Source organism: Salvia splendens, chromosome 22, assembly GCF_004379255.2.
Source record: "Salvia splendens isolate huo1 chromosome 22, SspV2, whole genome shotgun sequence".
Classification (NCBI taxonomy): Eukaryota; Viridiplantae; Streptophyta; class Magnoliopsida; order Lamiales; family Lamiaceae; genus Salvia; species Salvia splendens.
In genome coordinates this window covers 19,762,766-19,819,258 of record NC_056053.1, presented here as the reverse complement: position 1 = coordinate 19,819,258, position 56,493 = coordinate 19,762,766, and the positions used below count along the sequence as shown (strand labels likewise).

At 39.6% G+C, this 56,493-nt stretch overlaps 6 protein-coding genes across 6 annotated transcripts; 3 read left to right on the top strand and 3 right to left on the bottom strand.

The window, feature by feature from the left end:
• Positions 1–15,841: 15,841 nt before the first annotated feature.
• On the bottom strand, positions 15,842–17,516 carry LOC121786165 (anthocyanidin 3-O-glucosyltransferase 5-like). Its single transcript, XM_042184724.1, has one exon. The coding sequence runs from the start codon at positions 17,426–17,428 to the stop codon at positions 15,989–15,991; it is 1,440 nt and encodes a 479-aa protein (XP_042040658.1). The 5' UTR covers positions 17,429–17,516; the 3' UTR covers positions 15,842–15,988.
• A 2,423-nt stretch (positions 17,517–19,939) lies between these two features.
• On the bottom strand, positions 19,940–22,260 carry LOC121785765 (BES1/BZR1 homolog protein 2-like). The gene is made up of 2 exons (XM_042184197.1): positions 21,928–22,260; positions 19,940–21,286 (listed from the first exon to the last, which is right to left on the bottom strand). The coding sequence occupies exons 1-2, from the start codon at positions 22,153–22,155 to the stop codon at positions 20,582–20,584; spliced, it is 933 nt and encodes a 310-aa protein (XP_042040131.1). The 5' UTR covers positions 22,156–22,260; the 3' UTR covers positions 19,940–20,581.
• Positions 22,261–26,598: 4,338 nt separating this feature from the next.
• Positions 26,599–32,129, top strand: LOC121786029 (dolichyl-diphosphooligosaccharide--protein glycosyltransferase 48 kDa subunit-like). Its single transcript, XM_042184539.1, has 13 exons — positions 26,599–26,984; positions 27,058–27,194; positions 28,034–28,159; positions 28,423–28,476; positions 28,609–28,725; positions 29,730–29,785; positions 29,872–29,913; positions 30,386–30,461; positions 30,566–30,637; positions 30,725–30,850; positions 30,922–31,026; positions 31,618–31,701; positions 31,823–32,129. Exons 1-13 carry the CDS (start codon positions 26,708–26,710, stop codon positions 31,868–31,870), a joined length of 1,320 nt encoding a protein of 439 aa, XP_042040473.1. The 5' UTR covers positions 26,599–26,707; the 3' UTR covers positions 31,871–32,129.
• Positions 32,130–33,602: 1,473 nt separating this feature from the next.
• On the top strand, positions 33,603–34,870 carry LOC121788062 (geranylgeranyl pyrophosphate synthase, chloroplastic-like). Its single transcript, XM_042186922.1, has one exon. It carries the CDS (start codon positions 33,747–33,749, stop codon positions 34,767–34,769), a length of 1,023 nt encoding a protein of 340 aa, XP_042042856.1. The 5' UTR covers positions 33,603–33,746; the 3' UTR covers positions 34,770–34,870.
• A 4,213-nt stretch (positions 34,871–39,083) lies between these two features.
• LOC121787524 (protein rough sheath 2 homolog) lies at positions 39,084–40,297 on the bottom strand. The gene has a single exon (XM_042186274.1). The coding sequence runs from the start codon at positions 40,149–40,151 to the stop codon at positions 39,243–39,245; it is 909 nt and encodes a 302-aa protein (XP_042042208.1). The 5' UTR covers positions 40,152–40,297; the 3' UTR covers positions 39,084–39,242.
• A 10,508-nt stretch (positions 40,298–50,805) lies between these two features.
• Positions 50,806–51,983, top strand: LOC121787779 (allene oxide cyclase, chloroplastic-like). The gene is made up of 3 exons (XM_042186620.1): positions 50,806–51,092; positions 51,181–51,302; positions 51,380–51,983. The coding sequence occupies exons 1-3, from the start codon at positions 50,894–50,896 to the stop codon at positions 51,779–51,781; spliced, it is 723 nt and encodes a 240-aa protein (XP_042042554.1). The 5' UTR covers positions 50,806–50,893; the 3' UTR covers positions 51,782–51,983.
• The last annotated feature ends 4,510 nt before the right edge of the window (positions 51,984–56,493 follow it).

The following is a 56,493-nucleotide window of genomic DNA, read 5'->3' as shown; positions in this document are numbered from 1 at the left end:
AAGATGTGCTAATGGCCTTTATGAAGCAAACGGGAGAGTGCATGAAGGACTCCAACAAACGGCTAGTGCAGGTTGAAGCTAATGTGAACGACCTGAATATTCACATGAAGAGCATCGATAACCAGATGAGTCAGATTTCACAGGCCGTGTGTATTCAGCATCAACCGGGCCAATTTCCATCACAAACGGTTGTAAATCCTAAAGACTTTAAGGATTGCAAAGCCATCAATCCTAGGAGTGGAAAGAGCTATGAGGGCCCAACCATGCCTACAGAGAAGGAGGGGATCTCTAAAGAAGAGAGAGTTGTAGAAGAAGTGGTGGAAGAAGAAGAAGCAGTGGAAGAGGTGCCGCCTCCTAAGGCGAGTGCCGTGATACCTGCACCCCCTGCTGAGGTCAAGATCCCTTTTCCACAGCGCGTGCAGAAGAAGAAACTAGATGATCACTTCTCTAGGTTTCTTGACATATTCAGAAAGGTGCACATCAACATTCCGTTGGTAGAGGCGTTACAGCAAATGCCTAGCTATGCAAAATTTTTGAAGGAAGTGATCTCCAAGAAGAGGAGGTGGGTGGAGCACGAGACCGTCAACCTGACAGAGAGCTGCAGTGCTATTATCCAGAAGAAATTGCCCGCTAAGATGAAAGACCCTGGAAGCTTCACTATATCATGCATCGTGGGGGATAGCCAAGTGGGCAAGGCTCTATGTGATTTGGGAGCGAGCATTAACCTTATGCCTTTCTCATTCTTTCAGAAGTTGAAGATTGGGACACTGAGGCCCACTACCATCACACTCCAGATGGCCGACCGATCTGTGTCGTATCTTAGGGGGATTGTTGAAGATATACTCGTCAAAGTCAATAATTTCATATTCCCCGCTGATTTTGTGGTGCTTGATATGGAGGAAGACCGGCATGTCCCTCTCATCCTGGGAAGACCTTTCCTCGCTACAGAGAAGGCAATGATTGATGTGCAGAAGGGAGAGCTCACACTCCGACTTAATGATGAAAGCGTCACATTCTCTATCTACAATGCGATGCAAAGACATGATGACGAGGATGCAGAGAGAGTGGAGCACTGCAACATGGTTGAAGTGGTCGATGACTGTGTGAGAGGGGTGGCTCGAGCCATCTCCCCACAAGATCAATTGGAGCGATGCCTATCGCAATCTATCTTTTCTCCTTATTATACTGATGTTATTGAGCCTAATGATGATTTATTGAATTTTGTAGGGGCTCTTAACTCGGCTGAGGAAGTCCCAAAGTTTCGACAGAAATTCCAGCCATTAAGGGATCCGAATGAGGAGGAGAAGAAAGAAGAGAAGAAAGAGGAGTTTAAGCCGTTGCCTTCACACCTTAAGTATGCATTCCTTGGGGAGAATGCTACTTATCCGGTAATTGTATCATCCTCACTCAATACTAATGAACTTGATAAATTGCTGAGAGTGCTTAGGAAGCATAGGGGTGCAATTGGGTGGTCTATCTCGGACCTTAAGGGGATAAGTCCTACTGTTTGTATGCATAGAATTCTCTTAGAAGAGGGGTCTAAACCCAAAGCTCAAAACCAAAGGAGACTTAACCCCATAATGCAAGATGTTGTTAGGAATGAGATGTTGAAGTGGTTAGATGCCGAGATTGTCTATGCTATATCGGATAGTGATTGGGTAAGTCCTACCCAAGTGGTAGCTAAGAGAGGGGGAATGACAGTAGTGAAAGGGGGAGACGATGAAATGATAGCCACTAGGTTGGTGACCGGGTGGAGAGTATGCATAGATTATAGAACCCTCAATGCCGCGACTAAGAAAGACCATTTTCCCCTCCCATTCATTGACCAGATGCTAGATAGGTTGGCGGGATATGAGTACTATTGCTTTCTAGATGGCTACTCCGGATATAATCAGATCTTAATTGCCCCAGAGGATCAGTATAAATCTGCTTTTATTTGTCCTTATGGTGTCTATGCTTTCAGGAGAATGTCATTTGGCCTGTGCAATGCCCCAGCCACCTTCCAAAGGTGCATGATGTCCATCTTTCACGACATGGTGGAAGATATTATGGAAGTCTTTATGGACGATTTCTCCGTCTATGGTAGCTCCTTTGATCATTGTTTGAAAAATCTAACCCGTGTTTTGCAGAGGTGTGAAGAGACGAACTTGGTGCTCAATTGGGAGAAATGTCACTTTATGGTGAGAGATGGTATTGTGCTTGGGCACAAGATATCTGCAGGAGGACTCGAGGTGGACAGGGCCAAGATCGTGGCGATTGAGCAGTTGCCACCACCATCCAATGAGAAGGCTGTGAGGAGTTTCCTTGGACACGCCGGGTTTTACAGGCGTTTTATTAAGGATTTCTCTAAGATAGCAAGGCCTTTATGTCATTTACTTGCGAAGGATGTTAAGTTTGAATTTTCTCTTGAATGTTTGCAGGCATTCGAGACATTGAAGAAGGCGCTTGTGAGTGCACCCGTGCTCATCTCACCGGATTGGTCACAACCGTTCGAGATAATGTGTGATGCCAGTGACGTAGCAGTGGGATCGGCTTTGGGACAGAAAAGAGACAAGCTATTCAGGGTGATCTACTATGCCAGCCGGACACTGGACCCCGCGCAAGCAAATTACACTACTACAGAAAAGGAGATGTTGGCGGTGGTATACTCGTTCGACAAGTTCCGTCCCTATCTCATCGGGGCAAAAACTATTGTGTTCACCGACCATGCCGCCATCCGTCACCTCTTTGTCAAGATAGATGCCAAGCCGAGGTTGATAAGATGAGTCCTGCTACTGCAGGAATTTGATTTAGAGATCCGGGACCGGAAGGGATGCGAGAATGTGGTGGCCGACCACTTATCGAGATTGGAGCATTGTTTTGAAGGTGAAAATCTAAAGGTGCCCATCAATGAAGAATTTCCCGATGAGCATCTTTTCTTTGCTCAAGGCTCATCTCCGTGGTACGCCGATATTGTGAACTTTTTGGTGGCAAGAGTCATCCCCGAAGAGTACAAGGAATATCAAAAGAAGAAGTTCTTCCACGACGTCAAGTTCTACTTTTGGGACGAGCCGTTCTTGTTTAGGCGATGTGCCGACATGGTGATAAGAAGATGCATTCCCGAAGATGAATGGGAACTTGTGATGAGGAAGTGCCACTCTAGTCCTAGTGGAGGACATTTTGGAGCTAACCGAACGGCGATGAAAGTGCTCCAATGTGGATTTTATTGGCCGAGTATCTATGAAGATTGTCAAACCTTTGTGCTTCATTGCAACGAATGTCAAAGGACCGGGGGAGTTTCGAAGAAGAAAGAGATGCCCATGACGACTATAGTGGAGGTGGAGCTCTTTGATGTATGGGGGATCGACTTCATGGGTCCCTTTCCACCTTCATCCGGGCATCAATACATACTCTTGGCAATTGACTATGTCTCAAGGTGGGTAGAGGCTATCCCCACCCACGCCAATTCCTCCAAGGTCGTGATTAGCTTTGTGCAAAAGAACATATTCACAAGATTCGGGGCTCCAAGAGCTTTGATTAGTGATGGGAGGACCCACTTCAAGAATAGGTGGCTCGAGCTCGTGTTGCAAAAATTTGGTGTCAAGCATCGAATTACTACCCCCTATCATCCTCAAGCAAATGGTCAAACGGAGCTAGCTAATAGAGAGATAAAGGGGATACTTGAGAAGGCGGTGAATGCTAATAGGAAAGATTGGTCTATGAAGCTCGATGATGCTCTTTGGGCATATAGAACGGCGTACAAGACGCCGATTGGCATGTCACCATATCAATTGGTGTTTGGCAAATCTTGCCATCTTCCCGTGGAGCTAGAACATAAGTCTTATTGGGCGGTGAAGCAATTCAATGCCGACTACTACAAGGCGGGGAAGGAGAGACAACTCCACCTTAACCTTCTCGACGAGTTTAGAAATGAGGCATTTGAGAACTCTTCCATCTATAAGGAGCGTCTCAAAAACTATCATGACAAGATGATCGAGAAGAGGGAGTTCTTCCCGGGGGATTCCGTGCTACTCTTCAATGCACGAATGGAGCTCTTTCCTGGAAAACTCAAGTCCAAGTGGTCCGGACCGTTCAAGGTGAAAACGGTGATGAAGAATGGAGCCATAGAGCTTCAAGGAGATGATGGAAGAGTTTTCACGGCCAATGGCCAAAACCTGAAGAAGTTCCACAGCTATGAGCAAAAGGAGAAGGTGTTCGTGCTCACCTTGGAACACTCCCAATGAGCTTGCAAAACGTCGAGCATGCGACGTTAAAAAGTTGCGCTATAGGGGAGGCAACCCCTAGTAGGTAATTTTATTGCTTTTGTGTGTGTTTGTGGTTTGTTGTTTTTGGCTTGTTTCATTTTTCTTCCTTTTTCTTTGGTGTGTTTGTTTCCTCCTTCATCTGGTGTTAAATCTTTCTAACTCTCAGTCGTAGTGGCTTCCTTTTGGTATTTTGGAATTGGGACTTTTGGTGTTTGAGTTTGGTGCAGGGATTGGAAGGGAAAAGATACATTAGGCGACAGAAACTACCCAAAATTTGCTACCCGGCCGGGTTAATTGTCAGTTCAAATATTTGACCCGGCCGGGTCCGGTTTGCAAGTCGATGAATTCCAGGAAGGGGTCAAAATATGCAACCCGGCCGGGTTAATTTTCAGTCCAAAAATCCAACCCGGCCGGGTAGGATGAAGCGTCAGAGAAAGGTCAAAATATGAAACCCGGCCGGGTTAATTTTCAGTTCAAAAATCTGACCAGACCGGGTCCGTATGCGCGATCCCTTGGTATTTTTAAGGTACAAATTTTTTTTTCTTTTCTCATTCCTCTTCAACCAGCCGCTGCTCTCTCTCTCAAAGGTACGGAACTCCCTCTCAATCTCCTCTCATACCACGATTTTTCTCTCAAAACCCACCCACAATATGGGTTTGAAGATTATGGAACATTTGAGTTGAATTTGAGAAGTATGGTGCTTGAGATGTGAAATATGCCTATAATTGTTGAATTGCTTGTGGGTATAGCCTCCAATTAGGAATGGGTATAGTTCAATAGTTGAATTGTTGAATTGCTTGAGCTATAATTTGTTGAAATATGCCAATATGCTTGGTTTTGAGTTATAATTTGATTATGTGAGCTTGGGCGTAGGGATTGAGTCTATCTCCCGTGTTAATTGTTTTATTTGAATTTTAGAAATTGAGTCTATCTTTCTAAAGTTCATCTGATTGTTTGCCCTATATGATTGAGATATCAATGCAATTGAGATTGGAAATTGGTTTGATGGGTGCATTGATGAAAGGTGTAGGGATTGAGTCTATCTCCCTAAGTTGATGTTATAGCTTTTGATCTTAGGAATTGAGTCTATCTTCCTAATTTCACTTTGTTTTGTCTATAAATCTTTGATTGTGGACTAAAGTTTGGGGGAGTTGGCTCCTTGTTGTGGTTGATTTCAGGTACATTTCAGATGGCCAACTTTGCTAACCCCCGAGCTTTGAATGCGACCTTAAGAAGCAGAGATGAGAAGAACAGATGGGCAGCTTTGGCACTTTTGGATAGTATGCCATCCCAGTACCCGGTGGATGACTTACTCACCGATATGGGCATTCAGGCCTCTTGGGAAATGCTCAGGGACGCGGGCCACCTTAACTTTCTCTTTGCAAACCGCTATGGATCGTACAAGGCCCTAACCTTGGAATTCCTATCCACTCTCCAAGTGAATTACATCGACAGAGTATTGGTCTCCATCACTTTTCGCTTGGACAATGTCGCCCACACTCTCACTTTGGCGGAGTTCAACTCTATCTTTGAGCTACTCGATGACAATGAAGAAGGGTATATTGAAGAGCCTCAGGATTATAACAGGCACGACTTCTGGGGTCGCATTACATTAGATGAGGCTACGTCTAGCCAAGGCCCTACTTTTACCCCATCCCGTGCCAAAATCAACTCCATTCGGAACCCGGTGTTGAGGTACATGGCCAAGGTGTTGGTTTGTTTCCCATTAGCACATAAGGAACTGGGAAGCATTTCCGAAGTTATACTCTTCATGCTATGGGGCATGTTGGCCCATCGAAGGATCAATACTGGATACTATATGATCAAACATTTGGAGAGACAGACGAAGAAGAAAAGTGGCAAATTATGCTGTGGAGGTGTGATCACCCGCTTGGCCCTCCATTTTGGGGTTGACATAGAGGAGCGTCACCCAGATTCGGGGAGCATGTCAATCGATTGGGACATTCTGAAGAAATCAGGCATGATCACTGTGGACAGCAGGGGCGCCGGGTACTTTGTTATAGACCCGAATACGTTCTTCAGATTCCCCTCCCCTCAGCTAACCGCGGTTGGAGGGTGGACTTATCAGGCCAACTGGAGGATGAACTCCGAGGATCATATGGCGAGAATAGCAAGTGACCCCCCACAAGGCGAAGGATTTACAGGTCAACGGCCAATGCGTGTGGGCCCACGCCAATTCCCACAACCAGAGATACCCGACGAGCCCCTACCCATTCAGGATGATGATCCAAACACGAAAGAAGATGAGGAGGAAGCCGAGTCCAGCCAGCCAAAGAGGAGACGTCCGGTTGGCCGACCATCTAGGGACACCCAATTGGCGGAGATAGTTGAAGGGATTCGAGGCATACGTCTTGAACAACAAAGGCTGCGTGAGGAGAACCAAATCTGGAGGACCCAGCAGGAGTCCCGACTAGATTCCTTTGGGGAGCGGATAGACCACCTACAAGCTCAAGGTGACGATAGGTGGGCGGAGGAGCAGGCCTTCTACCGTGCTTACTACGCGAGATTTCCTCCACCTTCCGACTAGAGGTATCCCACCCCATCCACTTCTTTTCAAACTTATTCAGTCCTTCGTATTGAATAAGTTTGGGGGAGTCTGACGTGGATTGGTGGTGCTCCCCTTCCTTCCCCGTTATCTCCGTGGATTTGTTGAACTCTTTTGTGCTTTAGTTTTTTTTTCTATTTGATTTGTGTACGTCTCTCCTGTGGGACTTGAATATGGGCATGTACTGATCGCATAATTATTCATACTATGAGGTGTTTATTTTGGGCGCTTATGACGATTTCTTGTGAAAATGCTTTGTGAAAAGGGTGGGGATAAGCTTTATTGGTTATGATTTGCTTGTGAGTGAATTGCTTGTTTGCTTGTTCAATGCCGATACCCAGTGAGATTTGAGCCGAACCTTTATTTCAGTGTGATATTATCAAATGCTTGTTGTTGTTTCTAGAACTTGCTCCCGATCATATTAAGTCTACATAGTGAATGTGAGTTTAGGAGATGACGTTAGGCCATCCTTCTTAAGCCACGTTATACATCCAAATCTATGACCTTATTCAAAATATTTCTCCTTAGCTAGCCACTTTGAGCCTTTTAAGCCTTTTTCTTTGGAAGCTTAAAAAAAAAAAAAAAAGGGATATCCATACACTCTTGGTGAATTCTAATTTATATCTTGTGAAAAGAGTTGGAGAGATAAGGTAGAAGGAAAATTAGTGTGCTTACTTGTGAAAAGTGCATAATCATGATAATAGGGTGTGCATAAAAAAATGGAGGTATAAGCTAGACGAAGTCTAGAGGGTCATTGGTTGGGTTTCTAAATAAATGGGGACAGGATGGTAGGAAGAAGTTTGTTTGTTGATAATTGTAAGTTGTGGGGTACTTGTGCTTCCTATTCTTTCAGTCACTTAAGCCAAAATATTCCCTACCGTCCAAAGAGCCACGTTACAACCTCAATAAAGTCCTTTCTGATCTTAAATTCACATTCACAATCTAGTAGAGGAGATGCTTGATTTTGAGCAAGCATATGGTAAACACTGCTTTTATTTTGATTTAAGAGATTATTGTTGAAATTCCTATACACTTGAGAGTGAGTGAGACATAAAAAAAAATATATATATTACACTTCATAAACCTGCGAGGGCATTGAAACCAAGTGATACACGAGACAGTAGCTCAAAGTAATGTTTGATTGATTTTGCAGGATTCCATGCCGTTGTTTTAAATATGAATCTGAAGCAAAGCCCAATTTCACCTCTTGTATGAGTTTATTCTTCTTGCGATATTCTTCTTGATTATTTGAGGACAAATAAGGTTTTAAGTTTGGGGGAGTTGACAAACTCATATTTTCATAGGTGCAATTGGTATGTTGAAGTGCTAAATGTTAATTTTATCACCCGATATTGTCTTCATCTAACCGATTATTATACCTTTGGAGTTCTATGTGTTTTGTTGAGTGTTCTAGGAAATATAGGTGAAAAGAAGAGAAAATGGAGCATAAGTGTTCAGAGGCAGCAGGGGCACGAGAAGAAGGACCCGGCCGGGTCGAATTTACAGTGCAAAAATATAACCCGGCCGGGTAGGGCCTGAGTCCAGCAACGACCCTAAAATGGGGACCCGGTCGGGTTGAATTTCCAGTTCAAAAATACAACCTGGCCGGGTAGGAGTGTCTGACGCGTCTGAAGCTGAAACGCGATTTTTGAAGTGAATGAAATAGAGAAAATGCCTAGGGTTCGAAACACATTACAGCTACCGCCTCCAACACTCACACACACCCCAAGAACACCTTTGAGAGAGAGATTTGAAGATTGAAGACTCTATATCGGAAGATTGAAGCTTCATTCCATAGCTTGCTCTCACAGGAGTACTTAGTATCTATATTTCATGTGTTTGTTGAATTTCTTTGTGTTGAACATGATTTTCTTCATAAACATGAGTAGCTAAACATCTCTTGTAGAATTCTTGGTGATGATGCACTAATTTCATAGTTTTTATCCGATTGATATTGTTCTTGCCTTGCTCTTGTAGTTATTTGATTATTCTTGGGTTTATTCCTTTCAATTGCTTGATCACCATTTGATTGTGTAGGATTAATTAGATTAATCGGGAGATGAAATAGTTAATCCGGAAAGAAGAATAATTCACACCTTAATACAATAGAACTCGGGGGAGTTGAGGTTTTGAGTGAGGTCATTAACCTAATCAAACTTTTGGGAGTTAGAGGTTTTAGGATTAGAAGGGGACTTCAATTCTAGCATCTAATCTACAGGTTTTTCACCTCGGGAGGGGGTTTAATCTATAATCGTGGTTGACTTAGTAACTCTAGAGACACCAAAAGGTAAGGCGAATCAATTGGATAAGAGCTTGGAATTATGCATCGGATCCTTGAGTCCTACATTTTCTCCATATTATCTCTCATATCATCATCGCACCGTCTTTTCTAGTCCTTAATTGATACTTGCTTATTATATGCTTTTATTAGTTGTTAGAACAAACAAAACTGCACTTGATTGTCTAGATAGTAGTTGATCTTTGTTCGTGGTAGTTAAGCTGATACAAAATTGTCTCTGTGGGATACGATACTCTTGCTTACTGATTGCTACACTAGCCCCGTACACTTGCGGGTATTACTTGTGTTAAAATAAGTCGAGTCACCAGCAATAGTCGAAGAATGTCAATTGCCCCCCAACATACTTCTTCTGTCCATTGATTTCGAAGATTGACCCTTCGTGATGAAAAGCGACAGAAAACATCCCGACATGGTCCCCTGTTAGGGGGTTTGTATAGAATTAGAAAACTTCCAAATTTAAACCAAACAATTTCACATATAAAGTCCTAATTTCCCAAACGCGACGACATCAAAACAATTTCACAAAAATACCAATTTTCGGAGCCCTAAATCACAGTCAAAATCGCTTGCTTGGAATTTTAAATTTGAACTTACTATATTCGTCTTCCGGAACAAGAAATCCAACCGAGGATCGCGAATGCTCCACGTTTCTGGGTCTACGTTGATTATCTCCGGTCGACCCCTTCTACCGTATCCAGGTGATGTCGGAGGTGATGGTGACGCAGAAGATGGCGTTGGCGGCTTCTTTTTGCCCCTTGAAGAACTACGGCCGGAACTTCGTCTCCGTTTTGGAGGCATTGATGAAAATGGCGTGAAAGGCAGCGGCGTTTTCCGGGAATTAGTAGAAAATTGTGGTGAGATACGGTTATGCAGACGAAAATGATGCAGTTAAAGTGGATTGGAGGGAAAAATGAAAGAGAAACTACCGCCTAATTGCTTTGGCGAAATGGCTACAAAATTGGAAATTACAATGCAGGTCCGAGGGTTTGAAAATAATAGGGGACAAGAACCATGCTTTGCAGTCACATCAAATCTTTTCGCAGGTCCCATCAACAGTCCATGCAGCAGTGGAGGACATACAAAAGGCCGGTTTTGCCCTTCCAAGCCCTGAGGGTATTATGGTCCGAAAATACACGATTTGTGATTACATATTTTGTTAGATCCCTCTGGTGGGATTTTTAAAAGTTAGGGGCCTCTGCCGTTACACAGCGAAAAGTTAGGGTCATTTGGTGCAGTTCACTCAAAAGAAAATGAAACGATTTTCCAGTGGACGGAGGTCTTGGCGGGGGGGCGGGAGGCGACGTCGTCGGCGACCTCCGGCCAGTGGTTGCCACAGCGGAGGGAGTACCACTTGTCCTTGTAGGCGTCCATGAGGGCGACTGTCTCCTCGGGGGTCCAGCACGGCGGGGGGAGGCGGCGCGGGGCGGCGGCGATGGAGACGGAGGGGAGGACGAGCGTCGCGGTGGGGATGTCGTTGTCGGGGGGAGGAAGGGGAGATGATCGTAGCCATGGGCGGAAATTGAGAACGGAGAAGGGGGGATTGAATTGGGGAAAGTTGAGATCGGAGATGGGGGAGGAAAAAGAAGAGTGGGGTAGGTTTTTTTATTTTTTTAATGTTTATTTGTGTTGTGGAGTATTTGTTTTGTATTTTAAATGATTTTAATTTTAAAATAATTAATGATATAATTAGGAGTTAGTAATCATACTTAATAGTTTAATTTGGTCAAAATCACGATTAAAAACGTTGATCGTTAAAATTTGACGAAAAAGTTAGTTTTGGACTGATTGTGAATAAACATATATTCAGAACCAATTTTGACATTTAGTCAAGAAAAAATCACCAATAGACAAAGTGTATTTCTTGAAGGAGACGTTGGAATAACTTGATTTGATGATATTTTTCTCTGCTTGATTCGAGAGGTGTATATATAGTCACGGAAAAATTCATGTTAACGCACTTATCATTAATTAGTCATTACCTAGTAATAAAACATTGTGTTGCAATCGAGATTTTTAATTATGATTGATTCTTAAATTTGTATAATTTATGCATTGATCACTGTTGTTAAAATAATTATTAATGGTTTCATTTTAATCGTGATTATTTTATTTTTGGAATAAAGAAGAAAATAAGGTAGTTTTTAAAAATTATGATAGTGTGTAATGAGAGAAAATATAATGGTAAAGCAGAAGGTTCAGTATAACGTTAGTTATCATTAACTTCGGATACATCTTCATAAATGGTTGCCCTTTGAAAATATCATACTATAGTCATTACACAATTACATGTACCATGGCTTATTTGTACAGTTTTTATATTATTTTTCATAAAAATTAGTCACATTTTTATTTATGAAATTTTTTCCATATATTTTTCTTTTTTTTATCTCACTCTTCACTCATAATTTTTCTTCCTTGTGAGAAAATAATAAAATGACGATTTTGTCCGATAAACGATGTAAGATGACCTAAACGCATTTTACGTCATGGCGAAGATGATGAGTTTAACTCGTTAGCTTGTTTCGCAAACCCAGTTTGAATTTCAAATCATTGTGATAAAGTTGATATTTACGGCGTCATCAGCATCGACCAGGGACGGATCCATATGAGCATCACAACCCAGCTGAAAAAAATTGTTTATACAATTTTGATTATTAACTTTTAAATTTTTTAAAATATCCTCTATATATGCTCCTTCTCTAGTCCTTAAAATATCTTTATATATATTTTTGCCCCATTTATATAAAATTTCTAGCTCGGTGATGAAGCTGCATCGCATCACATATACATAATAGAATGACTGATACAATCTCATATGGAGTAGTACAATAGAATCAGAGTGATTTAAAATTCCTTCTCAGATTTTCTCTATTGTATCGGATCTTTCTTGGATGATATCAAAAGGGTCCAAATGCGTAGGATTATGTTTTAGTATAAATCCAAGTCTTGTTTTCAAGACCATGATTACATAGAGCCTGAAAATATTTGCAATCCAAACTCTTTATGAAAAGTAAAACATCAATTAGATGCAAGATACTACAGCTTTGCCATTTTGGTACAGAAAGAAAATCTTTTCTATCATTATTTGATCTAAATTTTTTAACTATACTTTTATCAGATGTGTGAGCTCAACAAGTCTTGAATGACACTTGATTGAGATTTCCTTATATTTAACTTTTGTGTTCTCAAAATCTCTTTGGGGGGAGCATGGCCCACCAACATGGAGTTGAAGGTGTTCAGTGAGCCCGTTTGGCATCAGATTTGGGGCTCCTAAAATGACGGGAAACACTCCAATTATTTTTCCTCATTCCAAGTGCTAAGGAGTAAGGAAGTTATTTCGCCTACAAATCATCCATAAGTTGAGCTCTCAGATATGTATACAAGCATTTGTCTTGTTTTAATTCTTGAGCATTTCGCATGAATAGTGCGGGCTGAGACCCCATATCTTGGGCTTGACAGAAACAAACCATAGAAACTGAACACAAGAATTTCGGCAAAAATGGACCCAAAACTGGGCACATATATCACACAAACTGAACACCTCATAAAATGCTTTGGAATCGAGATCTCCTTTATTTGAACCACCAAACGATTTGTGCTCACATCAACGTAGCCTTCATCGATGAACTCCCACAACAAGAGGCGAGTTGTCTTCATCCTTTTCACCAAACTCCAAGTTCTCTCCGGCAAAAAAAAATTCAGGACCCTTGTTTGGTTTCAGTTTATTCATTTTTCTATTTTTGGGTATTCTCATTCGTAAATTTCAGAAAAATATTTGCGATCCAACTCCCAATAGATTTTACGTAATTTAATACATTATATACAAGATATTACAACGTTGCCTTGTCTCTTAGGATGAAAAACTCCTGGGCTTAAATCTATTTATCAGCAAAAGAGAATCAAGAAATACAAAAAATATAGTAAAAAGTTTGACAGTTGGACCATTGGTTATACTCGCTTTATCAGCACAAGAGAATCAAGAAACACGTACCTATATACTCGGTTGGTACAAAACCTAACAGAATAGGACAAATAATTACAACACTATATAGATATAGTGACATGATCAAAGTATAAATAATATTAAGTGTATAATTAGAGAATAAATCACAGCCATTAGATTAAAATGATCTAGTTCACTACAAGAGTGATTTAGTTCACTATAAGAGTGATTTAGTTCACTATAGGAAGGAGTGAACCAAAACACCATTATAGTGAAGTATTTACTTCGTGAATGATTTAGTTCACTGTAAAGACGTTGTGGTTCACTACTTCCTATAATGAACTAAATCACTCTTAGTAAACTAAATTAGTGTTCTCTAATTATGCATTTAAGTAGTGGTTTCCCTTAAATATAATTATAGAGATATTTTAGATAAAAAAGAGACCAACAAACATCAACAAATTTCTGCCACGGGCTCCTTATTTGGGCACACAATATATATGTCTGAAATCACACTAATTCATTAAGACAAATACCTCCCTTCATTAAGAATAAAAACTAATTCTATTTTGATTTCATCTTTTAAAATTATATACTCTCACTTTAAGAAATTTTCTTATCTGATAAGATCTCACCCATTCTCCACTAATAATATTTCAATCATTTTTTTCTTTCTTTTTATATTATATTAAATAGTAAAGATCAAAATTGATCCTAAACATATAGTCAGAATATGAATTTGGTCCAAAACATTCACTTTTTGAAAATCGAGGCCTAAACATTTGAAATCGTTATCGAAGTGGTCCTAAACATTTGAGATCGTTTTTGAAGTTGTCCTTTTTTTACAATTCCGTCACAAACTAAAGGTCAACGCCTAATTAATGGTTTTTTAACTTAATTAATACTCCCTCCGTCCCAAGTTACTTGAGTCGTATTCCATTTTAGAATGTCCCAAGTTACTTGAATCATTTCTCTTTTTGACTAAAAACAAAACATTTAATCTCACATATTTTATTCTTTCTTTTTACTTCAGTATCTCTCCCCTCTCTTACTTTATTCTCTCATCTACCTTATTTTATCTTTATTTAATTCAATAAACACAATTTTTTTAAATCCCGCGTCGAAAAGAAACGCCTCAAGTAACATGAGACGGAGGGAGTAATTAAACAAAATTAAATAAAAAATTTAAAAAGTAAATTCCTAAATCGACTCCATCTCTCTTTCGTTCTTCCTAAATCGGGCTCTCTCCCTCTTCTTTTCTCCGTCGCTCAACCTCCTCGCGTCTCTCTCTCTCTCTCCTAGCTCCTCCACAACTCGCCGTCATCGTGTGTTTCTCTGCATTGCTGCTGTCCGAGATCAAAACCGCCATCGTCCACCATTGTTGTCGCCATCAACACCCATTCCTTTCGGTCCTCCTCATCTCTCTCACAATTTTCTTTCTCAGTGGTCTGGGGTTGTTATCTATCCGCCGACGTCGTCGTTGTTGCTGGAAGATGGTTTCGCTTCCGTCGCCTCTGCCAGCTCGTTGTTAGTTGAGCAGTATTGCTGCTCCATGAGCTCATCGTCGCTGCTCCATTAAATTATTATGTATCATTATACTAGTACTAATTAAGTAAAAAAATCATTAATTGGGTGCTGGCCGTCAGAAATTAACGGTTCCGTCAAATTATGACCACTTCGATAACGATTTCAAATGTTTAGGGCCAGATTTTCAAAAAGTGAATGTTTTGAACAAAATTCGTATTCTGGCTAGATGTTTAGGACCATTTTTGACCTTTACTCTATATTAAAACTCATGTTTCAAAAATTTTCATCTTTACTAGTAGGAGATAAGAATGCACATTTAGTCAAAAAAGAATTAGACATTATCATACAAGACGAGAAACGACGTAGACAACATCCACAGTTAGTCAAGAAAGAACTGGGCATTCTCATACAAGACGAGAACGACGCAAAAAGAGCAATAAACATCAATAAATTGTCTACCATAATTTTCAAAATACTGGACTAAGTTGGTTACCTTGCCTTTCCTGCTACGTCGATTGGTCTCTGTCAATGCAGAAGGCGGAAGGTAAAATAGAAAATGGCAGAGAAAAACGGGGCCAATAGGATAAAACGAGGACAAAAGTTTATTTTCAGAATAATTTATATTAATGTATCACAGAAGTTTAAATTTTAAATTTTAATATGGCTCGGAAAGAAACTTTGATTATGATGTATATTGCATTTCGAAATTTAAAATTATGTATATAATTAAATAATTCATTCACAATTGTTACTAGTACAACAGAGTGAGCATTTGATTTTTTGTTTGGTTTCGAATCGATAAACTAGAATATTTTAAATTAAAACTTAATTGAACCGATTAATCAAAATATTAAAATTGAAAATCCCTAAAATATCGCATCATTCAATGCTAACAAAGATAGAGTTTCATAATAACCACTAAAGTCCATACCAAATTATAATTAACAAACTAAATTTATGAATAAAACTGGTTTCAAAATTCAAAATCACTTAAAAAATATACACTCTACTTGAAATCTGAAAAGTATCTAATCTGAGTCTTCAACATATTTGAATAAATAATGGGGAGATTGAATAATATGTTGAATCTTTAGATAAATTTTTTTGCTATATCTATATAAAAAAAGTTATACAAGTAACATCAATGAATAATATAGAGCATTAAACTTCCAAATGCTTTTTCTTATTTTTTCACATCTTGAAAATTTTCTTTCTGCTAATTATGGCAGGGAATTTGCAAAGCCAATCTCGACTGCAACGAGTGGAATATATTAGGAATTTTATAATGTAACTCAAACCGATATGTCAAACATACAACTATGAGTCACGAAAATGCACATGCATAATTGGAGATACTGCGTCCTATCTTAAATAGTACTACTAGTAGTAATAGTAAGTATGCATCAAAATTACGAAATTACATTGTTTATAGAAGCTATCTTGGCAAGCAAATCACACATGGATATGTAAGATGGCCCACCATGCTTGAGAGACTCAGCCCCACTCTTCTTCAGCTGCTTAGCCTTCTCCCTCAAACGCCCACCTTCCTCTCCCTCCATCAACGCCTTCACCATCGCCTCTATCTCCTCCCTTCCCACTACCTCCGACGTCGCCAGCGCCCGCGGCCTCAGCGCCACGCCGACCTCCTCCGCCAAGAGGGCCGCATTCATCCTCTGCTCCGCGTAAAGCGGCCAAGCGATCAACGGCACCCCACTGGCAATGCTCTCCAGAGTCGAGTTCCATCCACAGTGCGACACAAACCCTCCCACCGCAGGATGGCTCAGTATCTCCGCCTGCGGGGCCCAGTTGGATACCAGAAACCCTACATCTTTGGTCCGAGTGAGAAAGCCCTCCGGCAAGTAATCCGGCTTGGAATCCTCACCCTCGCCGCCGTTGGTCACCCTGAGAAACGCGTTATCCACGGGGCCTCCCGTGGGGCGGCGGACCACCCAAACAAATCTCTGCCGGCTCAGCTCCAGCCCCCAAGCCAGCTCTGTCATTTGTTTCTGCGGCAACACTCCCCCACTTCCGAACGACGCCAACACCACCGATTCATCCGGTTGCCGGTCCAGCCATTGGACCAGCTCGGAAGACCGGTGGTCCGGTTTAGATTCTCTCACAAGCGGTCCGACCGGGTAAACCAAGATGTTGATCACAGACCGGTTCTCTGCAAAAGCTTGGAGGGTTTCGGGTTCCAAATCAACCCAAGAATTGATCAAAATCCCATCGGATGAAGGGATGTTTTCGCCTATCTTGAGATACTCGTCGTACTGCTGGTCTTTCTGGTCCAACATCGGGTCGACTAAGTCCTCCGGTCGGACTGGTTTGCAGCCCGGGATACGGATAGGGTCTGTTTGGTTAACATACTCTTCTGAAAATTGTTGGTGGAGAATGGGACTGTATGCAAGCAGAGCAGTGAACCAGGCGTTGGAAGGGACGTAGACGTAGTTGGGGATGTTGAACTCGGCGGCGATGGGAAGGGCCTCGGTGGAGAAGAGGTCGACGAAGAGAGCGTGGGGACGGCGGTTTGTCATGGCGGAGCGGATGGAGGGGAGGGACACGCGGACCATGAGGCAGAGCTGGGTGACGATTTTGGCGGAGGAATCGACCAGGTGAGAAATGTCGGCGGGAGGGAGCTCCAGAATGTTGACTAGTGGGTGGAGGGGGATTTTCAGGAGGTTTGACTCAGGTGGGGAGACGGTGGTGGTCACTCGAAGGACGGTGACCGTGACGCAATGGTGGGTGGCGAGGCGGTTGCTGAGAAGGACGACCGGGATGAGGTGGCCCATCCCGGGACTTGATAGTATTGCAACGTGAAGATTGGCAGAGGTGGAGTTGGAGCTATCCATTTCTTTTTCTTCTTCTTGTGTGTTTGTTTCTGTGCAGAAACAGAAACAGAATGGGATGGTGGTATTTTATACTCCACGACACATTTTCTTTTTTCAATGTCCAACTCTAATTAACATCTTTTTAAACATAGTAAACATCACTCTACTTTATTTTGTGTTATCTAACATTACATAAAATCATATGTCGAATTGACAATATTTCATTTGGAAATATTTCATTTGATGAACTACTATTCTAATAGTACTAAGTACTATACTAGCATATCGTATATTTACTATATATGATACGGATACTTTATCATGTGATATTAAAACATATCTACCTTTTGTACGTACCCTGAACTTGGAAAGATAACGGAAAACAAATGTTGAATTTATTTTGGCGTTTGGAATTGGGACAGAGGGGTTTTTAACTCAAAACGCACAATTAGCTATAGGTCCCTTATTAGATTATTGTCCGAATCAAACAACCTCACGCAAGAAATTAATCTTATTGATTAGGTTTTAAATGATACTATGATGTTTAACAACAACCAACCATCTTTATTAAGAGTGGGGAGCTTAAAGATTTAATATGAGAGGTCCTAGCTATTCGTTTTACAGACCTCAGTTGGGGCGAAAACTTCAAAACTAGGGCAACCATATGTACTTATGTGGTGTCATCACATCGGAGTCATATAAATCATGAAATCAACAACAAAAATTTTATGACTCGTTTCGGATGGATGAAATGAGCAAGGGTTGCGTTGCAAGAGGTTACTAGATGGACGTCACACAATGAAGTGAAAGAAGGCAAGCTAGCTCACCACTCACCTTCCTCATCTCCTCAAATGGGGAGTGGTGGTCAATGGCAGACCCAGAAAATATTCAATCAGTTACTTCTACAATACGATTTGCAATATTCACTTTAAACTAGTGCGTACATTTCTTCTTACATCTCTTTATACAATAATTAATACCTTCCGTCTCATAAAAATAGGAATTTTGGGATGACACGTGTTTTAGTGCAAAATTAATAAAGTAAAAGAGAAGTAGAAATAAAAAGTGCTTGAAGTATTTTTAGTTGAGAATGCGACCCACCTCATAAGATAGAAAAATTTGACAAAAAATGAAAGATGACTATTTTTGTTGGACCGCCAAAAGTAGAAAAAGATTTATTGGATGGGGGAGCACATAATGCACATTAATTAATGAATGTATAAACGGAGAGTAGTATGGTCTCCTATACTAAGATTAAAACTATCACATTAATTAATTATATTTCTTTTTGCATTTCTTCGTACGGTTATTAATACATTGACTAATGAGGGGAGAGAAGATCTTACCACAAATTAATTAATGTTACTTTTAAAAATCCTCATTAAATTATTAAAAATTATAATTTCCTCCATTTCATTTAAGATGACTCACTTTTTTCGTCCCGTCGCAATAAAATTGATTTCATACGACATAGCTTATGGCTGCACCTGCAAGGGCCACAACACCATCGTTCAGGTGTAGACTTACAATGAAGTCTGAGGGGGGCCATGGCTCTGAACAATCATAACTTTAATATATATATATATAATAAAATTTAATACACAAAATATATATAACTTCAACATTGCTCAAGAAATCAACCCAATAATCAAAATTTCACACGCAAAAGCAGCGAACAAGAAAAATATGAAGAAGATGAAATTATCATATGCACATAAAAATGAGAGAGAAAGGCAATATCTTATTATTAGATTGTTTTGAGAAAATTAGATAACAGTGTGGTGAAAGAAAGATGATGAAATTATCATACGCACATAAAAATAAGAGGGAAAGGAAAAAAGAATTAATATAAATGTTGGCGCGATTATTAAGTGCAATAAAACTGATGTTATTTATGTAAAACTGCGTCGTTTAGTACCACAACATCATGTGCTGTGTTTTATCCCACAGTAGGAGGATCCCCCAGTCATTAGTCATATTGATAAATCACTTTGAATTTTTTTTATTATTTTGAACAACAAATATGTGCATAATTGATCTTTTAGGTGTTCATAACTATATCGAACTTTAATAAAATAATTTAAACATGCATATTTTACTTGATAAATATTCATGTAATTATCCAACAATTATATGAGAACTGCAATTAGAAATAGAAGATTTATAAATAACTTAATCTTCTATTTGGCCCTATTTGTATAGAGTAATACTGCTATTTAATTAAAAATATATATGAATGAAAAAAATTGCAACACTACAACCCAACTCACTTGCTAAATGGATCCGGAGTGGACAGAACACAGATTTATAAAAGAAATTCAAATCAGCTGAGTCCACTTCAATGATGGGCCTGGGCTGGGTCAGGCATCAGTTTACTAAGTTCCACCAGCCTTGGGTCTTGAGTCTTGACAACTCTTGTTATGAAATTTGATGCAAGATCTCACTTTCATACAAGTTTTAACTAAATGAGCTATATATGCAGAATCCATGGCAAACAGCTAGCATAAAAATGATACTACTAGAAATGCTATATTTAGTGAAATACTAGTACTTTTTATACCTGAATTAAATAAAGACAACAATTACAGAGGTTTTAAAGCAGTGAGTGTGTGACATTAGAACCAAACACAGAGATGAGAGATGGACAGATGGTAGATAACACACTACCTAGCATCTACTGGTTGTCTGCATAACTACACTAGAAATATTACACATGTGAATGTAGAAGCAATGCAATGAGCTGCACAAATTCAAGAATGTAGAACTATTAAAAACTTTCTAATGTGTCTTCTGCCTTCAACTCGAGCCCCATGACGTAGATGCTCATGATTAGCAGAAAGCCCATCATTGAGCAATCAAAATAAATAACTTTTTCAAACTCATGTTTCTTTGTACAGAGGCAGGCACTCTACCTGATTGATGAGTATACCACATTTCCAATCTTCCATTTTCTGCGTGTGTGCCGTGGATGTCTAAAACAAATTTCCTCTTACCCCAGCACCATAAACTGAGCTTCCAGAATCCTCTTTCTATCATTGGCTGAGACGATATTAGCAGTTGAGGCGAAAAGATTTCAGATATCCAAGAACCATGTCATATCTCTGGCTATGATAGTTAAGCAAGAAGACACATTGTTTCTTTCATGTAGCTTATCTGTTTAGGAGCAGTGGGAGATTAAGCCTGCGCTTTTCCACTCCCAAGTGTTAGCTCCAAATCATCCATTCCTACTTCATGAATCATTTCACCTTCCCACGCCTTCACTGCGCCATTTGCAAACTCAAAATCAGAGCCTCGTGCCCTCTTTGCCACTGCTCCCCACCCAATTTGACCCTCATGGAGGCAAGTTTGCTGAGCCACAGGTTTCACAAGATTATAAGTTGGTGATGCGGGAGTAACTGCGGATGAACCCGTCTGGAAGCTTACCCAGCGTGCAGAATCAGCTACAGAGATATCAGACTCATCGCATTCTGGAATTGGGGCAGGTGTAAAACGCCTACGACGAGTAGGACTGGAGGGGGCAGAGGCAGCAAAAATAGAGGGGACAAAAGAATTGAGGGGACCTTTGGGTATAGATTCCCAATTAAGCTTAAGCTTTGAGTTTCTAGTAGGAGAAGAGAGAGGCGGCGTAACAGGAGCACTATTGGATATACGTAGAGGAGGAAGGGCGGAGGGGATTGAAAAGTTGTGAAGGAAAGGTAAAATGTAGGAGGTCGGGTTTCCATCACGTGAGGGACTTGGAAAGGATGAAGATGTCGGGCTTGCTTGATAAGAAGGTATAGGACTGGGGAATGCTGAAGAATTCGGGCTTGGTTGCATTGATGAGCATACACTGTTATTCGCAGAAATCATCACAGTATCACCTTGTGGTGGCTTACATCCCTGAACAGTAGAATACAAGTCACGGTTAGCATCATCATTTACGACTCAATATTACCATATGAACAAGATATTGATGATTAAGAAAATCCACAAATTCAATACTTATTCACAAACAGAGATTTTGAAGTCAAATTAACACATGGTGAGTGTATTGGGAAATTCAGAAAACCGCTTATTCGCAAATCGAGCAAGAAGCATAATCACTTCAGCTCAACATTTAGAGGATCCTCTCATTTCAGATCAAAACATGAGACTGAGAAATTCAAGTATTATCCTAATCTTCTTCAACAATAACCACACAAAAAGACAAGTTAAATAAACAAAATTCCCCATGGTAAAAATTAAAATTTGCCCCCAAAAAATTATAGTACACCTCTTTTCGACAATTCTAGAAACGGCAGAACATCAAAACCGAACTCGAGCACAAAAGTAAATGAGAATTAATTCTTACTAAATCACTAAAGGCATACTTCCTAGATCAGATCTAAAAGCATAAATTAACATAAACAGAGCAAAAACCACCAATTTTGCTAAATCATCTGAACCAAGAGTAATCGACAATAAATAAACCAAGGGATAGAAAACTGATCCCCGAAAAGGGGAAAAAATAGAAATTGAATAGCGATCGGCGATTGACCGACCTTACGATAAGTGGTTCCATCCTCCTCGACAACCCAGCCAGCTTCACGGCAGAGAGCCTTGAGCACTTCATTGTTGTCGCAGTGCTTGGGGAGCCTGTAATTGCCCTGAGCTCGGAGACCGGTGTAGATCTTGGCGGCGACGGCTCTCCTCCGGCGCTCTCTTCGCTTGTTGTTCTCCCTCTCCTTCCAGGTGGGCTGGCGCCCGGTCGATGAACCACAAGCAGTCATTGGCCGCCGGAAAACGCCTCCACCGCGTGTGAATTATTGAGGTTGGAGCAGTAGTTGTAGGGGACGCAATTAGGACATGGTGGGCACGCTCCACTCTACGCTTTATTGCTAATTTCTCTATTTCCTTTTTTTATTTTTAATTTATTTCCTCCCGTGTCCCTTCACCTATAAATTTTATTTTTATTTTTTAATTTAGCGGAATAATTGGATGACCAAGTCGACCTATGCTACTCGGAATAATGAATAACTTAATAACTCGGAAAATTTGCCGTAAATCCTCGCTTCACTGCAATTACTCTAATGTATAAATTGCATTACTATATCATTGGAATTTTTAGTATTTTATAATTTAAATTGATTTATGTATATTAATTATTACATAAATTATTATCTTACACTAGTAGTATTTAGACTTTTTGGCTCAAATGAAACTAATAAATATATCTCCTGCACATTGGTGGCAACATTACAATAACATTATATAATGGGACTCCCCTTAAAAACATAATAATATCAAAATATAATTTGGAGACATAAATAATTTATAATAGTAATAAGCTGGAGTTTATGGCCACACGCATATATTCGGAGATGGAGTAAATAATAGAGAGATTGGGCCCCACTTTTGGAAATAAACGCGGTAATGGCCGAAATGCCACGCTTCTTTACTATTTTAGTTAATTAACAAAATTATGAACCTAACAATAAGATTAAATATAAATGCATTATTTATACATAAAAAGGGCAGCAGAACAGCCAAAGGCACGTGCGGGATGAAGCAAGCTGGCAAATGGTAATTGATGTGACAAATTTTTATACACTACTATTGCATAATATATGTCTAAATGCTTTTAATTTTAGTTCATCAACTTCAAACGTGTGTTGCCTTTATAATAAATCGCCGCTCTCACCTAAACCAATAAATGCGAACGGTGCATATAATTTCGACTGATATATGGCGTAGTTAATACGGAGTAACATTTTTTATTTAAGAGGGATTTAAAGGGGTGATCAAAATTTAACTTGTAGGTTTTCATCATATTATAGGTCAAGTGACAGAATTAATGGTGGTCAAAGCTTCAATACAATTATACAAAAACAGTTAGAACTAACCTACTAATATGAAATTTGTACAATCCAAAAACTTCTTGATCTGAAAAATGAAAACAAAAAATAAAGTCGAGCTGTCACATGTAGCAATGGTCCAATTCATTGAACTTATCCTTTACAACAAAGCTTGAATAAGAAAATGGGTGACCACCCAACCACCCCACCGCACGTGCATGATTCCACGTTCAATGCCTTTATCTTTCTTCTATTTAATTTAATGCATTCATTATTCATACCCTTGATAAAATATAGCAATAAATATTTCTCTTATCGTTATGCGTCTCTTTTGACTTTATCAACTTATACATAAATCATAAATATGCATGCGTCTTTTATCAATCAAACCAAGGTTAACATTGATTACACTATAATTTCCATAAATTTTTTATTTCATTGGTTTCGATCATTTTAGTTATATTCATATTCTAGATACTTTATCTCAACTCAATGAGTAGATCTCGAATCGGTTGTAACACTGGGCTGGGCTGGGCTAGGTTGGGTTGTAGAGAGATGCCCGAAAATTAGTGTATTTATGTTTAAATCGTGGCCCAAAATTTTTGGGCTAAGCTTTGCTTTCGGGCTCGATGGCCCAATCGTTCCTCACGAGCAAGTCCAGCTAGTCTTAGCCCACCTTAAATATTTTGTGATGTGGTGTTATCTCTAACACTATAGGGGTGGCAAATCGTGCGTGTCGGGTCGTTATCGTGTCGACACGATAACGACACGAACACGATAACAATAAACACGAACACGACCAGTTAAGAAAACCCCAAACACGAACACTAACACGACCCGCTACCCTCAGGCACGAACACGACACGAACCCATTAACGACACGAACCACTTCGGGTCGACACGACACGATAACAACACGTATTGGAAAGTGATTAAATATTTAAATGATTTAAATGAGATATGACCATATGAGACTATGAGTGTCAATTTAATAAATATTTAAAAATGAAAATAATAAGAATTAATAATATTAAAATATTATTTGTTAACGGATAACACGAACCCGACACGAACACGACACGAACACGTATTGTTAACGGATAACACGAACCCGACACGAACACGACACGAAATTTTCGTGTCCTTAATGGGTCGACCCGATAAGGACACGAACCCAATAAGCTCTGACCCAACCCCATTAATTTCGTGCCGGTTCGTGTCGTGTTATCGTGTCGTGTCAAAAATTGTCAGCCCTATCTAACAGTGCGGCAAAATTTAAAATGCAGTAGAGAAATATCAGTGCAAAACCAATCCTATTATAGGTTTTTGAAGAAAAAATATCTATCTTTAGATTTACACAAAAACTATACCAAAAATACTTTTCAGATTTTGATTTATTGCATTCAAGTCCAAATCAATTTATATTTATCAAAATAGAATGAGGAAGGAAGAGAAATTAAAATTACAGAGACAGAAAAACTTACAGAAGAAGAAGAGCGGCGTGAAGACGATGATATTAAAGAATAACCTAATTTAATTATGTTTATATTTAGTTAATTATTAATTAGTGGGCTGGGCCACATTAGTTAAATTGGAAAAAGTTAAACTAATAAGTTAAATTACACTACACGTACAGAAGTTAAATTAAAACTACACATACAATAGAACTTCTACACGTTCATAAATCATAGGAGTAATTATAAATATTAAGGATTGTTTATTTTAATTTAAAAATTGACATAATCATTAAAGATTAATTGTCAATAATAAATTTCATATGTAGTTATATTAATTGATAAATTTTATTATATTATTTAATTTAATTTAAGTTATTGATAAAGTGTTATGGGATAAGGGTGTAATTTAGATAAAATATATGGATATGATTGAAAAGTATGAAAAGTAAGTGAGTGGAGAATATTATTTTGAGTTTAAATTTATTGTAAATGGTTGGAGTAAAATTAATATTTAATATGACATTTACCCTAAATTGGGTTTGAGTTTAGTGTAATGGTTGGAGATACTCTCAGGTAGCCAGGTAGGTGGATAGTGATACACAAAATGGAAATAGGATTTGATTATTTTAATTTTTCAGTTTTGTTTTTGAATTGATTAACTGTGATTAAGGATAAATTAAAGGATACTAAATTAAATGAAAATTAGGATTTTATTTCGTAAATATCGGGAAAATGTGAAACAGGGACAAACAAAACCAATTATAGTAATTTTTGTTAATCAACTCAGAATATTGTGATGATAAAATAATTATGTAATAAGATGATTAGGTTTGGATATATAGCCTCAAGGGAAACCGCTAGAAGCCTTCATCTAACTATTGAAGTAGTGAAGTGAAGAAAGGCTCGAAGAACCAATGAAAAGAACTACAATATGCGAGAAAATAATCGGTGGGATACCATCTGAAATAAGTAGTCAGCTATGTCACTGTGACATATAAAAAGGTTTTTTCATGTTCTAGCACCTCGATGATAAACCTATTATTTAAAATCGGGAAGAATAAATATTCAAATATCATCATAAAATTCAAATATATCAAAGTGTAATGCATTCAAACTAGGAAACTCTTAGGTACTATAATAACAATTGATCGAATTGAATAAGCATCAACTTACTACCTTATCAACCTGATGGCACACAAGTTACAACATTCACAGTGGTGTCAGCCCTCCAAAAAATACCTTATGTCACACCACTAAACCCTCCTAATAACCATCAAATTTAATTCATTTTAATTGTTAGTGTTTATCAAATATTAAAAATATAAAGTGCAATGAGTTGTATATATAGAGTAGAAATAAAAAATTTCAAACAAAAAAACAAAATGAAAATAAAAATCAGGAGGGCTCGGCAATCAGCGCGCAATAGGTGCCATCCCACTTCCGTGCTATCTGTGCTTTCTCTCTCCTCGGGAGGGCTCGGCCGTTGCAATGGGAGCCTCCCCGGCTGCCTTCCCGGAAGGCGGTGGGAAGGGCTCCCAATTCCCATGGTGAATGCTCTTATAAGCAAGGTTCAATATAAAGTTTTAATTGATATATTTATTTCTCATTACTTGCTTTGAAGTGTTTGTACCAACAAACAACATAGTACTGCCGCTCGGACACAGGCCTTATCTTGGTGTGATTTTGTTCATATACGAGTTATTCACCATTACAGTTTGTAATGATTTCCTTCCAATTATTTATTTTTGGATGGTTAATAAATGTCGAGTTCCTAATTTGATTGAATTACGAAAAGCTGGTCGAAATCTCAATCAAGGTTGAACATTTTCTTGATGAAAAGATGTTGGAAGTTGGAGCATTAATTTTGAGAAAAAAAATTAAGTTGGTCGTTAAAATGTGAAGTGGAAAATTAGGGATTTTCATTGAATTCGTAAAACAAGTCAACTGTTAAACACAGCCGGCCATATTTGCGCATTCTACACTCGCAGAGACTCACTGCTGCTAAACCCTTGCTTGGCTCAAAGCTAAAAATGGCAGCGCCCAAATTCGCCTTCCTCCTACTCAACCTAATTTCAATCCTTCCGCTCCTCGTCTCCTCCTTCTCCGTCGATCGCCCCACGGATCGCCGGATTCTTGTTCTGCTCGACGATCTCTCCCTCAAATCCTCGCATTCCCTGTTCTTCTCATCCCTAAAATCCCGAGGTTTCGATCTCGATTTCAAGCTCGCAGACGATCCCGCCATTGCGGTCAAGCGATATGGCCAGTATATGTACGATGGGCTCATTCTGTTATCTCCTTCCACCGAGCGTAAGCTGATTGCATTTGTTTTTTATGAAGAAATCCGCTTTCTTCTCTCTCTCATAGATGTAGATTTATGTAGGTTTTGGAGGGTCATTGGATGTGGAGGGGGTTTTGGATTTCGTTGATTCTGGCCATGACTTGATTGTGGCGGCGGATGCGAATGCATCGGATTTGATTCGAAACATTGCTGCTGAATGCGGGGTTGATTTTGATGAGGTGGGTGATTTTTTATTGTTAGATTTGTCACTGAATTCTGATACTACGTGATCCTAGAATTTGAGTTGAGGAATGTTAAATTATTCAAGCATATCTCACGGTCCAATCCTCATACAGATAACAACTTAGAGATACATAGCTGCCCCCGTTATCTATAGGTTCTTAACTATGATTCGTGTTGCACTTTCCATCGGCCTAGAACTCAAAACCAAGTTACTGAAAAGAAAACGTAGCTAGCATAAGTAATTAATCTTGGTGCAAAGGCTACCTATTTTTGTTGGTCATATGGGAAATGAAATGGGGTTTTGTGTTTGATTCAGTTTTAAAACTTCATCCGCTGTCGTGTGTTCACTATTCAGGTGTTAACATAATAACCTTTAGGTATGAGTAACAAAGCCCCTAGTCAAGCGAGAAATTTGGTGTGTGCACATTTTTGCCCATTTTTTATGGCATGCATTGTCTCCAAAAAAATTTTCCTAGGACCAACTAATCCACCAAAATCTTTCCTATTTTTTGACCGCTAGGTGTTTACTAAAACATGCCTATTGTCAGAATTTAGTACATGCAAGCCAGTTGGCGCAATATTAGTTGCTGTAGTTTGGGCAGTTTTAACTGCATTCATATGGATAGACCTAATACTCATATGAATTCATTGGTGAAATTACTGAATGTAAGTGTACTGCATATCATTTATATCCTTTTGCTGTACTGACTTATACCAAAATATTCGCTTTGCTGCTGAAAAAATCCTTCTAGATATGTCTACTAAATCTTGATTATGATATTTATAAACATGATCTTTCTATATGAGATGATAGTGATATTCTTGTGCTGCGCAGGATCCCTCTGCTGTTGTTGTTGATCACAGTAGTTATGCTGTGTCAGAAACTGAGGGAGATCATACCTTAATTGCTGCTGATGATTTTATTCAGTCTGATGTTATTCTTGGAAACAAGAAAATTGAGGTCAGTTTTCCGAGGTGTACATCTAGCTATCTGGTATCATCATACATAGTTCGTTACACAACTGAGTGACTTGACCTGTAAATGCCATGAGTGCTTGTGTGCACGTGTTCCATCAATAATTTTAATTCTCTTTCTTAGGCCTCGTGTTTGTTGAACTTGTTTCTTCACTTTCTTGTCTTTCAAAATACATGCGATCAACCTGAGAAAGCAAGCATCAAACTTCTTTTGCACTTTTTTTTGTAAAATTGTTGTATTTTTGACAGGCTCCTGTGCTTTTCAAAGGGATTGGACATTCACTTAATCCTGCCAATAGCATGGTATGTTAAAGCCTACTACTTCAGTCTGTTCAGTACTGTAAAGTTATGTAATCTGACTTTTTGAATACTAATTTCAACCCACGACAGGTTACTGAAAATAACCATTTCCTGTGTTCTCTATCCAATTTTCAGGTTTTAAAAGCTCTTTCTGCATCACCTTCCTCATATTCCACTAATCCGAGCTCAAAGCTGTCTAGCCAGCCACCATCACTCTATGGAACAGCCATCTCACTAGTCTCAGTTGTGCAGGTTCCTTGTTCTTTAGTTTTTTCCCTCTATGCATAACTTGTTGAAATCTTTGCCTTACTCTGAAAATCTGTTTTTTATTTTTTTAATTAGTGAACCTGCTTGAGTTGTCGGTTGGATATATCTATCTCTCTTTTATACTTCAATGTAATTGCACCCTGCAGTACAAACCATGTTCTTTTGGCTCTTAAGTAGAAACATTGGATGTTTATTGAGGCCATGATCACTTATTAAACTGTCTTGCAGTTCATGTAAGATTATCATTTTGTGGTCCAACTCCACCTGCAGTTTTGTATTGCTTCTCCCCATTTACCTTTCAATAATGTACTCTCTACCAACATTTTGATTGCTCGAAAATTGATGAGAAAGCAAATTATACTTCTTTCTCTATAAGCTACTATAACCACAAACAACAAAGCCCTTACTCGTTAGGAAAAAAAATATTTCTTGATAAGCTACAACAACAAACAACTAAGCCCTTACTTCAAATCTTTAGTACTCCCTCCGTCCCACAAAAGATGTCACATTTTCCATTTTAGTTTTCCTACTAAAGATGGCACATTTCCAGTTTGGAAAAAGTTCACTCTCACATTAATATAAAATTTATATTTTCTCACTTCACTTAACACACAAAATAAAACCTCCTAAAACTTGTGCCACCCCACAAGTATGACATCTTTTAAAGGATGGAGGGAGTACAATTATTTTTTATTTTTTTTGTATCCTCAAATTTTCGGCATTGTCTGTTTTGAAACTATGGACATGTTACAATGTAAGATCAACTGGTTCACTAGTGGAGTTGTAAAGGTGGTCTTCTTAATGTTGCATTGATCTTTGATTCTTTGATCTATCTTTACACGATTATGCTTTTATCATTCGTTCCTTGCAACTTATTTTATTATGTTTTCTTTTATGATGCATTTCTCTAGTTTCATTAACAATAGACATGTACAAGTGACGCCAAAGACATTCAGTTTCTCCCTATATAATAACATGAATTGATGCAGGCTAGGAATGCTGCACGAATCATGATATCTGGTTCATTGGACATGTTCAGCAACAGGTGTGTAGATATTCATCTCACCTTATCGGTTCTTTTAATGATATAGCTCGCTAGAGTTTTTAATGCTGGTTTGAATCTCTGACCAGGTTGTTCAGAGCAGGAGTGCAAAAAAGTGGGAGTTTGAATAAGTGAGTGAAGCTCTCTGCTATATTTGTAATAAAAGTGGCTAGCAAAAGTTCATAATCTTTGTTTAGTTTCTTCTGAAGTCTGCATCTGTAATGTAATCTCATATGATTGAACTTTTTTAGCTCTCTTAAATTTTAAGCTAAATTATTCCATGTTTAGAATAAAAACAATGTCATACCATCTTGAGGTCTCTGTGCATAGCGCATTTTAATCTTTGGCAGTGTTAAAAAATAAAAAGTATGAATGACCCCTCTGATCGAAAATCAACTCTCAGTTAATTAAATCTAGCATACAGATGTGTTTTGTAGACTGTAGTTTTTGTTCACTAAATTGTGAAAGAAAAAAAAATTATATTTCATCTAATGCTTTAAAATTATAGTACTATAATATACTAGAGGAAGCCAAGAATTTTATGCTGTCATTGGCTTTTCTATTTCTGGATGTGACTTACAAATATCTTAAATGTGTGAGCAGGTATGAGAAATCTGGCAATGAACAGTTCATCACTGAACTTAGCAAATGGATTTTCCATGAAAGGGGTCATTTGAAGGTGATCTATATTTTTTTGACCATGTAACTTGTTATCAGTATTCAGGACCGAATGTCGTACCCTATTTTGGCAACTTTAGTTAATTGATTGTTCTCGAATCCTAGGCTGTGAATCTTAGACACAACAAAGTTGGTGAAAGTGAAGAGCCTTCGATGTATAGGATCAATGATGACCTGGTTAGCCTGCAATTCTTCTTTAGCAAGCTTTCTGCACACTTATATTATAAGAGCTCTCCCTGGTTGGTTAAATTAATATACCCGCAGGAATTTTCTGTTGAAATTTTTGAATGGTCTGGAAGTAGTTGGGTACCACATGTTTCAAAGGACGTTCAGGTGCAGTTCTACATGATGAGCCCCTATGTCTTGAAAACTTTGTCAACAAATGGGAAGGTAATTTTTCATAATTTATAAAAAAAATTGTAACACACCAGCACTCTCACATGTTTGTACTTTTGTTGTAGGGGCTCTATCACACTTCATTCAAGGTACCAGATGTTTATGGAGTTTTCCAGTTTAAGGTTGAGTATCAGAAGCTGGGATACACTAGTTTATCGCTTTCAAAGCAGGTGAGTCATAGTAATTTCTGATTTTGTTTTGTGCTTTCAGTTGCCCTTAATACATGATTAAGTGATAAGAATTAGTTGCTTGATTGGAGAACAGACTAACCTGGATTTCTAATTTGAAAGATGTATCCAGAAACTCATTCGGAGTAGAGAACACTAATTCGCTCATCTTGCTCGGAAGGCATGATTGCCTGTTTATAAGATTGAACTTACTAATCTAATATGTTCGGTTATGCCAAGCTTGGAGTATTTGGATCACTCTCATTTTCATTTTGGGATGAGTAAAATAAAACTCCAGTTTACTTACAGAAGATGTTTCTATGACATAAGAAAATAACGAACACATGTTAAAAAGTACAAGGAATATGCATATGTTTATTTATTTAATAAAAAAGGATAAAAAATGGTTCTCCATTTAACCCATGGCATTGGTGACTCGAAACCCCAATCCATTGGTTAGAGGGGAAGCATCTTAGCTTGTCTTATCAACTAAGCTGCTCTTAATCATCAAGGAATATGCATATGTTACTTGGCTTAAATTTAACTTGCCAATGAAGGAATGACAGTCACAGATGAGACTTGATCGTTTTGCAGATTCCTGTACGGCCATTCAAGCATAATGAATATGAAAGATTCATCACGACAGCTTTTCCATATTATGGAGCTTCATTTTCCATGGTAAACACCCCTCTCTCTCACTCACTCACTCACTCTTGTTTCTAGTAAGTATGATTAACTTTAACAAGAAGCACAGGGAAATTATGTCGATGTTTCTACTAAATACATGATTGAACTGCAGATGGCTGGATTCTTCATCTTCAGCGGTGTTTACCTCTACAACAAGTAGAACTGTTGTGATGGATTTAGCTCCTCCACCTTCGAAATGGTACTAGGAAACACATCTTTTTTGTTTTCTTCTATTCTGGAAAGAGACAGGTAAAAATTTAGCCAAATATTGTTGAATACATAGAGATAAAGGTCACAGTACTCTAATTATACTTCTACTTGAAACATGTGATTCACACTGATTTAGCCATATCTCTATGATGAATTATTTTCGTAGCATCACATTATCATATTGGAGTAAGTTGTTAACTATTGCTTAAGTTGTGTGAGCTACAGGTTTATTAGTTTATTCGGTTTGCATGTTTTCAGGGTGCTTTCGTAATTGCTTATTTTATGTTATTATTATAAATAAGTTTAAAAAATAAAGGTATAAAGGATAGTTTTTAGAAGGAAAAAAAAAATACATTCTTGTTCTGTGGAACAAATGAAATGGTAAATTTAACACACATTTTTTGAACAGGGAGAATATTATATTGCTGAATCGCAGTCCTAACATTTTCTGTTGGTCAAATTTGGCTCATTATGTTATAGAGATAATAATTGTCCTTTAATTAATTGAACATTTGGCTCATAAGTGCATTATAAACTCAATCAAAGTCAATAAAAGAATTAAAATTATTCAAATTTTCGCTGGTTTCAACTAGACCGTATTAACTTGAGTATTATTGCTCTTTATTTCAATTGAAATTTTATACTGTTATCTGTTGATAATTTTTGTGTAAAGTAGAGATAATGTCATTTTATAATCGTAATTTGTTGTTGACAAGTTCAAATATATTAAACCCATACAATCGACACCGTATATTTTATTTTCTCCCGCGAAGTACTATCATTAATTATTATGAACGTCAATGCTCCAAAATAAAGCCAATAATTGATCACTAAACTGCCGAATTATTTAATTAAGCAATATAGCTACACGAAAACTTTGACGTATTAGAAGAAATTAAGTACTAGTACTATCTATTACTAGCGTTAAACATACTCCTTAATACAATAAAATTGCTTGGATATTAATTATATTTAATAGGATTCTTATATTAAAACAAATAATAAGTATATACTACTATGTTTTGGGAGAGTTCAAATGAAAACTGCTCAATATTGTAAAAACGGAGTAAATGAATGCAGCATCAAAGTTCAAAATTAATGACGGGACAAAATTAAATTTCAAGTACAATTAATTTAATATGTATACAGTAATTTATATGTACACTATAGTATTTTAACTATTTCTAGGTTATTATTGTAAGAAATACATATTTTTAATACACAAAAACTAGCATTCAAATTACAATGAGATGACTAAAACACTGCACTTAACTATACTCTTAACTGCTCATCATTTTATTTTTCGCTCATTCATCATTAAATTTCTTATTTTAGTAAAATTATAAATTCATATTCCACTAACTTTTTTTATTCACTTTTTTTTATAATAGACAACAATTTTTAAAAATCCAAACTAGTTAAATTTGAGACATTTATTTTCATACCAAGGAAATAATAATAATAATAATAATAATAATAATAATAACCACATGTTATAAGCTTGAACAGTGTCTTATATACAAAACTGAATTATTGTATCAATACACCACGTGTTACACACTTAAACAGTCTCTTATAAAAAATAGAAATATCATAATCAATAAACTGTTCATCAATTAAACTATACACCCACATGTTATACACTTGAGATCTGTCGTCACTTTAATTGAAACCCAAACAAAATGGAAATGGAAGAAGCTGTCGTCGTTGGTCCAAAAATTTGGTCTACCGTCACTTTAATTAATACCCAAACCAATGCATTATTATAGTAGTACACTCTATACTATATATAATCGCATGTTTGCGTATATTTGTGTTACATAAAAATGAGCCTTCTTATTAATCCTCTCTCCACATTAATATCTCTTAAACATGTTCACTCCGGCCGGCAACGGCAATCAAGATCCGGTCATCCGATTTCATCAATTTTGACCAAACAAGACCGAAATCCGATTTCCCCGCCGTTCGATTTCAAGCGATACACCCTCGAGAAGGCGGATTCCGTGAACCGAGCTCTGGCCGCGGCGGTGGAGATGAAGGAGCCTATCAAGATCCACGAGTCCATGCGCTACTCCCTCCTCGCCGGCGGGAAGCGCGTGCGCCCCATGCTCTGCATTGCCGCGTGCGAGCTGGTGGGCGGCGACGAGCCCACCGCCCTCCCGGCGGCCTGCGCGGTGGAGATGATCCACACCATGTCCCTGATGCACGACGACCTCCCCTGCATGGACAACGACGCCCTCCGCCGCGGCAAGCCCACCAACCACCGCGTCTTCGGCGAGGAGACCGCCGTCCTCGCCGGCGACGCGCTCCTCTCGTTCGCCTTCGAGCACGTGGCCCTGAGGACGCCGGGCGCGTCGCCAGAGAGCGTGGTGAGGGTTTTAGGGGAGCTGGCGAGGGCGATCGGGGCGGAGGGGCTGGTGGCGGGGCAGGTGGTGGATATCTGCTCCGAGGGGATGACAGAGGTGGGGCTGGACCATCTGGAGTTCATCCACCACCACAAGACGGCGGCGCTGCTGGAGGGATCGGTGGTTTTGGGGGCGATTTTGGGGGGAGGGGATGAGGAGGAGGTGGGGAAGCTGAGGAAGTTTGCCAAGTGTATTGGGCTGCTGTTTCAGGTGGTGGATGATATTCTGGATGTGACGAAATCGTCGGCGGAGTTGGGGAAGACGGCGGGGAAGGATTTGGTGGCGGATAAGACGACATACCCGAAGCTTATAGGCATCGAGAAATCGAGGGAATTGGCGGAGGAGTTGAATCGGGAGGCGCAGGAGCAGCTCTCTCAGTTTCATCCACACAAGGCGGCTCCATTGATTGCACTTGCCAATTATATTGCTTATAGGGACAATTGATGTTGTAACTCAACATTTCATCAACAATCCAAAATCATTTAATTATTTGTCTTGCTATTTCTATCAGTTTTTCAAAAGTAAATAAAAATCATGTTGGGTTATTTTTGTTCGTGCCAAGAGTGACATAGTAACCCTTGCTTGTGGATTGCAATGGAACCAATTGGGGGAAACCCGTCTTCTAAATCAGGCATTATGGAATTGGATATGTAGAATTGGAATCAAGCCTTCAATTCCATATTCATATTTAGGCTTGAATGGATAAGGTAATGGTAGGTTTTTGGTGGGAAGATTAGGGGAGACATTGTTTAAATGTGGCCTAGGAAAGGAAAGTAGTAGTGTTTATGTTATATTGGTACCCGTTTTGGGACTGTTTTCCGATGCAATATTAGGTAAACACAGCCTAATGTTTTTTTAGGTTGCTGTAAGCCGTCTCACTACTTCTTAGCTAATGCCACTTTTGCTCATCTATGAACCTACACCTCTTATATTAAATTTCAAACATACTATTATACTTTTAATCTCAAAATACTTGAATATGATCAAATTTATTTTTATACATTTTTTCGTCAGCCCCAACATGACCAACGAATAACTGGTGAATGAATCAAAGAACATTGGAAGGACTCAATATTGTAGTGTGTTCATCTTGTGAAAGATCCTAACATTAGAGTGTCCACAATGGTTAGGCTCGGCTATAGCCGCGCCTCGGGGCTATCCATAGTGCGAGAGTTGTTCGCCCCCTGGGCGGACGAGGAGATGGGGGCGGTAGGCGGCGGACGGGCGATCGCCGACTCCAGGGCGAGGACGCGGCGAGTCGGGTGCGGACGCGGCGGATAGCGCGGGCGCCTATAGTAGATGGATGCCCGGCGCTGCTATAGGCGGCGTTTTTTTTAATTCAATTTAATTCACCTATAAATACACCCCATTCCATTCATTATTTTCACACCATTCCAACTCTTCATCACACAAAATTTCTCTCACTAGAATTTGTGGTAAAAAATGGACAATTTGTGGAGAGACAGTTGGAATGCTCTGATTCAACAGGTGCAACACCAGGCCGCCCAAGAAGATGCGGCGCGCTTGGCGGAGGAGGCGGAGGCTGCGATCCCTCGTGTGATTACGCATCGGCGGACCATCCCACGAGACCACGTCGGTGCGCACCAGCGTCTAATGGCTGATTACTTTGTGGATAACCCCCGTTATCCACCCGAGATATTCCGTCGGAGATTCAGGATGTCGCTACGGCTTTTCAACTATATAGCGACGAATTTGGCGGAGCATTACCGGTGCTTCACCCTCCGGCGTGATGCCGCGGGCCAGATCGGGCTGTCTACGCAACAGAAGTGCACCGCTTCACTTCGGCAGCTTGCCTACGCCGGACCAGCCGATATGTTCGATGAATACCTACAGATGGGTGAGACGACTGGCCTCCAAGTGCTTGGGCAGTTTTGTAAGGGGATCCGAGAAATATTTAGTGGGGAGTTTCTACGTAAGCCCACCCCTGATGAGTGTCAGAGCCTGCTGGATATGCACGGTTCGATCCACGGCTTCCCAGGAATGTTGGGAAGCATCGATTGCATGCATTGGGATTGGAGGAACTGCCCCGTGGCATGGAAAGGCCAGTTCACAACTGGATTCAAAAGCAAACATCCAACGATGATTCTAGAAGCCGTTGCAGACTACCGTTTGCGGATCTGGCATGCGTATTTCGGTGTGGCAGGTTCGAACAACGACATCAATGTTCTTCAGTAATCACCGCTCTTCAACGATGAGTGTCGGGGGGAGGGTCCAGAAATCAGCTTTGTAGCCAACGGCACGCAGTACAGTAGGGGCTACTATTTGGCAGATGGGATATATCCGCGGTGGCCCGTATTCGTCAAGACTGTCCGCCAACCGGTTGGACCGAAAAAACAATATTTTGCGCGCAAACAAGAGGGTGCTAGGAAGGATGTTGAGCGGGGCTTTTGGTGTCCTCCAATCGCGGTGGGCTATTATACGGTGTCCGGCACGAGTTTGGCACGAAGATGATGTCGTGAATATTATGTAAGCATGTATCATATTGCATAATATGATAATAGAAGATGAAGGATTTGCGGCAGAGCGCTGGGCACCGGAAGAGGGCGCAAGTACAAGTCACGGTGTTGCCTCCGCGCCGATCCAGATGGGCGTACCACGGAGCAATGAATATTTGATCCAACGTTTCGTTGATATGCGCAGGACGACATCACATACCACACTCCAGGCCGATTTGATTGAAGAAGTGTGGGCACGTAGGGGAGGTGGCAGCGCCGTGTGAATTTTTAGTTGTATTTTTTTTAATTTTCGTTGTATATTTTTACCCTTTTGCAATACAACGAATATTCGTCCCCAATTACCTCGTTTTTTAATTGTTTACATTGCAATAATTTTAATTATACCTGATTGAAACTAAAAACATTTTAAAATAAAAAAATTGATTATAAAATTTGAGGGCTATTGGAAGTGTCCACCATAGTGGGCGGAAACAAAATTTTGGGGCTATGGACAAAAATTGGGGCGGGGCTATTGAGTGTCCGCCTTATTGTGGACACCCTTAAAGCACATGAGTAAAGATAAAACGCGTCAATTTAAAAATCGGACAGTTTTAAAAAGAGTAGTGCAACGTCCCAACTGAACATATCTTATAAACTACTCCCTCCGTCCGCCATTAAATGTCTCATTCTTCTTTTTTCGTCCGTCCGTCAATAAATGTCTCATTTCACTTTTACTATATTTGGTAAGTGGACCCTACGTTCCACTAACTCATTCCACTAACATTTCATTATAAAATTAATACCCACATTCCACTAACTTTTCTACCCACTTTACTTCATAAAGTCAAATAATTTTTTAAAATTCGAGTTGGTCAAATAAGGGACATTTAATCATGGACGGAGGGAGTAACGAATACTATGGGCATCCATGAAGAATAGGAGAGGACTTGTAAAGAAAGAATGATGAAGACATCCACGAAAGTGATGTTAAATCCTATTGGCACAATGGTGGGTTCTTCCGTGGCTAAACAATACAGTATTTATATTATTGTCGTCAGTCATGTAGTAAAACCGATTCACATCCTCTTTTGTTTGATATTTAAATAACACATATTTATCTGATTTTAATTAAGATGTTCTTACATGTTTACTTTGAATTTAAAAATGGGCTCTGACTCTCAAATTATCTATACAATTTTTGTCCAGTAATAAGGCCCAATAGTAAAATAAACACACCACAGCTCAATAGTAAGTATATACAATAAGGGATGAGACTATTATATTCCTAGGAAAATTTTGTACATTACCTTGTGGTACTCCTTATAACGCACTTGAAATATATATGCATGTCCCGAAAATCAAAACTTTAATAACGACCGTTATAATTATACGTGTCACTTTCTCAATGATTAGAATTTGAATATCCTACCAAATTTACAGCGGCAGAGGCTTCCCTATATTAATATGAACACGTGACCCTCACCAAAACTGAATGCCCATGAACATTTTCTAAAACTCAATGTCTATTAATACTTCACTTTACAAAGTAGGAGTAATCAAAATTAAAGAAAAAAACAAGGGATTGCAAAATATATTCTGTGTGAATGGGTGTGGTGTCGAAAACAGAGAAATAGAAAATGAACAAGGCTTTTTTCAAGGTAGACGGCGGCTGGATTCAGTCTACAATTAGTCGCCTATTGTATGCTGTTTAAGATATAAATAGCTCTGTTATATTCATCGACTCGCTATCAGTCCTATGACTATGACACACGCATTATTCTTCCTTCCTTTCATTCAGAAAATAAAATAAAATAGCAGCCGTCTGAAATTAAATAGCAAAAGAGACCTTAATTTATAGGCCCAAGTCCAATGCTTCATTCTCGAATAAATAAAAATATTAAAAAAATAAAAAAAGGGAACTCCGTTGCCGGGGATCGTATCCGGGTGACAGGCAGTAATACTTACCACTATACTACAACGACTTCGTGTTAATTTTCAGATACGGATAATTATTATACACACATACACACCCACTCTTCAACATCGATACAGTGGATTAATTTTATCTCGCCTGATCATTTTAACTTGAAATCGACACAGATTAAATACGGCGTACAACGTTACAGTAACTATCAATTCTCAATTGAGTAGTGAGTGGTATTTCAAAAATACAAAAAATCATTCATCACAAACCAAACCGTGTCTCTGTTTCCTAAGACGAAGATAAAATTATACGGAGTATTTTGGTAGTGCTTTGATTATGGTATGATCTACAGAGTCTACTACTCCTTATGCAAGAGAGTAAAAAATTCAAACTGCTGATATCTTCATTATTGTTAGTAATAATAGTAAGAGAGAGACAATATATACTCCCATGTATGACGATTTTCAGTGATTCAGATCATTAATCTGAGCATATTGGATGAGGATGAGAAAGTTTGTAGAGAGAGAAAATAAGAAGCTATATATGGGTAAAAGGTTGAAGTCCATTATTGGGAGAGGAAAGCAGTGATGGGCGGTGGGACCCAATCTGCGGCAAGAGCTTCTCGAGCCGCACGTGAACCCTGCGCCAAGCCTCCATTAACTTTGCCTCTTCGGCCTCTTCCTCCCTCTGCACCGCCCCCAACCGCTCCCTGTACTCCCCTTCCATCCTGCTAACGTACGCCGCCTCCTCCTCCCTCAGCCTCCTTATCTGCGCCTCCACCTCCTCCGCCTTCTCCCTCCCCCGCCTCGCCTTCTCCGCCTCCAGCTGCTGCTCCAGCCGCCTCACCCTCCACGCCGCCTCCTTCCTCTGCCGGGCCCACACCTCCCTCCCCTCCTCCAGCTCCCGGATCAGCACCCCCATCTCCGCCACCGGAAACGCCGATGATTCCGACGGAGACAGCGTCAGACTCACCGACGGCGAAGATGTCGGCGGCGACGCGTTCATCCACGGCGGAAGCACGGCGGGAGGATTGGGCTGGACGTATTTCTCGGCGAATGTGTCCAAAATGTGGTCGTAATTGCCGGAGTGGGAGGGGGAGGAGTGGTGGTGGTGGTGGTGCTTGAGCTGCTTCTCTTTGAAGACCTCCCACCACTTGCCGAGGCGCTTGGCGGTGCGGCCGGGGATCTCGGCGGCGATCTTCTTCCACTTGTTGCCGTACTTGGCCTGGAGGGAGATGACGAGGGACTGCTCGTCGGGGGTGAGGGAGCCCTTCTTGATGCCCGGCTTGAGGTAATTCTTCCAGCGCTCGAGGCAGGACTTAGGGTCGCGGTGGAGGGCGGAGGGGAGGCGCTGGGAGATGAGGTTCCATTCGCGGGGGCCGTACTGCTTCACGTAGGCGCGGAGGAGGGCGTCTTCTTCTGGCTGCCACCGCTGACGCTCCTTCATCGCGGAGTCATTTCTTTTAGTTAGGTGGGTTTGGGTCTAAGAAAATGGGTTATATAGGGAGGAGGAGTAGCTGCTTGTTTGGACTGATGCTGGAAAAAACAGCACACCACACTACTCTACAAAATGCCAACCTATGCCTTAGCTGTCTACTCTACTACTGAACTCACTATACATCTTTTGCGATTTCCTGTGGGTTCCATTCTTTTTTGTTCTTCCCTCCTTTTTCAGTTATTTTGACTACATTACTTTTTTAATTATAATTCCCTCATTCACAGTCTTATTTTTTTATATTCAACAATTATTATTCCCTCATTTTAAAATTTAATAATCGTGTGCTAAATGGATAATGAATAAAGTAAGAGAGAGTGTTATTTTTCGATAAAAATAAAATTGATTCAATTATCTTTGAACTTATCAAAATAAAAATAAAAACGGCTCAATTAACAAGGAACGGGTGGAATGGTATTTAATATAGGGATGCATCTAATTATGTGGGTTTCAATCTATATCGAGATAACCTATTTTCGACCTAATTCAACAAGGGTAATTCAAATCAAGTGTAATAAGAAAATCGCAATTCAAACCCGAATCCGGCATGCTTTTTTCAAACTCGAACATAGCCTAACACATGATATGAATCTGTTAACTACACGAACAATTTTTGTCTTGACATGACACAACACAATAAGAAGTAAGAAAGAACCCAACATAGGAATAACAACACAACCTTATTACATAATGAAACTCTATATCATGATTAGAATATGCTAACACTACTAAACTTAATTTAAAAATTGCACATGGTTAAAAATATAGAATTTGATCAACAACATAATAATGAAATCCAATACAAAATATATTTAGTGAGTCAATATACAGTGTTGTAACCTAACTAGAAAATTTAAGATAAATATTAAAAGATTATTTAAAATTGTTGGATTCTTAACGGACCATTTCAATAAAATCCAAACTCAATAACCATCGTTTCAAATCTAATAATTTTGTGTATGCTTGTATCATGTCAAAAGTTATCGGCCATAATTTAATAGAAGTGACTAAAATGAAAAGAATATAAATAATAAAAAAAGGAAAGAGTACTACTATTAAATAAGCAAATTTAAATGATTTATTTGAGACGAAAATAGTAAGTAATACTATTAAATATGTACACATATAATTGCGGCACGTAACATATCATATTAAAGAATTTGTGAAACTTATTTAAAAAAACAATACTCATAGGAAAGAAAAGAGAGGGTGAGAGCGACGGTGTTAGGGAAGCGCGTGGGAGAGGGGGGAGGAGTGGCGCATGGAGCACCGCGTTTCTCGGATCTGTTGTGGCTACTCTCCACCAACACTCAGTGTCTGGTCCGTTGGTGGGGACCTCTCTCCCTCTACAGTGCCTCTCTCTGTGATGCGTGCCCATCTCACTTGGAATCTCATGCGCGCTTCTCCATCTTTCTTTTTTCCCACACCAAAGTGAAAACACGACTATTACATTTTGTAGTAATCAGTGCCCTACCACTACCACCCCCTTTTCCCTTTTCACAAATCATAGCATCGGAATGTCAACATCCCTTTTCCTCACCTCATCAAATCACTTTACTTTTTCTCAGTTCGTCCACAATGCTGTTCCTATACCGTTCCTTAAACCACTATTTGAGGGCCTCAGTGTACTTTTTTACTTCATTTCTTAACTAAGGAACGGAACCTGCAACTCTCCGTTCCTTAACCGTTCCTTAAATTACTATTCATTCAATTTCATTTTTATTTATTTCCAACTAAATTCAATTAAAAAAACACACTTTATTAAAAAACAAACACACTTTATTAAAAAACACACAACATTAAAAAAATTACAACTTAAAATTAAAAAAATAAAAAGCACACAATTAAAATCCTAAAAAAATAAAAAGCACACAATTAAAATCCTAAAAAAATAAAAGTACACAATTTTAATAATTTCATCCGCCAAAATTTGCCCAAATGTGCTCAATTAGATCCTGTTGGAGTTGGGTGTGGGCACTAGAGTCGCGTGTCCTTGCACGAATAGATAACCGTTCTTGTATAGACGGATGCGCTCCACTTCGAGGCTGACTACTTGCGGTTGAGCTTCCGGGGGATTCGTCGTCGAACCAATTTCCCGCCTCAGGTCCTTCGTCTTGGACAATCATGTTGTGCAAGATTATGCACGTATACATGATGTCGACCATGTTTTCCATGAACCACGTACGAGACGGGGCTTTGATGATGTTGAAGCGCGCTTGGAGAACCCCGAACGCCCTCTCCACATCCTTGCGAGCAGCCTCCTGCTTCTGCGCAAAAAGAGCCTGCTTTGGGTTCGCAGACCCACTGCACGTCTTCACGAAGGTAGGCCACTTCAGGTAGATGCCATCGGCGAGATAGTACCCTATTTTATAAAGCCGGTTGTTGGCGACGAAGTTAATGGCCGGCGCTTTACCATCCAAAACTTCGGTCAAGAGGTCGGACTCGTGGAGCACGTTTACATCGTTGTTCGACCCGGGGACCCCAAAGTACGCGTGCCAGATCCAAAGGCGGTAGTCGGCAACGGCCTCAAGTATAACGGTTGGGTGGGTGCCTTTGTGGCCGCTCGTGTAGGACCTCTTCCACGCCACCGGGCAATTCTTCCATTGCCAGTGCATGCAATCGACGCTGCCGAGCATCCCGGGGAATCCGTGCACTGTTTCGTGAAGGTCGAGCAGGAACTGACAATCGGTCGTGCTTGGCCTACGGAGAAATTCGTCGGTGAAGGCTGCCCGGACGCCTTTGCAGAATTTGAGCAAGCACATTCGCCCAGTGCTGTCTCCGATGTGGAGGTATTCGTCGAACATGTCGGCCGTTTGTCCAGTCGCAAGCTGGCGGATTGCTGTAGTACATTTCTGCAGCGTCGTGTGGCTGGGACGGCCGACCGCGTCGTACCCTTCCTGGAAGAACTCTTCCCGGGCTGCCAAAGTATTCGCGATGTGGAGAAATAAAGGTTTCCCCATGCGGAAACGGCGACGGAAGTACGTATCTCCCCAAACCGGGTTATCGCAGAAGTAGTCGCGTACTAACCTTGCAGCGGCTTCCTCCCGGTTACGATGGATGTACGTACGGGAGCGTCGTTGGGGCGGCGCGGCTTCTTCGGCCTCCCGTCGTCGATCTTCTTCATGTGATTGTTGCAATATTTGACGCATTTGTTCAAAAGGATCCATTAGTTTGATTAAATTTGGGAGAAGGAAAGCAGAGTTGATTTGAGATGAAAATTGGGGTGGAAATAGAGAGAAATAGATGTGTGTTTGTGATTGAAATGAGTATGAAATAGGAGTATTTATAGAGTAAATAAATAAATAAATAAAAAATACAAAACGGATATAAAAAAACGGTCACATTACCGTTGCAAAAAAAATGTATTAATTCGAATTTTTTTTTAAAAAAATGAATTATTGCGTCACGCGTCGAATGGGAGGCCGCCACGTCGCCTCGGCGCGTGGCGGAACGTTTCGTTCCGTTTTCCTCCGGAACGGAACGCGACACGGCATAGGAACGGCATGGGCATGGAATGGCGACGGAACGGAGCCTGCAACGCGTGCCACCGCGGAACCGTTCCGCCGGAACGGCATAGGAACCGCAATGGCACAGCGTTGCGGGTGCCCTTACATACGTCCCCTCCTTTTTTCCCCTTCCCGTGTAACGGTCAAAATTTTAGTGCTCTTTACTATAGGTGTATGCATTAATCCACATACTATAGTTAGAGATAAATCATGCAGCATGCCTATTTTACTCAATTAATATTTGATTGATCGTCCACAATCATTATTTCTTAGGCACCCACAATGAGGCGCCCGGTGGCACGCCCGATGGCGGCCATCGTCCTCGGGGGCGGACGATGCCTCCATTGTGGGTGTCCGCCATCGTCCGCGCCCTACGCCCACTCCCGATGTATCGTCCGCGGAAGAAGCGCGGACGATAGGCTCATTATTTCTTAGGCACCCACAATGAGGCGCCCGGTGGCACTCCCGATGGCGGCCATCGTCCTCGGGTGCGGACGATGCCTCCATTGTGGGTGTCCGCCATCGTCCGCGCCCTACGCCCACGCCCGATGCATCGTCTGCGGAAGAAGCGCGGATGATGGCCTATCGTCTGAGCCATCGGGCGCCCCATTGTGGGCTCGGCGGACGATGGGCGCGGACGATGGCACTTGTTTTTGATTTTTTGTATAAATACCCCTAATCCACCTCGATGGCGAATACGTTGTTGCAGATGCACAAGGCCCTCAAGAAGTGTACGGACCCCGCCGAAGCCGAATATCTCCGGGGGTTGATTGACGAGCTGCGCCGGAAGTTGGGAATTGCGTAGATTAGCCAACTTGAATTGTGTAACTTTTGTGTAATTAATGCAATCTTCACCGGTTTTTAGTTACCCGTTCTGTTTTTTAATTAGTTTGAATTATATATTTGAAAACATTTAAATTAATTAACAAAACAATAGTAAAACATAAGGGTGCGCCTTAGGGCGCCCCATTGCAGTTGGGGATAGGAGGATAAAACTGATGACATGGCGCGCCAAAGGGCGCCCCATTGTGGATGGCCTTATTCATCCCACCATTCAACTATTCAAGGGTTCCGCACCACTTTTTATAATATCCTTATTTAAGAGAAACTCTTACAATCATTAATCCCTTACTATCCATTCATTTTACTATTCATAGAAATATTCTCTATATTATTCTCTCTCTCACTTTACTATTTTTCCATTTTTAACTATTTATTACTATCATCTTTTTATAAAACGAGTGCAGAAAAGGCAACGTGACTCCTAAAGTGGGACGAAGGGAGTATATAATTAAATTTCTAAAAATTATATAGTTAAAATCTTAGAAATTAAAAATTACACAATTCAAATTATAGTTAATTGAAAATACAAATGAAAAATTTTAGAAAGAAAAATGAGTGAGAATAGTACTCCCTCCGTCCCTGAAAATTTGTCACATTTCATTTTCTGCACTCGTTTTAGAAAAATGATAATAAATAGTTAAAGTAGAGAGATGGTAAAGTAAAAGAGAGAATAACGTAAATGTGAATTGGAGAAAATAATTGGAGAATAACAAAATTAAAAAGGAGAAAAATGATAGTGATAGTTGGAGAAGTAGAAAATTTTATAAATTTTACTTCTATTTTTCAAATTAAAAAATCAATAAATAAAAAATCAAAATTCTATAAGGTCAAAACGGCGCTCACTCACAGGCGACGGGTGTTCGTCATCGTGCGACTAGGGAGCACCACGTGGTCCGGGCGCGTGTCCCACAAATAAAGGCTCAGCCCCTCGGCGCGGGAGGTCCTCTGGGACGTGACACCCATAATGGCAACACATCGCCATCCCCTCCCGGCGGGATGGGACAGCACTCCAACGAACTGACTGTTGTGGATGCTCTTACTAAGATATGGAATTATTGATTCAATAAAAACTTACATAGTTCATTTATTTACTCCATTCTTAAACTAGTGAAAGTGATTGTGGCCCAGGAATTTCTATTCCATATGGTCCATAGTGACCATTTTATACCATGGAGATATGATTGGACTAGTCTAAGACACGTTCAGCTTTGTATAAATGAAGAGTGCGAATTAAGATAGCAGTAGTAACTTTTATTTAACATGACCATCTTTAATAATCTATTTGTGACCTATAAAATGGCACTACATTGTGAAAATTTAATTTATTTTTTCAATGGACAAGTGCATAATAAAATACAAGCAGGCAGTGATATGTTCCTGAGGTAAATTGAGGTTTTGTATCAAGTCAGTTTGCTTAGGAGTGTGAGGTAAATTCAGCTTTCTTCATGGTATTGTTTTTTTTCACATGGACCTACACCAGGAATAATGATTTTTCAAAAAAATTTATTGAGGGTAAAATAGTCTATATACAAAATTGGCTGAAGCGAGATTTTGTGAGGAAAAAGGTGAAGTTATGAACAGAGAATGAAATTGAAAACTAGACAGATTTTACTGTTTCATCCAAAAAGAGAGTAGACATCAACTCCAACTAATCGAAACGACGACGATGGCATTAAATACTTTCAAAGGCAACTCAGGAAACTGCATCGTTGAAGATTGAACCATCACTCGCCTTGCCCATAACTGCATTAATTGCTGCGCAAAGTTTCTAAAATTGAAGTATTATTAAGAAGTTGAAAATTGCTGCATTAATATTTGAATCAAATCGAACATTAATTCGAATTTGGATTGAATAAAAGTTAAATAGCCAATTTTAAATCATATATACAAATTACTTAATTACCTTGTAATCCAGTGATAAATTGCCAGTGTCACTTGTGGTGGAAGATGAATTTTAATTTGCAATAGTAGATTTTAATTGAACTTGTGAAACCTTACGTTTAAACACTGAGAATTTCATATTATGCATAATTATTATGTTCTTTTGGTAATTTTATTTTTTTTAAACCGGTCAAATTTATTATGTAATGTCATAAAAATACGTTACTTGTGCAAAGCATATTACATATAAAAACATATGTACATAAAATTAAAATTTGTTGATTCATTTACATTCCTACTCTAACTTATAAAAATAGCTAGGTGCTCTAAATTTCCATTAATAATTAGCTTCCACTAAGTGTTGCAAATTCAGACAATTACTCTAAGCCCATATCAGATTTTTTTTAGTGTATGTAACTTGTCACTGGGCCCAAATATATTATATGGGCTAAGTTTACGCTTCTGTATTCATTTGAGGAAAGGCCTAACATCGAGAGTTAGAGGAAACTATTACACCTCCCTCTCAAACTTGGTGATTGCAATTTAAGATTCACAAATACTTTAAAGTTATTGGTTTAAAGAGATACTTTTAGATTTAGATTACTCATAATTGAATATGATTTTTGCTGTCTTTTGTAAAAAGAGCGAGAGGAACATTAAATTATACTTCATCTGTCTCATGTTACTTGTACTATTCCATTTCGGCTAGTCACATAGTACTTACACTATTTCTAGTTGGAGTTAGAATTAATGTATTTAATTTATATGTTAGATTAAGTTAAGAGCTTCTTTATTAAGTGATATCTCGTTACACTTCAAATTCTAATTTAATTATAATAAAAAATTAATCACAAATTTACGGCCTAATGAAAAGTGCAAGTGACATGGGACGAAGGGGGTATTAGAGCATCCACAACCGTGCTCTTGCCAACGAGCACGGTTGTGGGCCCGACCCCACTCTTTCTGCCTGCTCTTAGGCAAGAGCACAACACCCACAGCCGTGCTCTTCCGCAAGGACGAGCACAAGGGCGCCACCATTCTATTATTCAATTTGAATAAAAACATTTCCACAAAATTAAAATGCATTAAAAATATTCGGAATAATATTACAAATTACAAATAAAATAAAAATTACATAATTAAAATCCTAAAATATAAAAATTACATAATTAAATTCCTAAAATTTAAAAAGTACGTAATTAAAATCCTAAAAATTAAAAATTACATAATTAAATTCATAAGTGACCGAATTTCGTCCAAATGGATGATGAATGTGTGTATTTATAGATGGTTTTGGGATTATATTTTTTAAAAAAAATTTCAAAAAAACGGTAATAAAACGACTATATTTTTTGGAATCCAAATTTTTTTATTTTTGGTATTATTTTTTATTTTTTTAAAAAAGAAAAAAAATGCCAACAACCAATAGAAATACGCCACGTAGCCCTGCTCGCTGGCACGGACGTGCTCTTAGCTAAGAGCACGTCCGTGCCAGCGGCAAGAGCGCAGCGGCGGACAAGCGTGTCCTTGCCAACGGCAAGGACAGACGGAGAGCTTGTGCTCACCGTTGCAGATGCTCTTATTTTCGGGTGTAAGTTTATTAGCCGTTTGTGGTATTTTTTAACCAAATTTGGAGGTTGAGAAAGACTCTTTATTTGGAGACTTGGTTCATGAGTTAAGGGGTAGTGCCACTATTTCTTTTTCTACTAAGATAGATATATAATGAGTTGCTCAAAGTTAGAAGGTGACGAGAAAGTAACTAGAACCAATATTTCACTATTGAAATATACAAATGCGACTTTCACCTTACTTCTATTGTCCCATAGTGTGTGGTGCTGTGTTTTCTTTTCATATGTGGTGATCATGTAATTTACTACCTTCTTTTTCATCTTACTTTGTGTATTTTATATATTAATGGCCAAATATAGCATAGAATAAGGAGGTACTTATATCCCTAAATATTCATACTTTGATCGAAATACTAATATGATAGCAGAAAAAGAGGATATTGATATGATCTGATATTTGAAATAAATAACAGAGGTAATGATAGTGACTTAAATGATTAGAAAAAAAAATGTTTCATTACAAAAGAACGAAATAAAAAAGTACTCGGTTTACATTTTTATGTTACATTAGTTTTTTTCAGTACCAATAATTACTACTCCGTAGTACTATTAATTTGTCCTGCATTTCCGACCTCGTTTCTCATAATAATACTCGAATTATTGGATTGACTATTCAAAATTTTGACTCAATAATTCCCGCAAATTTGAATACGGTTTTAATTTAGCATAGCTGAATTCGGCTAGTCAACCTTGTACCCATGTTCACAGACTCACATCACAGTCCATACCAAAACCATGTCCACATATAAATGTAGTACTCCTATTGACGAAAATAATCGATAGTAGTATGCCTAAATTGTGTTGGTCTTTTTAGTTTTTACCCTTATTTTCAGCGTTAAAGTAAATTATTTAATAGACTACATTTTTACCCTCTTAAATTGTTTTGTGCATGATGTTTTTTATTCTATGCTTTTATTAGTAAATCCATGGAAAAAATACGAGGTAGTGGAAACATGATAAAATTATTCCTACGATTTTGTTAAGAATCTATGTCCTCGTCTAATGAAACGCAATAGAAATTATGAACAAGAAACAAATCTGGATTCATAATAAATATTTCACGATGAACATTTATAAATAGAGTAAATGCCAAAATTAGTCCTGGAGATATGGTCATTTTACCTTTTTGGTCCTAAACTTTATCTTCTGGATTTTTTGGTCCTGCACATATGAAAATTTTATCATTTTGGTCCTCCGTCAATAGTTCCGTTAAAAACTTAACGGTCAACGGATTTAATCCGATTTTGACCAAATTAGACTTTTAATTCTAATTTTTAATTCACTAATTATTCCCTAATTATTTTAACAAATAATTCTGATTACTTGTGATTGGGGTCGTCAATAGTTTGCAAGCTTTCCCCACGCTTGAAAATCCAGCGACGGCGATTGGAGGCGTAAGATACGACGGAGATGTGTATCGGATTTATAGCCTGTGAGCTTGAAGAAAGCTTAAAATGAAGGAATTAGCTCTACAATACAACATTCCCCTCTCTTCCACCACAAAATTAGGAATTTTTCAACGGAGAAATTTTCCTTAATTTCAGTCCACTAGGAATAGGTGTGTAAATTGCAGCTCTGCCGCCGCTGGTAGCCGGGGAAAATCGAGCAAACCTCTACAAGTCGAAGAAATAGAAGATGGATTGCACAACAGTAGGTATTACGTGCAGAGCAAAGAGGAGGAAGAGGAGGTAGAAGAGGATGAAGATGGAGATGAAGCGACTTCGTCGTCGATGCTCCTGTCGTCGAGCATAAAGCCTGGCAGGAACATTGCTTTGCTGGACGATTACGAGATGCAAGAGATTGATTACGTCTCCGACGACCCCAATCACCGGAGCGGCTACGTGGCGGTTAAAATAATCAGAATTATTCGTTAAAATAATTAGGGAATAATTAGTGAATTAAAAATCAGAATTAAAAGTCTAATTTGGTCAAAATCAGATTAAATCCGTTGACCGTTAAGTTTTTAACGGAACTATTGACGGAGGACTAAAATGATAAAATTTTATGTGCAGGACCAAAAAATCCAGAAGATAAAGTTTATGACAAAAAAGGTAAAATAATCATATCTTCAGGACCAATTTTGGCTTTTACTCTTATAAATATAGTTAAAAAAACTTATCTATTGTAAGTTGTTTTTCCACAATCAGCCGAATCATGGAGATGAATTCACTAGTTTAGTATCCACATTTGCTATGAAATCTTAACATTGGGCTAATCAAAAATCAAAATTGCCATCTTCCATTCAAATGACAACTGCAACATCATTAAGGATCAAAGTATTGCAAATGTAAACTCTATTTATAGATTAATTGTAATTAGGATCACACCAAATTTCGACGCCATCGCAAATCCAGCAATTACTGAAGTAAACAAATTCACATCTATTGATTAGTGATTAGTGATTAGTGAAAATAAAGATTGATATTAAAGAACTGGTAGAAGTACACTTTTTTACACACAACATTTACTTGAGGACGTGATGACGCAATAATATTGTTGGAGTGACGACACCGACCAACAAATGTTTTTCTTACAATTTGCGACGGTTAAGAAAAACGTTGCCCAGTGCCCACCGTCCCCCAAATAAATTGAAATATTGATACGGACGGAGTAGTTCCTACTTAACGACAGTGTTTAACGGTGTTTTGTTGTGACCGGTGACCACCGTCCAACAAAACACGTAGCCAACCCACCCCTACTTTTTGCTGCTACTCGTTTTCCATATTTCTATCATCTCTATATATAAACACTCTCAACATTCCATCAACAACACATCAACTCAATCCACTCACAGAGATACATACATCAATCATTCCTTTCAACTATCAATTTTGCCATGGCGGCCGCCTCCTCCACCATTCTCAAAGCCGCCGTCTCCTCCCCTTCCACCGCCAGGCTTCCGCCGCCCGCCGCCGCCCACAAACTCTTCTCCTTCGCCCCATCCAACAAGAAACACTTCCTCCCTAAACCCCTCTCCAAATCCTTCTCATGCACAGGCACAGCCCAGGCCGCTGATCCAGCTTCCACAACACCTAGTAAGATCAATCCATACGCTTTCATCTCCAATTCCTCAATTTGTTGCTAATTTCTTCATTAATCACAATTATGTTTCTAATCATTCAGCCAAAGTCCAACAACTCCACGTCTACGAGATCAACGAGCGCGATCGCGGCAGCCCTGCCTACCTCCGATTGAGCCAGAAAACCGTCAATTCCCTCGGCGATCTCGTGCCTTTCAGCAACAAGGTACGATTTCCTCAAAATCAACCTGATTAAATTTCCAATTTCACGATATTGACACGATCAGGGATCGGGATTTGCAGGTTTACACCGGCGATTTGAAGAAACGGGCGGGGATAACGGCGGGGATATGCATCCTGATCAAGCACGAGGAAGAGAAGAAGGGCGACCGCTACGAGGCGATCTACAGCTTCTATTTAGGAGACTACGGCCACATCGCGGTGCAGGGGCCCTACCTCACCTACGAGGACACCGAGCTCGCCGTCACCGGCGGCTCCGGCGTCTTCGAGGGCGTCTACGGCCACGTCAAGCTCCACCAGATCATCTTCCCCTTCAAGCTCTACTACACCTTCCACCTCAAGGGCATCCCCGACCTGCCGGCGGAGCTGCTCGGCCAGCCCGTGCCGCCGGCGATCGACGTGGAGCCCACTCCCGCCGCGAAGAGTTGCGAAGCCGGCGCCACGCTCCCTAACTTCACCAATTAAGTTGCCCCTTTGTCGTCGCCGGTGACGGTGGTTGTTGTAATATTTTTTTAAGATTAAATTAGTTGCTTCTTTTTTATATTTTTAATAATCATTATGCAACTTTAGTGGCCAATGCATTTTCTCTTTTGAGAGTGACACCCACTCATCACTGTCTCCATTCAATTTGAAGTCATGATCTAGTTTAATTATACCTTTTTGGTGACTTCTTGCCTTGTTTAATTAAGAGTTTTGTTATATAAAAACTGAATAAGGTGACAATTAAAAGAATGAAAGTGCCATTAATTAAAGAGGTGGTAAGTGATATGTAAGTGGTATAATGCCGCTATTTTTCGCAACCAATTCTTACTAAATCGAGAGCCCTTGGAAGATTATAAATCAACCTGTAATTTTAAGCGTTTTGATATTTTTGTTAAAAGATTTGTGCTTGACATATATCGAAGTAACGACACATCGTAACTTCATATATTTGAGTTTTTGGGTTGAACAATTGGCCCCATTACATATATGGGCTGGGCCTAAATTTTGAAAGCGCCTATTAACACAGTCACGAGGTTATTCAACTTGTGAATAAAAAAACCTACTTTCTAATACTATTTGTAAAAAAGTTAGCTGGTCGGAAGCTAGTTTACGCCACATTATTGACATGAATAGCTAGTGAAGTATACTAAGAGCACCCGCAACGCTGTGCCGTTGCGGTGCCTATGCCGTTCCGGAGGAACGGTTCCGCGGCGGCACGCGTTGCAGCCTCTGTGTCGTCGCGGTTCCGTGCCTATGCCGTTCCGGGTGTCGTTGCATCGGCGAGCGGCACGACACGTTCCGCCACGCGCCGAGGCGACGTGGCCGGCTCTCAGCGCACGCGTGACGCCCACTCGCTGCCCAGCAAGTGGGCTTCGTCACGGTGACGCAATAATTCATTTTTTTAAAAAAAATCGAATTTAATAAAAAAAATATTTTTGCAACGGTAATATGACCGTTTATTTTTATCCGTTTTGTAATTTTTTTTATTTTTTTTAAATTTATTTACTCTATAAATACTCCTATTTCATATTCATTTCACTCACAAACACACATCTATTCCTCTCAAATCTTCTCTATTTCCACCCTAATTTTCATCTCAAATCAACTTTGTTTAAGTTGTAACTTTGTTTTAATGTTGTGTGTTTTTTAATAAAGTGTGTTTGCTTTTTATTAAAGTGTGTTTTTTAATTGAATTGAGTTGGAAATAAAAAAAATGAAATTGAATGAATAGTAATTTAATGAACGGTTAAGGAACGGAGGGTTGCAGGTTCCGTTCCTTAGTTAAGGAATGGAGTAAAAAAGTACAGTGGGGCCCGCAAATAGTAGTTTAAGGAACGGTTTAGGAACGATATAGGAACAACGTTGTGGATGGCCTAATCCATAAACTTATAAGTAGCTGATAAATTACTAACATCTTTTCATATTATTATACAGAGAATTTGTAGTACTCCCTCCGTCACGGATAAGATGACACATTCCTTGGCTGACACGAGATTTTAGGAGTTATTAGTTAATGTGTTTAATTGGAGAGGGAAAAGGTGGGTGTAAGTATTAAAATAGAGAGATGAATATTTTTATAGGAGTGGGAAAAAGTGGTTGGGTGTATTAATTGGAGAGAGAAGGTTTCCAAAAAAGGAAATGTGTCATCATAATTGATACAAACTAAAAAGGAAAACGTGTCATCTTAAATGGGACGGAAAGAGTAGTATTTATGAATAGATGTTACATCAATAAATACAATAAACGAAGTTCGTATCTGTTGGAAATATAACTTGAGGTGTCCCAAGAATGTTGGGAAAAGAAAGTCTGGAGTCCCAACCTGTTGGAAAGAGGATATAGCATTTATAATGTTGAGTTCCAATAAGTATAGTTTCTATGTACATTTACTTCTCTAGTCCTATAAATAGGGATGTACTATGTATCACAAAGAACAATTCAAGCCTAATACAATGTAGTCGATAAAGATTTTAGAGTCTTTTATTTTTCGCATTTTACTTTTCAACATGGTATCAGAGCAACTAATGATCCTTCGTTAGTTTGTTCAAAACCAAATATATGTCAATGAAAAGTGAAGGACTTCTGAATACGAGTATAAACTATTTATCAAAATGAAGATCGTGCAAGTTAAGTGTCTAAAAAACTCGATACTTAACATGAGGGGGAGTGTTGAAAATATAATTTGAGATGTCCCAAGAATGTTGGGAAGAGAAAGTGTGGAGTCATAACCTGTTGGAAAGAGGAGATAGCATTTATAATGTTGAGTTCCAATAAGTATAGTTTCTATGTACATTTATTTCTCTAGTCCTATAAATAGGGATGTACTATGTATCACAAAGAACAATTCAAGCCTAATATAATGTAGTCGATAAAAATTTAAGAGTCTTTTATTTTCTGCATTTTACTTTTCAACACTATCCACTTATTTAAACACACTTGGATTAAATGATTGATGGGGTACGTACTAAACAAGCCCAATAGCAGTGACGGCCCATCAGCCCAAAGCCCAAGGAAGAGTATCAGTTCGGCATTACCAAAGAGTTCGGCCCCAGCCAACAGCTCGGTAAAAGCCGACCAATCAAGCTCCACTCTCAGATCGGCAAAAGCTACTCGGCAATAGTTCAGCAGTTCGGTCTCAGTATTCGACCGAACTGGAAGATAGTCAACTCATGCAGGATCACATGCAGGATAGTGGACCAAGCACAGAGATAGTGGACTCATGCAGGATAGTGGACCCATGCAGGATCTCCATGACCTCCACGACATTCACAACCATCATTGGTGGTGATGCAAGCCACGATCTTAGTTCAATGTATAAATAGAACTCAGATCAGGTAAAGAAGGGTTAAGTTCTCTAGAGATCAAAGATAAAATAGCAAGTCTGTATTGTAAGCTGTAGAAAACAGATCAAGCAATACAACTCTGCCCTCTTTTCTTCCCGTGGACGTAGATTTACCTCAGTAAATCGAACCACGTAAATCTCTGTGTCGTGGTCTGTATTTTCCTGCATTCATCACCATCAAAAATTCGCCAAACCATCACTGGCGCCGTCTGTGGGAACCAGAGAACCAAATTTGTGATAAAGCGAATTTTTGACCCTTTTTCCACCCAAAAAAAAAAAAATGCATACCAGATCACATAACACCCATAATACCGTTCGTGATAACCGTGAGGAAGCTAGTCCAGCTCGCAGGTCTGAAAAACGGCCTCGGGAGACATCTACCTCCGGTTCTCACGAAGAAGGAACAAGCCACTCCAGGAGAGATCGCACCGAGTCTTCCCAGCAGCCCGATTTAAATGAAGCTGTCAAGCTGTTCTTGGCCGAGAAGCAGGAGGAGTTCTTAACCTTCCTGCAGAAGAGCCAACAGCCGGAGAAGACAACGGCGGATTCTCCCTCCTCATCCAGACATGAAAGTCACTACCGCAGTAGTGACGTGTCTTCCAGGAGAAAGAATCCTCAACCCCGACATGTTCCTGTTCCTCCTCGGTACCGGAACCACAGGAGAACTCCATCTCCTCCGTACCGAAGAGATGTCGGGTTCGCCATGTACGGAGCATTAAAGACTCCGTTCTCGGACGATATCACCCGAACTCCTTTGCCGCGGAACTACCGGACACCGTCAATGACTTATGACGGGCTAGTGGATCCTCATGACTTCTTGGGATGCTATCAATATAATATGGCGAACCAGGGTCTCAATGAGGTCCATATGTGCAAGCTGTTCCCCGAGCTGCTCATCGGGAACGCCAGAAGGTGGTTCGACAGCCTTCCTCAAGGCAGCATTAGATCCTACCGAGATCTAATGGATGCTTTCCACAGGAGGTTCTTTCAGAAAGCGGAAGCCCGAATTACTTCGGCTCAGCTGCTTTCTATACGTCAAGGTCGCGACGAAAAGATCAGCGACTTCCTGACGAGATTCCATAAGGAATGCCTACAAGTAGATAATCTCAATGATCTACTTGTCATTTCGGCATTCCAAAATGGAATCCTGCCCGGAGCTCTCTACAGAAAGCTCGTGGAGTGCGGTCCGCAAACAGCTCAAGAAATGTGGGACATTGCGGACCAGTTTTCCCGTGCGGATGAGGCAGACCGTCGAAAACGGTCTTTAGACAGCTCATCCCGAGAAGAGAAAAAGAAGCCCGATCAAAGCGGCCAGGTGCTTCCTCGCCGAACTCCTTTTGAAAGAATTCAAAGGGCACCGGTACAAGGCAGATTGGGGCCACGTCTCAATCCTGAGAAGCCGCCCGCTCAGTTCGTACCATTAAACAAGTCAAGAGCGGAAATTTTCGAACTACATTCCGATATGTTCGAAAAACCAAAGCGGATGACGAAATCAGCCGCGCGGCGACCTCAGGATCAATATTGCTCCTTCCATCAAGCCCACGGTCACGATACCGAGGAGTGCCGAAATTTGGCTGCAGGTATTGATGTTCTTGTGAAAACAGGAACGTTAAAAAAATACCAAAGCAAGCAGCCGAAAAAGAACAAAAGGCAGAGAGGTGCGAACTGCAATCCTCAGGATCCGAAAAGGCATGAGGATCCCGAAGACGACGACGAGCCGCAATATGATGGAGTAATCCAGACTATTGATGCTCTCCCTGCCGGGAAGACTAAGTCGTCCCTAAAAGCAGAACGCAGAGGTTCCAATCAAGAGGAGCCAACACATAAAAGGCTGAAGAAAGATGAAGTGATTACA

What these genes read in the sequence shown, in the direction of transcription:
- LOC121786165 (XM_042184724.1), bottom strand. Translation starts at nt 17,428, where the DNA reads ATGGATAGCTCCAACTCCACCTCTGCCAATCTTCACGTTGCAATACTA.
- LOC121785765 (XM_042184197.1), bottom strand. Translation starts at nt 22,155, where the DNA reads ATGACTGCTTGTGGTTCATCGACCGGGCGCCAGCCCACCTGGAAGGAG. An exon ending in ATGGAACCACTTATCGTAAG is followed by an intron (nt 21,287 to 21,927) that starts GTCGGTCAATCG and finishes TCTACTGTTCAG; the next exon opens with GGATGTAAGCCACCACAAGG.
- LOC121786029 (XM_042184539.1), top strand. Translation starts at nt 26,708, where the DNA reads ATGGCAGCGCCCAAATTCGCCTTCCTCCTACTCAACCTAATTTCAATC. An exon ending in TTGGACATGTTCAGCAACAG is followed by an intron (nt 29,786 to 29,871) that starts GTGTGTAGATAT and finishes ATCTCTGACCAG; the next exon opens with GTTGTTCAGAGCAGGAGTGC. An exon ending in GTTTATCGCTTTCAAAGCAG is followed by an intron (nt 31,027 to 31,617) that starts GTGAGTCATAGT and finishes ATCGTTTTGCAG; the next exon opens with ATTCCTGTACGGCCATTCAA.
- LOC121788062 (XM_042186922.1), top strand. Translation starts at nt 33,747, where the DNA reads ATGAGCCTTCTTATTAATCCTCTCTCCACATTAATATCTCTTAAACAT.
- LOC121787524 (XM_042186274.1), bottom strand. Translation starts at nt 40,151, where the DNA reads ATGAAGGAGCGTCAGCGGTGGCAGCCAGAAGAAGACGCCCTCCTCCGC.
- LOC121787779 (XM_042186620.1), top strand. Translation starts at nt 50,894, where the DNA reads ATGGCGGCCGCCTCCTCCACCATTCTCAAAGCCGCCGTCTCCTCCCCT. An exon ending in TCCAGCTTCCACAACACCTA is followed by an intron (nt 51,093 to 51,180) that starts GTAAGATCAATC and finishes CTAATCATTCAG; the next exon opens with CCAAAGTCCAACAACTCCAC. An exon ending in TCGTGCCTTTCAGCAACAAG is followed by an intron (nt 51,303 to 51,379) that starts GTACGATTTCCT and finishes CGGGATTTGCAG; the next exon opens with GTTTACACCGGCGATTTGAA.